Source organism: Centruroides vittatus, unplaced genomic scaffold (genome assembly GCF_030686945.1).
Source record: "Centruroides vittatus isolate TY-2023 unplaced genomic scaffold, ASM3068694v2 contig_1215, whole genome shotgun sequence".
Classification (NCBI taxonomy): Eukaryota; Metazoa; Arthropoda; class Arachnida; order Scorpiones; family Buthidae; genus Centruroides; species Centruroides vittatus.
In genome coordinates, this window is record NW_027120777.1 from 1 (window position 1) to 63569 (window position 63569).

Below are 63569 nucleotides of genomic sequence, written 5' to 3' on the forward strand. Positions count from 1 at the left end.
ATAGGCCCGTGAATCGCGCTCCTACCTGGGAGAAAGCTGGGAAATACTTTAATTCCGGAAATCCTTTTTCGATGCTGAAGTAGCCACTCGGGCACCAGCCACCAGGAAGTAATCTCTGCCTGGGAATGAGCAAAAACCGAACAGTCGAAAAGCCACCAAAAAACTTTACACTCCCAAAAACCAAAATATGAGAGAAACCAAAAAGCACAAGTCTAGCACTCGAATCTTCTGACAATTCGAAAGACGCGCCAAAACCTGTACGCCATATTGGATCCAAATCAGATGATACCCTTATATGATCGCCTGGGCTCTCACAGAAGCCCTCTGGTGGGTTTTTGTCGCATTTATTCTTAAATTTTTCAAAAAATTTAAGTTCTCCAATCTTTTCGAACTGCGAAAAATGCAATAAATAGCGTTTTAATTGCCCGCCGAGTTTACTCGGAAGAAAATTCGAAAAAGTGCCGGCTTATAACAGGCTTCCACGCAACTATGGGGTAGAAAAAAATCGGGAAAAAAAAGAGTTCGCGATAATCGTTATCGTCGATCGCGAGCATCTTTTTCGCTATCAATTCTTTTCTCCCAACAATTTCATTTTTTTCAAGAAAAAGATCGATTCTAGCCTGATTTTGAAACGAGATATCGCAATTTATTATTAAACTCAGCGATGTCTCATTATACTCTGCGAGAAATAACAGCGACAAAAATTCTCAAAATTAATATCTTTAATACAAATTGCACTAATTGTACAATTTTTTTTTTCTTGCGTAAGCATTTCATTTAGGTATTGTTGCAAATGCATTTTTTTGATGAAATTTTGAGAATATTTTTAGTTATAAATAGATGAATTTACGCATTCGACATCATGTCGTAAATTGCCGAATTTTTGATGGTCCACGCATTATTTTTTTTATTGCTTCATTTCATGCACAGAAAACATATCTAAGCTATCAACAAAGAATTTTGATGGATTGAATAGTATTTTGAGCGATGTCAAGTTTTATATTAGGTGATCGAGTTAAGCCTAACACACGACTATATCACATTCAAAATTGAAAATAAAATTCATGTGTAAAGATATAAAGAAAATATCTGTTAAATCTTTAATACAACATTCATATGAGTAAAACAAAATAAAATCTTTGTCAATTAGTCGATTTACAACTCAGAAATAAGCATTTGAAAATAGGGTCATAAAACAGTGTTTATTGACTTTCGCAGTAGGGGTTTTTTTTTTAACTCTTTCCGCCCTGTGGGCACTAAGAGGGCCTCTTTTAGTAGGCCCATTATGGGTTCGGCCAGGCCCACAATGGGGCGACCGGGTGGTGAGGGACGGGGCCCGACATATCCGAACGGACCACCCCCCGAAAAATTCCTGGGGATTATTCGACTCGTTCGGATTCGATCCCGGGTCCCCCAGAGCGGTAGGCTGCCACCTTTACCGCTCGGCCATCCGGCCGTCCGCAGTAGGGGGTAAAGCGAATCTATTGAAAAATTTTCTCGCAGTAGCACGATATTTCGACTGATTTCACTTGAAAGAGTCATATTTTTTCGGTATTTTCAAACAAACCCGATGGCAATCAGTGGAACATGAGATAAATTACAGCGAGTTGAAATTTGTTATGTTTATTTTTTGCGTTTTACGTATCAAATTACATTAAATTCGACACAAATAAAGCATTTGTGTCAATATACAAATATTTTATACTGTTTAAAAGTAGAAAATATAAAGAAAAGATGTAATTATGTTAAATATAAAGATGTAATTAAAATTTTTGAAGCAAAGCCAAAAATTTTACAATTTGAAGATAAAAAATGCGTCTGCTGGAGCCCACGTGACTAAAATTGAATAGAAAAATCACGTGACCAATCACGTGAAGGGTTAAATTAACCCTTCTATGATCGCCCGGCTTCTGTGAGAAGCCCTCTGGTGGTTTTTGGTGGCATTTTTTCTGAAATTTTTCAAAAAATTTAAGTTTTCCAATTTTTTCGAACTGCGAAAAATGCAATAAATAACGTTTTTATTGCGCGCCGAGTTTACTCAGAAAAAAATTCCAAAAAGTGCCGGCTTCTAACAAGCTTCCACGCAACTATGCGCGGTAGCAAAATATCGGGAAAAAACGAAGGAAACTCGGGTACATTTATCGAGAGCCGCAAATAATCCTTCAAAGAGCCGCATGTGGCTCGCGAGCCACAGGTTGGCCCCCCGGTATAGACAAAACAAGAAAAATACGGAAAATGGAGAGAAGTGGACGCAAGAAAAAATTAACTGGCAGAGATAAACGAAAAGTTTTCTTTCTTACAAAATACCAATTAGTAGCTATCTACTAGACCGGGGGTCCCAACCTTTTTGTACCTAAGAGCACATTCTAGAATACCGGCTGGACGACGGGCACCATTTATTTTTTCAAGGTGAATTTATATTTGGACATACTTAACAGCGCCGGATGAAGCCTCTAGCAGGCCCTAGACAAAATTTAAATTGGGGCCCCATTTAAATAAGTTGCTTCTAAACAAATCTTATATAATGTGACATTAGCACGGGTGACACCCGGTGCGGATGTCGTAGTGTCACCCAGGAATATTTCTAGATGGTGCGAGAGATTTCGTGGCGGAGATTACTTCTGACACACGGATGGCTGTTGACCTTATTTTTTGTTTTTTTTTTTTTTTAGTTAACGACTGCTGAAATTTCTAGGTCACTCCAAGTTACGGGCCCTACACGTTTCCCTACTTTGATTTTATGCTATTCAGAACGGACCGATTTACTTCATTTCAGGTATGGGAAATTGAATTGGTGCAGATTTGGCGGAGGGGAAAAAGAGATCGGTCGCATTTCGCTTTGTGCTTTCATCTGTGTTGGACGCCATTTCTACTTTTGAATGGTTAATCATTCAAAGTGAAAAAACTTTTACATAGCATTTTATCGAAAACAGAAATATTTTTATTTTTATCGTGGTCGCACAGTGGCGGGCACACGTAAAACGATTGGCGGGCGCCATGGTGCCCGCGGGCATAGGGTTAGGGACCACTGTACTAGACTGTAACTGATAATTTTACCAAAATCTGTGTCCCGTCAGACAATGTGGTGATGTGTTCGTGATAATAACAACATAAATACTTCAATAGATTAAATCATTCACAAGCAACTAATACTTCAATAGATTAAATCATTCACAAGCAACTAATACTTCAATAGATTAAATCATTCACAAGCAACTAATACTTCAATAGATTAAATCTATCTCGAGTTGAACCAAGGAGCGAGAAAAAGTTGTGTTTTCTGATGTAAAAAGTAGAATTTAGACGAACCAGACAGTTATGGATATTATTGGCACGATGTGAAGAGAGATGCCAAATTAAAATGAGTGGTAGTTTGGGATGCTTTTGGTTTGAATGGGAAAACTGATATTAACATTAAATCATGCATTCCTAATTGAATTAATCAGTAGCCAACAAAGGTCCCTTTGTTCGCTACTGATATTATCATTGTTAATGAAAAAATGGATTCTTCAAAATATCAGAATGTGTTAAGAAATAATTCAAGTACATTTAGATCTTTAATTGGTGAAAGTAATTGGATATTTCAACGAGACAACTGCTTCACTCAATGCATGAATATCAGCTGGTAACACTGCATAAAATAAACAGAAAAAATACAAGATGGCGTCGTGCGTTTGTCGTAGACACAAAATTATGTGTTGACAACGAATTTAGATGCTCATTTTGAGAAAGCATGGTAGAAATTTATGGATAAGAACAAATATTTAAAAAGAGTAAGAAACTAACAATGCTATCGAGATTTTTTTTCGTTATTATAAGATGATTACATACCACTCAAAATATGAATGAATGAAAACAGAGTTGCTTATATTTATCATTATTGTTTTTTATTTGAGTTTTTAATAAAAATAAAGAAGTGCTCGTGATGCATTATTTTTAAAGAAACCTTAGTTATTATTATTATTTTATTATCATAAAACTTCAATAAGTATTTACATTACTAGTAGAAGTTACTTTTAGTTAATTTGTGTATATGCTTATACATGCATGAATTTACTAAAAGTAACTTCTACTGTAGTAGACCTTTTCCATTTCACTTTAAATTCTTATTTTAAAATAATGAATTATTCTGAATGAAATTTACCAAATTATTAACATTGCCTTTTTTTTTCTTCCAAAGTAATTTGATGTTATAGATACAGTAAATGTAATGTTTTGCAGTTATTGTATAAACATTTGCAGACATCTTCTGTACCAGTTCAAGCAGGTTCGTTTATTTGGAAAAAATGAATGTTTTTGATGGCTTTTGGAGATCTTTGTTAGGTTGTTTTACGTTTCCGTAAATCGAACGCTATTACTCGAACTTTTAAAAAAAAGGAATGCAAAATAACTTGACGAAGATCTGTGAAAGTTATTCGAAACATTTGTTTTTTTTCCAAATAAATACCTGCCAGAACTGGTACTGGAGGTTCTGTGAGTGTTTTATTTTCCAGCTTTTGCAGTATAATTACTATACCTTAAAACTTTATAATTATTCTGAGCCTTGTTTTTTAAAGGATTAAAATTTAGGAAAATATTAAAATAAATATTTATAAAAGTTTATTTCTGTACTTGCCTTGTAAATATATGACAAATTTATTTGTATAGTGCAGTCTGTGCAAGCACCCTAGGGATTGCTGCATCGTGCTCCTTTATTCAAAGTAACCAGGTTGCTTGGAATTGTTAATTGTATTTAATTCTTTTTGCTTTTTCATATCTTAGGAGCTCTATGTAACTTATAACACAGAAATGTTCATTATAACATAATTTTACTGTGCCTAGATAGTGGTTTTCATTTTTATATATTCAGTAGCTGATCCAGAAGAACCCAAAAAGGTGTTAATTTGGAATGTAAAAATAAATGAACAATTAAGCCAAACAATCTTGCCAAAATTATTGGGGTTGAGAACCTTTTGTGACCACATGCACTACAGATGGTCTGATAAACCATATTTGTTGTCATAAATATTTTTAAAAATAGCATTTTGAACTTCAGACAAATCCTTTTGTGTTCATGGATAGGGAGAGCTTAAACCCCTGTAGCCTGTTGAGTCTGCTATTGTATATCATCCATTTTATTTTTCTTTTGAATAATCAGTAAATTTACCAGTCACATACATTTACTATTCACATTAGTCTTACTTCTTTTCTGAAATCAGTAAGACACTTAACTGAAAATGTGCTAACATCTTTTCAGCTTCAAAATTTCTGAATGTTCTCTAATGGAATGTAATGTACAGTATAAAAACAAAAACAGTTCCACCTTAAAGAAAGATTGCATCTGGTCACTAATCACTTCTTTGTACCAAGATGTGATGCAGATGTACTCTTTTTTCATATCACATGCAATGTATATTAGTAACATAACTTTAAAGAAGGTGTTTTGAGATAATTGCTTACATAGTTTTTGTTAAAACTTCAATCTTTCATTCCTACTCAACTATTTGAATTATACAATTGATTTTTTGTTTGTAGTTAAAACACTTTCTACTTGAAAGTATTCAGCAGTTTTTATCATCTTTCAAGTTAGTATGGCATGTAATTTTTAAAATTTTAGTTAATCATTAAGCATAAAATTTCAAATAAGTTGTGAAGATTTTGTGATAGAATAATGACATTACATACACATTTTACTTTCTTATGACACACACAACTTGTAATCAACAATTTCAGAGTTATGTCAATAAGCTCTCAACAGGTATATATAAATATACATTTATTATAAAATTGACTATTTGAAGGTTTCACGAATCTCCACATAATATACCATAGTGTAGAGAACCCTGTTACTATATGTCTTGGCAGTGATATAAGAGTAAAGATAGACCTGTTATAAACCTTCCTTAGAATAGTGCTCCTTTATGTGGACTGCTACTTCAAAAATGCCACTGACATGAATTCATTTAAACAGACTACTATATATCTGGGGCTGTGTTAATTGGAGTTCCACTAATGTAAAATGGGAGATAATTGGTAACATTGGAGGTGCTCTCTTAAGTGATCTTAAGTACTTCCTTATCTTATTAAGTGAACTTTACTATAATTATATAGTTTATGAATGACAAGTTTAAAAGGAAAAAGAATAATTCAAATAACTTGTCTAAAATGTATGCTAGATTCCAAGACTGAAAATGCTCAATGAGTAGGAAAAAACAACTATATCACATCATGGCTTTACAGAAACAACCACAAGAAATTTTGCATCCTGGCTGCTTACAAAGAACCATAATGCAAAATTTGTATTGTAATGTTGAAATATATATCAAAATATGTTCTAGAATTATCAAAATACCATAATGCATTGTGATCATTACTTGTTTATTTTGTAGTAGCAAATAAGATACATAGTAAATATGTTTAATTATTAAGATGGTAGAACTAATTTATCTTTGCAGGAAATGTTAGAATGACACTTAGAATTATGGTTGATATCTTTCAAACAACAATTGCACTTTTTATTGATGCAGTTCCTCTTATAATTACGACTTCAAAATACTCCTTCCAGATTGTATATTTCAGACTGAGTGAAGAGACAGTGAAGTAGAAAACACGTCATGTACAGTACACTAATGAATTGGTTATTAGTAGATGTAAACTCATTGCAAGTGTAGAGCTGCTCAAGTAGGCTTGAATATAGGATTAGATGAAAATTTTTTCATGATTTTCATAACATCACAATACTTATATGCTTGTAAATATATATAAAATGTAATTGTTAAATTCATTAATTACGTACTTTTTGAATGTTTACAATTAAATGTGTAATTTTTTATATTTTTTTTTTTAAATCTGATTTTGATTATAGCATGTCTTATCTGAGATATAATTTTATCGATGCATATTGTTTGTTACTTAATTAGAATATAAATTCAAATGCTAATGCTAAAATATGGTTAGATTAGAGCATGCAAATTTTATATACAAAAATATTTAGCTTTTTAAACAATTTTATTAAAGCATTCATTGTTTAACCTTTCAACAGTGGGATAATCAGGTTGGTGCTATCCCAAAGTAGTCGAGAATAAACGTTGGAAATTTTTAATGTATTTTTTTGTGTGTTTTTTTTCATTACCGTTTCGGAAAAAGATTTTGTAAACAGTTATGTCTAGTAAAGAAAAGTCTTTTTTTATTGTTACATAATTCATTTTTTATGTGAATTTTTTTTCACGGTAGTTTTTGGCTAGTTTTTGGCAATACCCCCAAAAGAATTTAACAGATAAATCCGTCCCTCACCACTGCCACACAATCGCCCTTGACGGATATATCCGTTGGTCACTGCAGAGTGGTTAAATTAATAATAGGATTTTATACTGTATCTGATTATAAGATTAGAGCAGGGATGGGCAACCTTTTTATATATAAGGGCCACATTTAGAAATTTCAAACTGATGTGGGCTGCACATGAGAAAAAAGAAAAGGAAATGAGAGTAAATCACAATTATTTATTCATATATGATTATAAATTAACAGATATACAATACTTAATGAGATTTTTAGAACTAATGTGAACATAATATATCCAAAATATTTGGCTGAATATTAGTAACTTCTAGTTTTAAATTATTTTTGAGATGCAAATCTGTTTATGTTTAACTAAATTCATTGCCACAAAAAGCTCTTTACATACACAAATTGTTGAAAATAATAAATTAATTTTTGTTACACACATCCTTAAGTTGGGAAATTGATTTTCTTTGATCAAAGTTTTATAAAAATCTATGAAACTTTTTTCTTCAAAAGTATCAAATCAAAATTACTTTGCAAGTCTATCTCCAGTTGAAATTCATTTGGTGCATTTTCTATATTTATTAAAAAAGGGACTGTAAAAACCCAAATTTCATTAATAGTGAATAATTTGCAAAGAAACCAAAAAACTAAATGAAATGATAGAAAATGTGTTTAAAACTTTACAGCTCTACATGAAGTGTCAAGTGAAGTCAGGTTAAACTACCTAGGTATTTAGTACAACTACAGACTGCTCAATGTCAGTATTTAAAATTTTTGTTTTATTTTATATATTTTTTTGAAATGCTTTGTGAAATAAGGGTGTCACAAAATACTACTCTGGGCTGCAGGTTGCCCATCCCTGCATTAGAGAGTCTGAAATGGTAGTTTCTTAAAAACACACAACTATAATACCCATACGATAAAAGCAAGAAATCTTCTGTAGTATATAATATGCATCATAGTTGTTAATAGAACAATTATTAGATAAATGAATTTGATACAAACTAATCTTATAAAATCATAACAAGTAAACTGTAAATATAGTATATTTTCTTAAATTGTGTTACTGTTTATGATACTTTGGAAATAAAAAAACTCAAATAAAGCTATTGAATTTTTTCTAATATTAATTTACAAAATTTATTAAATAAAAATAGTAGGATATTTTAAAATGTATTAATTAATATTTCAAATTTTACTAAAAGAATAATTATTCAAGTGAATAATGAGCAATTATTTATTGTGATATCATCACAATGCTGGGCGGCAATTTTTAATCATAATTTAATAATTAAATCATGTTACTTCCAGTGTGGGCCAGAAGTCAGATATTGTTATTTGGAATCTCTGGTCTCTAAGATTTCCTTGTCTGGTCTTCATTTTATTATTTGTTGCTTTGTCCCAGTATATCTGAAGTATATACATTATCTTCCCCACTATGTACTCTTCATACTTCTGATAACAATAGAGTCATGCTTGTCATCTGTCTAATTCCATTCTCAAGAAAATTTTGAATTGAAATGAGCAATTATTTAGTGTGATATTGTCACAATGCCGGGCTGCAATTTTTAATCATATTTTTAATGTATTTAATTTAAAATTTATGCTCTCCATCTCAAATTCGTAGTGGCTTGCCTCTGTACATCATAGTTTTTCTTTAACAATAGAGTTGTGCTGGTCATCTATCTAACACCTTACAAGAGAAAATTTTTGAATTGAAATAACGACTTCCAGTTTGCATTGGAAGTTCTTATATAGTTAATTGGGGCTTCCTGCTCCTAAGATTTCCATATCTGGTCTCATCTTTCATCTATCTAACTCTGTTCTAGAGATTAAGGAAAGAGAGACGGATGACAGTGGGAATTTATAGGTCTACACTTTTTTCAAATTGCAGCATATGATTGATGGTTTAGCAGAAGTTTGTGAATAGTTAATTGGAGACTTTGGCTCCTAAGCTCTCCATATCTGACCTTAATTTTCATCTATTTGACTCCATTCTGAAGATGAACAAAGGATAGATAGACAAATGCACAACAGTGGAAATGTATAGGTCTGCAATTTGAAAATTGAAGCCAAAAAATAGTAAATTTGTTCATAATTCAGTAATTTAAATTTGTGGCATTTCTTCAGTTATATTCTAGCTATTATTAAAGTGGCAGGCAAAGAAAGTGTTACATATTAATGATAATAACTAACAAATCTTCATGTTGATTATTTTAAAATTGTTTTAACATCCTTTTTTATGCCAAAGTCAATAAAACCAGACTTTTAATTAATAGAAGTCTTACTTACCCTATTTAATATTATCAATCAGTTATTGTCGCCAATATAGGTGAGTACCATAGATTACAATAGGTGGATTATATTGTATTTCATAATTGTTTTTAATGCTTATATGTATTTTTTCAAATACAGTAGACCCCCCTATAACACGAGTTCATATAAAACGGATTCGTATAACACGGGTTCATATAAAACGGATTTTTGTATAACATGGTGGAAAAATTGTGATCGTGGTCATATAACATGCTAAAAGAGGCTCGTATAACACGGTAAAAGAACGAGACAGATTGTCAAGGCCGACTCATGTCTCAACAAGATTGGTCGAATCTGGACCAATAGTGGACGAACAGCAGACCTACTTGAGAGCTACCAGCATAGCGAGGACGCTGATTGGATGACCACTGTCCAGCGGCACGCGTATATACGGACAGTTTAGGCAGGAAAGTTGTGTTTTCTTGTGAAAAAGAAAAAAACAATTATTATTCAACAATGATAAAAATTGTCATGTAGTGCCTTAAACCTGATTACTAAAGAAAGTTATTTTAAATATAACAAGTAAGTTAATCGCTTTGGGCTGTGAACGGCTCATGTGTTTTTAAATCTAAGTGACTCGTACAACTCAAATTCATATAACACGGAACGTATCTACTGTGTTATACGGGGCTCTACTGTAAATGTAATTAAATATTGTTTATAATAAAAAATATAATATTGTTATTGAATCTATTCATAACAGAAAAAAAAAATTATTATTTTTTCCTGTTATGAATAGATTCAATAGCAAACTGTTATAACTTATCCTATGATATATTTTACTCAGTGGAACAAATAGTTTTGGAAGTCATTTGCAGTTTTGTAGTGGAATATAAGAAAATAATTGACTAATTAAAATTACATATTCAATTAAATAAACATTAGGATAAAAGTCAAATTTTGTTATTGATGTATTAGAATTTTTAAAATTAAGTTTTTTGTTTCTATATCAGATAATGTGTATTTTCAAGTAATTGGATAAATATTTATATTTCATAGGAGAGAAAATACTTCATCTCTTAATAGTAATCTACAATTTTGCAAAATTTAATTCAGGAAATTAGACAAATATGACAGTTAATTACAAACAGTATAACATAATTATCTATTTACATTGGTTAAAATAAGAAAGCCAAGTAGATTAAAATGCTGAAATAATTTTTGAAAAAACAAAATAGAAAAGAAAATTTAACTTCTGGAATGGAAGACAACAATGGCAATGAAATAAATAATGAAAATCCAGATAAAGAAGATGAAAATTTGGTTACTTTAAACAATGAAACAGCTGTAGAATGCAGTAATAATATAATTTCTGAACAAGATAATCGTAAAGAAACACATGATGAAATTATTGAAACAGAACAAATTATCACTATGTATAAATGTTGTGGAAAAGAATTCACAAAATTCACTGGATATAAGATTCACCAGAGAAAAATGCACATTAAACAAAATACATTTCCATGCAACTTATGTAATAAGATATTTATGAATAGAAGACAATTAAAATTGCATGAAAAGAATCATACAGAAAAGGAATCTGACACATGCAATATATTTAATACAGAGTATGAAACAAAAAATAATTTAAAAACTAATACAGATCTAAATGCTGTTGAAATATCTTATGTTTGTGATTATTGTTGTAAAGAATTTAGAAGGAAATGTGATTTACAAACACACACACTTGTACATACAGGTGAAAGACCATATTTTTGCAATATTTGCAAGAAAGGATTCATAACTAGTAGCAAGTTAAAATCACATATAAGAATTCATACAGGTATTAGTCCGTATGTTTGTGACTTTTGTGGTAAAATGTGTATTGCAAATAGTGATTTGAAAGCCCATGTTAGAATTCATACTGGAGAGAAACCATATTTGTGTAAAACATGTGGCAAAGGATTTAGGAGGAGCTGTGATTTGCAAACACATGACAGGGTTCATACAGGAGAAAAACCTTATATTTGTGAATTATGTCATAAATCATTTATAAATAGCAGTAAATTGAAAGCACATGCAAGACTACACACTGGTGAAACACCATATATATGTGATGTTTGTGGAAAGGTGTGTACTACAGGGAGTGATCTTAAAATACATCATAGGATACATACTGGTGAGAAACCATTTATATGTGATTCTTGTGGGAAAGCATTTAGAAGAAGCTGTGATCTATATACTCATCAAAGAATTCATACTGGAAATAGACCTCATATTTGCACATCTTGTGGAAAAGGATTTATAAATAATAGTAAATTGTTGATACATCAGAGAACACACACTGGAGAAACTCCTTTTGTTTGTGATTTATGTGGTAAAAAGTGCACATCAAATCATGATTTGAAAACCCATCAGAAAATGCATACAGGAGAAAAACCATTTGTATGTGATATATGTCATAAAGGATTTATTAATAGTAGTAAACTACAGTCTCATCAAAGAACTCATACTGGAGAAAGACCTTATATCTGTGATTCATGTGGAAAAAGCTTTATTCATATCAGTAATTTGAAGATACATAAAAGGATTCACACTGGAGAAAGACCATACATATGCAACACTTGTGGTAAAGGTTTTATTGATAGTGGAAAATTACAGATACATTTAAGAATTCACACAGGTGAACGACCATTTATATGTGATTTTTGTGGGAAAAGTTGTATATCACAAAATGATTTAAAGAATCATCAAAAAATTCACAGCAGTATTAGACCATTTACTTGTGATTTATGCAATAAAGGATTTATAAGTAATGTTAAATTGCAAATTCATAAAAGAGTACACACTGGAGAGAAGCCATATATCTGTAATTATTGTAAGAAAGGATTTGTAAGCAGCAGTAGTTTAAAAACACATCAGAAAATTCACACTGGTGAAAAACCATTTCTTTGTGACTTATGTGAAAAAGCATTTACACAGCATGTTCATCTTCAAAATCATGTTAAAAAACATCATAAAGAAACTATTATGACTGAACGTGATAATGAAGGTAAGAGACTACACAAAGATGAATTTTATAAGGAAATTAATTGTAATATATGAACTAAAATAATAATCTTTACATATCAAGATTTATGTAAATTATTTTATGATGATTTAAAAAGTATAACTGAAAACTTAAGAATTGTTTCAAAATGGACTCAAAAAAATATTTTAAAAAATTGATATTTAAATATTAAATTAAATTTAATATATTGCAGCAGATAGATTATATTTCTGTTTTGAATTAATTTTTATTTTATGTATTTATATTAAATTTTATTTATATATATCATATAATTGTATAATGATCTGTGAAGATTTTGTTGTTTCATGTTATAATTTATATTTTTACAGAATTAATTTAGGTATATTATCAGTTTAATTAGCAAATTTGTTGTTTATTTTGATTATAATTTGTTTACAAGAATAAAACTATTCTTAATATATTGTATTTTCATAAATAATTTTTAATCATTGAAGAAGGTTGACAATTTAAAATGAAAAAGAAAATAAAAAAAGACTTTAAATTAGTTTTGAAGTTTCATAAAATTACTATTAATACAAACATGTTTCAAATTATAGCAAAAATTTTGCCTCAAATATTTAGTTCTATGCAAGAAAATGAAAGTTTTGTGGTGTGAAAAAATGTGATTACAAAAAATCTACCAACAATCAGTTCAACTGATAATTAGCAGCAAGATTGAATATCTTGTTGAAAATTAGCAGTTGAGATACCAAGTAATTGTGTGACTTAAATCTGATTTGGCAGCTAGATGGCCAAAACCTTAAAGGTACCCTCTTGCTGCTCTATAGTATACAGATTTGACTCTAGTTTAGCTTGGAAATTTTTTTGGACAGATTAATTAATATGGATATGCTGGGTCCCATCTTTCACATTCAGATGCTCCCATTGTAGACTTAGTTGAGTCAATGAGAGGGATGGAAAAAAAGCGTTCTTTGTTCATGTAGTTTGAAAGAGTTAAATAGATTTTAAAAAAGGAAATCTTGCCATTCAATTTCTTAAATAAATAATAATAATAATAAGATTATTGTAGTAGTAATGAACTATAAACAATGATTTCTAAGATTTTTAGACATTAGCAAATAAGCCCCCAAAAAACAACAATAATAGAAAAGGGGGAAAAACAAATAAAAATGCCAAATAAAAAGCTCTTGGAAGCAAAATAGCCAAATCCTGGCAAATATTAAAAGGGCCAAAAAGGATAAAACATATTTCAACTCAAAACTAACAGCCTTAAAACTGTTAAAATTTTAAATTTTTATATTTGTCAAATAGATCAAATTATCCAAAATTGGTTTACAATTACAAATGTCTACTGGTGGCCAAGTGGGTAACACCGCTAAACTATGGTATTTGCTTGTGGGTTTGTCTTGCCAGTGGGCTGGCCAGGTGGAATTTTCTTGATTTTCTTCACATTTGTAACACCTAAATACGGGTCAGTTTCCCATAAAAGTCCTCTTGGGAGGAATACCCCCTTGACAGATTGCCCATGTGTTGCATTGCCATAAACAAATAAACCTAAATCAAAGTACAATAACAAATCCAATGAATACCATTTCTGGCTGAGATACCGTTAGATGCACTAAATTTTAGATGATGAAAAGATTTGAGTATTGTTTTATTCTTTTATAGCTACTTTTTTGCTATTTGGGCAGACTTATCCTACCACAATTTTTTGAAAAATTTTTACTTTGTTTATTCTTTTCTATCTTTTTATTAGACTTTTGATCTCCAAGATGTACATTTCAGGTTTTTTACCCTTCTTCAAATAGCACATCTTTTCATTGTAAAATTTAATGCATTTCGATACATAATTATACCATTTTCAAAAAATGTACTAAAAAAATGTTTAATTATTTTTTGTTAATAGAATAATTATGTGAGTATATTACTAAACCTTTTTCAATATTTTACAGTTTTTATTATTGCCTTATTTGCTTCAAACAATTACTTTTAGGGAAGGATAAAATGCATGCATTTTTAAATAATGAAGACTTTAAACAATAGATAAATAATTTTAATGCTTTTAAGTAATTTTTTATTTAAAAAATAAAAATTAATCGTGCAAATTTAGGTTGTATTAAACATAACCTTTTGTCATTTTTTTTTATTAGCTCTTTCCGCCCTGTGGGCACTAAGAGGGCCTCTTTTAGTAGGCCCATTATGGGTTCGGCCAGGCCCACAATGGGGCGACCGGGTGGTGAGGGACGGGGCCCGACATATCCGAACGGACCAACCCCCGAAAAATTCCCGGGGATTATTCGACCCGTTCGGATTCGATCCCGGGTCCCCCAGAGCGGTAGGCTGCCACCTTTACCGCTCGGCCAATTGGCCGTCAACCTTTTGTCATTATGGAGAGTGGCCTTGCAATCAAGGTTGGCATGATTTAAAACATGATTTTAAAAAAAATGGCTATGTTTTAAAACATAGGCATTGGATTTAAAACATGGTGTAATCTACTAAAATAGAAAAAAAAAATCAGAAAAACTTCAGTGTAAGACTCAAGAATGTATAGAATGTTTTATTTAATATAAAATACAGCATTTTAAAATGTTTCTTTATGAAATGGCATTTTTAAGATTTGCATGTACAAAAAAAAAAAACAGGATTGACAGCAGTGGCTTCTTCAGCTTGAAGAATTTCTAATTTTCAAAAATGTACAATGCTCAGTAGCGTTTGTTTAGGTGCTTGAAAACTTTAACAAGCTTTGCTGACTTTTCCTGTCCAAGTTGATTTCTAAGTTTTGAATGAACAAGTCTATAGGTAGAGAAAATTCTCTCAATTCCTGCTTAAGAAGCCACTGCTGTGTGCAGCTGTGTAACTAATTTTAAAAGAGGTTTGTCGATTCTGTCATGTAGTGACTGCCACCATGTAAGAGGAGTGATATTGGTTAGCACAGACTATGCAAACGTGTTATAGAAAGTTTTCATTAGTTTAGGTTTTGCAAATAAGTCTAATAACTCGGGTTTTCTCTCAGAATCATTTTCTGTGAAATGATCAGGGCGAACACGACAAGAATCGGGATTGAATTTGTCTTTTCTTTCAATTCTTTACAATTATGAATCCATTTTCTTCTTATTATTGGATCTTTGGAAATCTAAAATAACCAACTTTCTTGTTTAGTAACTTTGTGTTATGATAGCTGTTATTACAAGTTGCAAGAACACACGATACTAAAAGTAAAAATAACGATGATAATAAAATTTAGCTATTTTTTAAATTTTCCCAAATAAATCTAATCAAGATATAATATTCTGAAGTGGAAAAAAGTAGTATTAACATTTCTTACATAAAAATTATTACACAATTAAATAACACTACAATAAATTTATACTATATGTAAACATTTTTATATTTTGCATTTTTATGCATTTTACGCAAATATGCATATTTTAAGAAAGTTATATTAATTAATAATAAACAATATTTCTTTTTTACACCTTAAGTTATTTTAAAAGTGTTATTGGCCAGCTTATTATTTGTAGTCGTCATTTCATCGTGCAGATACTATTTTTATACACGTAGAAAACTGTTCTTAGTATTTTAAAGTATTTTAGTAATCAATCAGTGGCGTGCCGTCATTGGAAGCGATGGAAGCGCCGATTCCACCTTCCAATGACCTTCCCTTGTATTTTATAAAATATAAATTTTCATATTTTAACGTACTTTGAATTAATTAAAATTAATATTTTATTATAACTGCATTATGTATCTTTTACAAATTTCTATACTACATGTGAAAAAAACGATAAGATTGCTATTGTATATTCGAATGATTCGGTGACGGAAGAGTGTCGAAACCGGGTCAGTTTCCAATCAGCCAGATTATATAGGCATTGGCACATGCGGTTTACAGAGCACCAACCTCACCCGGTTTAGCTGGTAGAAGCGACACACGCATAAAGAGTCCGACTTTATATCCCGGAGCGGTTGTGGGCTGTTAGCCGCCTGCTAGATATTCGGCCACCCTCGCCCGATTATGTGAATCATGAGCAGACTAGATCGACGGCAGACAACCCCCGGCCCGCGGGCCGGCTACGGCTCGCGAAAAGTTTCTATCCGGACCCGCGAGATCTTTAATAGATTATTAAATTAGGAAAATAACTAATTAATAGTTATTTTTCCAATTCTGTAATTTTCGAAAAGGATAAGAGAAATAAATGTAGTTGTGACCGGAGGGTCGGGATCTCTTTGACCCCTCGTCAGGATGTGACACCACCGAGTCGGTCAAGACTCGGAAATCGCGACGCAAAGTTTTTCGCCGCGCGAGCGGTTCGTTCGCGGTAGAGGTGGAGGTAGGAGAACCGAGGAAGTGAGTCACTCAAGACACCGGCTAAGTAACAAGGCTAATTTTAATAAGGGAGTATAACAAAAGTACAATAATGCATCGCTAATACGGATGTATTTCTAGATACGCGGAGAGGGAGAGTTTACAAACGATTCGCGAGTTGATAAATACCTTAGAGAGTCTTGGAGCCGGCGTCGGGTATCCTTGCGATGATACGATCCACGGAGAATCACGATTTGAAGGAACAGTCACCAGATAATCCGCACTATGGTCTTTGTATAAATCCACAAGGGTCTTGGTTCGGAAGATGGCGGGAAGAGTCCGGATTATTGTCCCGATAACTAAACGACGACTGCCGGATTCGTCATCGTTCGTTCGTTTTATTTTTTCACTCGGGTTTTTTCCATGAGGGTCGGGTGTCCAATACGTAAATTTCTTCTAAAAGTTCCTGGTGGCATACGTCCCGAGGATGGGTCATCCTCAACGAGGAAGCAAGTTCGTGGGAAATAAGTTTTTATGGGTTTCCAACTGATCTTGTGATAAAAATGGTGGAGAAAAAAAAATTCGAAGTTTTGATTGAACACCTTCGTCTTTTCGTCCATCACATAGTAATTAACTTTTTATTCATTTATTTCATATTTGCAGACTAAAAAAATTACGAGTCACAAGAAAGCGTCAATTAACTACTACGGCCCGCGGAAAAAAACGTAAAATTTATTCTGGCCCACGTTATAAAAAGGGTTGCCCACCGTAGACTAGATTTATAACTTAACCCAACCGATAGGAGGTTACTGGCACGTTTTTATGATAGTTCTGTATAGTTGACAGGAGTTTTAAAAAAATCCATTAAAATATTTGATACATTTATTCCGCGTTTATTCCGCTCTCCCATCTTATATTACTTACGGATTTCGATGTTAAGCCGGTCATATTACGATTTAGTATGTCCCATCTGTAAGGGGATGCAGAAAAAAACGTGTACAATTCTAGTACAGTGTTAAAAAATTAACTGTTACTTTGGCTTCATCATTTACAACCAAATTTAATGAATGAGACGTACAATGGTACAAAAAAAGCTCTAGAATTTATTTTCTTTAAATTTACGATTTATGTATCGGTTGTCGTAAAAATTCCTTTCCCCTTCTTTCCCGAGACTACAGATATTCGAGTACAAAGTAACCGGTTTCGACTTATTTCTATTTAAGAAGTAGTTAAATAATTAAGCGATTAGGGAATTAGAAACATAAATAAAACCCCGATGAAAGAGCCGAAATTTTACTTAAACAGAAGCTTAACCGATCCAATCTCTTGCCGAGTACAGTGGGGTCTGATCTCTTCGTAATATTAGATTTAAAAAAGACAGAAATTTCTCCAATTCAACGAGAGTGACCGAAAAGTTGTAAATTTTGGAAATTTCCGTGAACCCTCGATCCTAAAACGAATTAGTTAGAAAACGAACGACGGACAATCTGTTAAGTTTAACATATTTAGATTTTTACAGCTACGGTGAGAAACGTTTAAAATCTACACAACTTCGTCGTGTCCTTTGAGATATACTAGTGACGCGACAAAAGAGGCATTTGACATCGACCGGTATCGGCACCCTCGGGATTTGGCACGGACACACCTACCTGGACCGTCTTTGATTCCATTCATTAGCCACTCGTAGGGAGCTATTTCACTAAGTGGATTGTTTTAAGATTTAAAAAGTAAAGAATATTTTGTTATTTTTATGTACGTTTCTTCACAAAGTTATATTTAATTATAAGTTTCGTTAAAAGTATATTCGTACAATTGAAGAATTTTTTGTACTAGGCATGTATATTCGTCACACATTTTGTTTTACCGAGTAAGTTTTTTTTTTATAATTTTAATTTTAGCCCTTATATCGTGGCTAGTAATTCAAAAATTTATTTTAAAAAAGTTTTGGCTCGAGACCGTATAATGAAAAAGAAAACATTATTAAAAGAGAAAGACCGATGCCTAAATTAAATATAAATACGTCGACAAAAAATTTCGACATTTTGACGATAAAATTTATGACGAATGACGATTCTTTCGTAAAATTGAAGCAATTTGGAAATCAAAGAGGAATAGAATTTAACATTGGTAGACAATATAAAATAAATATTGAAAATTATAACAAGATAATTACGATTAATAGATATATCTAAATTAATAGACGTTATATGTTTTTTTTCGAAGCGAGAATTGGCATTTAGAGGGCGTAGGGAATATATTGAATCTAATAACGGAGGTAATTATATTGAACTTTTTTATTTATTAAGTACGTCAGATAATCTATTAAAAATACATTTAAAGAAGTATACGGTTTTTACTGGCTTATCGAACAAACGAATACGAACGGGCCCTGACGCGCGATTAATTGATTGCCCCTGAAAGTCGGCTTCTTACAGAAACACGGCTTCCCTATCGTCAAATGTCACGGCACGCCACTGGTAATAACATTTATTTTTGAAATGTACAATAAATCTTAACAAATAGTAGTAATGAATTGTGATGAATATAATCGTTATATAACAGTTTATATATTATATATAATCTTATAAATAGTATCTTATATCAAAATAATGCTCTTTGAATTGAAAAGCGAGTGCTAAGGCTGTACAATTTTTTTCTTGTAGTGAAATTTACCCCTTTTTTGGCACAGATTTGGTTATAATCGTTGTCATTGGCATCAAATCTACAAAAAATAATTCCATTAGTCTATTAACGCATTTGAAACCGTGTCGGTAATTATTGATGTCTCCTAAACATTATAAAGTGCAGACACTCGGACATTTGGCAATCTTCAGTTGATACATGCACCTGTGTTTTGTGCAAGTTTCGAGCTTGTTAAGGCCTCTCCCCAACCAACTAAAATACATAATACATACAAATTAAATATACAATATATAAAACATAAAAACCTTTCTGTACATATATAAAACCTTGTTTACAATTGTACCTTGAAATCACAAATTTAAGAGGTTTTCTTTAAAAATCTTTAGGTAGTTTTACATTTTCACACAACAAGTAGTCTGTTTCAGAGTCTGACTAGTTATGTGATAAAAAGACTGGTTAATTTTCGTTCGTCAACGAATTGTATGGATATACAAGGCATACCATCACGCATTCTATAATTTCGAATTACAGTAGAGCGTCGAAAATTGGCGTCAATTGGGGACTGGGGTTGTTCCAATTTCCGACTTTGTACGAAAAAATATATTAACCTGTCCGATGTTCAAATTTTTCTCCATTGCGTATCGCTTCGTGTTGAATTTTCGTCGATTTTAAGCCTAACGAAAATTTTTATAATAATAATCGAGGCTATCGTATCGTTAAAAATTATTTCTTTATTTTGTACAAACAAAATAAATATATTGAAGAATATAAAAAACATGAAAATTATACTTTAGAAGTAATCTAGTATCAAAAACGTTCGATTCAGCACGACACAGTCCGACTGAAAATCGTTCCAATTTCCGGCCATTTCAATTACCGACGTTCCAATTAACGACGCTCTACTGTACATCTATTTCCCGCGAGGCTGTATGTGTAGGTTTTTCGACGCTTTTCACAACATGACCGATAAAACTAAAATTACAGGTACAATTCAATAATAGCTGGTTAGTTTCCGCGTTAGTCAACGAAATTCTTACAGATATTGGAGACATACCTTCATGTGTTTTATGGTTTACATGTTGTACACCTGAAGGAAACATTTCCAATGACATCTGTCTCGCGTAAAGCAATGTGGTAGCATGAATTTTTCCCAGCACTCTTCACAGCAAAAACTGACAGGACCAAAACAGGTAATATTCGATAAGATTTACTGGATAAAGACATTGTTATATAAGACGTACCTTTACGTGTTTTAGTGTCTTACGCCGTCCATTATAAGGGAACATTCCGCATAACATCTAGTTGACAGAGACTCAGACTATAAAACAGAGACTCAACTGTTTCATACTGTTTCAACTGTCATGCTACCACATTGCTTTACGCGAGATAGATGTCATTGGAAAAGTTCCCTTCAGGTGTTTGGCATGTGGAACTGTGATGTCAGTGAAGGTATGTTTTGAATGTCTATAAGAATTTAGTTGATTAACACGTAATTTAATCAGCCCTTATTGAATTGTGTTAGTTTTAGTTTTGTCGGCTTCTGTTGTGAAAAGTGCCGAGAAACTCATACTATTATACTGCTCCACGACAGATAGATGTCGTGAAAATGTTTCCTTCAGGTATACAACATGTAAACCATAAAACACATGAAGGTATGTCTCCAATATCTGTAAGAATTTCGTTGACTAACGCGGAAACTAACCAGCTATTATTGAATTGTACCTGTAATTTTAGTTTTATCGGTCATGTTGTGAAAAGCGTCGAAAAATCTACACATACAGCCTCACGGGAAATAGATGTAATTCGAAATTATGGAATGCGTGATGGTATGCTTTGTATATCCATACAATTTGTTGACGAACGAAAATTAACCAGTCTTTTTATCATATAACTAGGCAGACTCTGAAACAGACTACTTGTTGTGTGAAAATGTAAAACTACCTAAAGATTTTTAAAGAAAACCTCTTAAATTTGTGATCTCAAGGTACAATTGTAAACAAAGTTTTATATATGTACAGAAAGGTTTTTATGTTTTATATATTGTATATTGAATTTGTATGTATTATGTATTTTAGTTGGTTGAGGAGGGGCCTTAAGAAGCCCGAAACTTGCACAAAACACAGGTGCATGTATCAACTGAAGATTGCCAAGTGTCCGAGTGTCTGCACTTTATAATGTTTAGGAGACATCCATTAGTCTATATTGAAAAATATTATTAAATAAAATACTTAGAAAATGAATATACCGAGCAGCCAAAATTTAGTTAACTACAGTCAAACCTGTTTTTATGCGCTCTTTTTATGTGCGATTTTTATTTGTGCATTTTTTTAATGCGAATTTTTAATTTGTGCGGTATAGTTGGCGACTAGTCTCGTGCGATTCGTCATGTCTCACGTTGACTTATTATAGCTAAATAAACTTATTATAGCATAAATGCACTTATTATAGTAATATTATTGCATGAATATGCGAAAAATGAAATAATTTACTTTTTAAGTCAACAAAACACCACCTGGACAAAAATATGTAAAACAGACGATTGTTCTTGTTCTTGTTCTTGTTCGTGGGTTTATGTTGGAAGGTATGGCCGTTGTCGGCTTTTCTTCCGATGCGCCGCCTGGTGGTTAGGCGAAGCGGCCGGTCTTATATATGTACCGCTCAAGGGCTGAGATGTAGTGGCTCGGGTCTAAACCCGCGTGTGGCCAGTAAAGTTGGCTGAGGTGGCGAGTCTGGTTCAGGTCCAAAGAAAGGGCTTGGCCCAACTCCCGACGGGCCTCGTTGTACGCCGGACACACCAGCCAAAAATGATCGGGGGATTCCTCCTGCCCGCAGTGCTGGCAGTCCGGTGAGCGGCTAAGGTGACGAGAAAAAAGGAAAGATTGAAGAGGCGCCGTATTAGTACGTAACCTCGCCAAAAGCGATTCCGCACGGCGCGAGGAGGCCAGATGGTAGGGCCAAGGAGAGAACGGCCGGAGGTGCTCCCTCCCCTTGTGCCGGAGAGCAGCCGACCAATTGTCGGTGAGGGCGAGCACGATCTTGTCCCTGTTGAACCGACGTAGGTCTCTCGGGGTAAGGGAATGGCGCCAGGAACCAGTAAGATCGGTGTGACTGGCTGCCCTATCGGCCGCTTCGTTAATCTGAATGCCCGAATGTCCTGGGATCCAAACGAGGTCCAGGGGGGCGGGGAACCTGCTGACAATAGATGCAATGTCTGAGATAATGGCCGTCGATGAGAAAGAGACGTTCGTAATTGCCTGCAGGACAGAGCGGCTGTCTGAAAAAATTACGGTCGGACGATTATATTGAGAGGCGATCATCAGTGCTCGCTGAATCCCAATAGCCTCTGCCGTGAAAACGCTGCAGGCGTCGTGGAGACGCCAAGTCTCCCGGATACCCTCGCTAGGAATGACGATGCCGATCTGCGTCCTGAGAGTAGTTTTCGATGCATCAGTACCGATGCAGAACCTGTCGTACCAAAGTTTAGCGTGGAGCTCAGAGTAAAGGCTTTTCAAGCCCTCGGCGTGATCCGCACCCGCTACGGACCACTCGTTGAGGTGGACCTTGGGCCGGATCTGATCTGCACACGGAGGGAGGAAATTCTGGCGGTAAAGGCTGGCGACCGGGAGACTCTCCTTAGCGAAATGGGTAAAGACCCGGGCGACGTAAGGAGACTGAAAGCGGCGCCAATGGTGAGAGGCCAGACTGGGAGCCGCCTGGAAAAGGTGGAACAGAGGGCTTGATGAACCCCGAGATAAGTGTGTTACCGCATGCATTATCGCTCTGTGGCGAAGACGAAGCTGAAGCGGGATATACCCGGATTCCGTATAGAGAGAGATCAGGGGAGTCGATTTGGGGACCCCCAGCGCGGTACGAAGGGCCTCGTGTAAAGGGCGCTCCATACGGCTAATGCTGGAGGGCGGAGCCCCCTCCAGGAGCGGGGCGCCAAATTCCGCCATTGGGCGAAGCACCGAGTAGACAAGGTGCAAGAGGTCGGCGGTCCGAGCCCCATTTCGGCGGGAGGCAAAGTATTTTAAGTAGGAGCAGGACCGCGTTAGTTTGGTCCGGAGAAATTGGGCATGGTTGTCCCAAGTGAAAGTATGTGAGAGTTGGAGGCCCAAGACTCGGACTACCCTTTGCTGGGGGATGGTCCCCGAACTGAGGGTGAAAGATAAAGGTGAGCGATTGGTTTTAGCCGAAAAATCGATGGATGCGCTCTTGGTTGCAGAAAAGGACATGCTCCACCCCGACGCCCAATGTTCCAAGTGGTCTAGAGCTTGTTGGGCGCGGGCGTGGGCCTTGGTAGGGCTCGAGCTAGCTGAGAGAAGAAAGATGTCATCGGCATATACTATCACCGAAACATCCGGTGGAATAGCCCTCCAGAGATCGGCCATATATAAGGTAAACAGGAGGGGGGCCAGTACACTCCCCTGAGGGATGCCTTGCCGGAACGGGTGGGGATGGGAGAGGATTCCACGCCAGCGAACCTGGAATTGGCGGTCTAGCAGAAACGATCTAAGCCAAGAAAGAAACCTGCCCCCAATGCCATAAGTCCGGATCTTGGCCAGGAGGCCCTGCTGGTTGACCGAGTCGTAGGCCCCCTCCAAGTCGAGAGCCAACAAAAAGACCCACTTCCGTTGGGCCCGAGCCACTGCGACCTGATGGTGAAGGAGGAGCAAAGCTTCCTCGGCGCCCCGATAGGGCAGGAACCCAAAGTGGTGTGGGTGGAAGAAGGTGGAATTAGCCGCAGAAATATGGAAACGGTGCAGAACCATTCGTTCGAATAGTTTGGCCATGTGGGAAGTGAGAGAAATTGGCCGGTAGGAGGCGCAATTAGTCGCCGGGCGACCCGGTTTACGAATAGGAATAATATGGGCTAACTTCCACTCCTGGGGGCATGTCCCCGCCAACCATGCTCTGTTCAAGGCGGCCAGGAGGGCTGCAAGGCCAGACGGAGGGAGTGCACGAATGGCCTGGGCCTGGATGCGGTCCGGGCCCGGAGTGGTTGGGCGAAGGCCCCGAAGGGCCCGAAGCAACTCCGCTGGACGGAACGGGCCGTCCTCTAGGGTTAGCTGATCGTTGTGGTTCGCTGTGATTGGGGCGAAAGCGCCCGAAGGGCGGTTCCGACCAAAATAGGCGGCCAGCGCCTCGGCTTGCTGGGCTGGCGAAGTGATATCTTCCGTCGTACGCAGAATGAGGTGAGACGTTGGCGCGTCCGCGGGCGTGCGGAGGCGGCGAAAAATCCTATAGATCGTGGACGGAGAAGGAGGGGAGGAGCAGAGACGGCCCCACCACTCCCGACGCGCTTGTCGGGATTGCCGGCGGAGAAGGGCGCTGAGTCGTTTGTAGCGAGTCCAAAGAGCCAAGGAGGCAGATTGGCGGGCTTTACGAAAGGCCCTTCGTTTCTTAGCCCGAAGGAGGCTACAAGCCGGAGTCCACCAAGGTGGGGACCCAGGGGGAGGAGGGGCGCGCCACACCGAACAGTCCTCTACCGACTGCCGAAGCAGGCCGGCGAACTGGGAGTACGAAGGGGGGCGGTGGGCCAGTGAAGAGATGGAGTTCTCGAACCGGGTGGGGAAGTCGGACCAGTCAGTACTACAGCGAAAGCGTACCCGAGGCCCCTGCCGGGGTGCTAGAGCAGTAATGGAAAGGGAGACTGGGGCATGATCGCTTGATAGAGTGTCTGAGAGGACGTTCCAAGTAGTCGAGCCGAGCAAGTCCGGAGAGCAAAATGATAAGTCGAGGGCTGAAGCGCTAGAGGCACTGAACCGGGTAGGAACCCCCGAGTTCAGGCAACAAAGGTCTGCTGTGGAAAACCAATCGAAGAGTGCGCGTCCCGCCGTGTCGGGGTGGGTGCAGCCATCATCCCAGTAAGGATGATGCGCGTTCCAATCGCCGCAGATGATCCGAGGGCGAAAACCGTCCCGAAGCAAAGCGTCAAGATCCATATCCGGCTGAACACCTTGAGGGGCGTAGACGTTCACGAGGGAAAAAGGGCCCCCCGGGAGAAAGATCCTGAGCTCCTGGGTCTCCAGGCCCGCGATTCCTGGGGCGGCCGGAAGGAGGCGCGCGGGAATGGCCGTAGCCACCGCCGCTAAAAGACCGCCGCCGCGGGAATTGGGACGGTCACACCGGAAAATGGTGAACCCAGGGAGGGAGAAGGAGGCTGACGGGACAAGCCAAGTCTCCTGGATTAAAAGGACGTCTACCCCGCGGAGCCATGGTTCCGCCAAAAGAAGGTCCTTTTTAGCGCGTAAGCCTTGGGCGTTCCAGTGAACGATGCGAAGGGCCGAGTTGAATTGGGCCGGACTAGGCATTATGTGCCGATTGCGCTGACTGACGGTGGCGAAGTTTTACCTTTTCCGCCGGGTTGGCAGAGCCAAAGTCTTCCAACGATACTGTCCGGGTTGGACCAGGCGGGAAGGAAAGGTCCATGTCCGATGCTGGACCGTCTGAGTCGGAAGTAGCCTTTGGGGCCGCCTTCCTCTGTTTATTTCCTTTTTTCTTTCTAGGCGGGCCAGAGAGCGTAGGGCGTTCCTCCCGCTGCGGCGGACGTTTTTGAGCCTGGGAGGTAGGTAATTGTTGGGGTTGCGACGAGATGTTTTCGGGGAGAAGGAGTTCCGATTCCCTGGTGGGAGGGGTAGACCGAAATTCAGATCTAATTTGTCGGAGTTCAGTCCGTAGCGAGTCAATAGCCGCTTCCAGCCGGGCGATTCGCCGGGTCAAGGATTGGTGGTCCGGGCCCCGTGCTGAGTCGGCCTGATGGGTAGACTCTACCCTACCGCTGGGACCACTCTTGGCCTCCGGAACCTGGAGAGGTTTAGGCTTTGCCGCCACCTGGGCATAGGATGATTGCTCCGACGGCCGGAGACGCTTAGCCTCCGCATGCGAACAGCGGTGGATAACACTCAATTTGAGTAGCCGCGCTTCCGAGAGGTATGCCGGGCAGTTGGGCGAGTCCGCTCGGTGAGGGCCCCCGCAGCGAACGCACTTCTCCGCCGGGCGCGAGCACCCCGTGGAGTCGTGGTCCTCCCCGCAGTTTAGGCAACGACGGCGCCCACGGCAAGAAGCCGGAGCGTGGCCGAAAGTAAGGCAGCGCCCACAGAATCTGGGCTTAGGATAGAAGCGCTCGCAGCGAAACCGTTGATAGTACAGTTTCACCGACTCGATCGGGTCCGCACTGGCAATGGAGAAGTAAACCGTCGTACTAGGGGTCACCTCTGCCCGGTCGTTGAGTTTCCGCGTGAAGCGGCGCACCTCGACGACAGGCAACATGGCCTCCGTGAGCATTTCGTAAATCTCGGACGCGGTTAGCGAGACATCCACTCCTCTCAAGAGATACGCCGTTTGGGAGCATTCCGGGGCCAACCTGCCCCACACCGACAAATCCCCAAGAGACGTCAGGGCGAGAGCCGTTTGGGCGGTGGAGAAGTCCCTTGTTTTCAACAGAAGAAGCCCACTTCTGGAATAACGAACGTCCTCGATGAGCTCCGGGCGTGGGAATCGCGTCCGGAGTGCGGCGTGTAGCTCGGCCGGACGTAAACGACGAAGGGGGCCCTGGCCCTCCAGGAAGATCGTGAACAAGAAGTCCGATGGGAGGGACGGCCGAATAGAGCGGAGTTTATCCGCCTCCGCGAAAGGAGCCAAAAACCGCAGTCCCGAGAGATCGGGGCCCCCCGGGCCCGACTCCGGGGACCGGGGGCGAATGCGCGGGGGCGAGGACGCCTCCGAAGCCATGGAGCAGTCCACACCGGATAGGCCCGTGAATCGCGCTCCTACCTGGGAGAAAGCTGGGAAATACTTTAATTCCGGAAATCCTTTTTCGATGCTGAAGTAGCCACTCGGGGCACCAGCCACCAGGAAGTAATCTCTGCCTGGGAATGAGCAAAAACCGAACAGTCGAAAAGCCACCAAAAAACTTTACACTCCCAAAAACCAAAATATGAGAGAAACCAAAAAGCACAAGTCTAGCACTCGAATCTTCTGACAATTCGAAAGTCGCGCCAAAACCTGTACGCCATATTGGATCCGACCACTTGACCAACAACGCAGTTTACAAACGTGTTTGAATATTTAAAAAAAACAGACGATAGACCAGACGATGCAGTCAAGTGCTGACATCTGTTGTCAATAAATTCTATTTCGTACGGTTTAGAGTTATTTTCTATGTGAGACTTTTTTTATGCGGTCCCTGTTGACCGCATAAAAAAATTATTTTTTTAATTGTGTTGCGAAAACTATTATTTACAGCCATTCGTGAAGTTTCGTGAGATTTTTTTTAATGCGTTTTTTTTAATGCGGTCCCTATCCCCCACATAAAAACAGGTTTGACTGTATTTTAAAATAAACGAGCTTCAACGTAGTTTTTACTAAATTTTTAATGATGGCCAAGTAGTTAAAGTGCCAGTCTCCCAGGCTGGAAGACTTGGGTGATTTCCTCATAGATTTGGCCACACCGCTATTGTGGGAATGGATAATGGGCATGATTAAAACTCTGGTTTAAGTCCCTCATAGATTTGGCCAAGCCTATATTGTGGTCCTGGCAAAATCCATGAATGGGCAAGATGAAAAAATTCTGTTACTATTCACAGAGCAGAAAAGGCTTAGAATACTTTTAGAATATTCTTTTTTAACTGAATTTTCGGCCACGCTACCTGTAAATTAACATAAAAATTCAAATTTTTCGTCATACTTGGTGACGATACCTTTCACTTTCAATATTACTTTCGTAGTATTTACTTGGGTTTCTCCGTTATCCAGTGACAAGACGTGGCATTCGAAAATGCCTTCATCATCTTTATTAACTTTCTCAAGGAAGCTTCAAGGAAGCTTCTCCGCTAAGCTCAAGGCTCAAGGAAGCTTCTCCGCTAAGCTCACATAAATTGGCGTGAAGTTCCCCTTTCTGTGCCACTGCACTAAGTAAATATCATCGTCGTGCGACTTCTTGCAAGGGAGGACCACGTCTTTACCCGACTTTGATATGATCTTTATTGGCTCGTTTAGAGCAAAACCTGTAATTTAAAATTGAAAATTAAATATAAATGATAAATAAATTTTAATAAATAAAAAAATTTTTTCGCTCGGCGTTCGGACATTCTGCTTTAATTCATTAATAAGGATATCAATATAAAAATTAATTGGAAAATATAAAATATCGTTTAATGAGGATGTTCGCATCCTCTTTTTCCAATAACGTATCATAAGAGAGCTACAGAATTAAATTAACCCCCATAAAATATATGGAATGTACGTCAGAAGATAAAATAAATAAATAATCTGAATATCTATTAAATATTTTTTTAATTAAGATGGTTTTATTAATTACGAAGTATAATTACAGTTAAGGGCCTATCAGTGGCAGTGGATAAAACCACCGGATCGTGGGTTCGAGCGTGAATGACGCTGGTTTTCCTCACGTTTTAACGTCTAAATTGGAGCCAGATTCTCGTAAAAGACACCCCTCTCGACACATGGACCATGTGTCACATTTCCCTATGCGAATGAACTAAACCATTAGAGTTAAGTAATTCTAATCACGAAATAAAATTTTAAATTTAAATAAATAAGTATATTGTAACTTTCAATTACTATTTTTTTTACCTGAATTTACTTGTAACAGCAAAACAGAGGATAACACAAAAAACGCGACCATTTTACAATCAATGGCGACAGCGAATGAATACGGCGCATGGGCAATTAAAATACATCAAATGTCACTTACGTTTAAAAATGAGAGCATGCGCAAGATGTTAGGAAAAAATGGTATAATATAATAATCGTTAATATGAAATAAATAATTACAATATTTAAAATAATGCTATTTTCCCTCTTATTGTGTCCTTTCTGAGGGTCATAAACCTGGCTCTTTTTCTCTATCTATCGTGGGATCGGCCAGGTTTGCATTGGGCTAATTGAACCTACGGCCCATAAATAATTCCTGAGAGTTGCTGGCCCGAATTCGATCCCGGATTCCCCACTGTGGTAGGTTGAGGCCTTTGATCATATTGTCCATCCGGAGTGGACTGATTGTATAAGGCAACACAGCACGTGGGCGATCGGCAAAAAAAGTGCCTCCTGGTAAGATTTATAGAAAGTTAGACCTGATCAGGTGTGACGCGTGAAGAAAATACGAAAAACTCCACGCGGTCAGCCCATTAACGAGGCGCGAACTCGCTACCAACTACCACTGTTGGGCAGTTTTATCCACTCTGCCACTCTTTCCCAGGCTATTCGGCCTACACCGAAATTCAATTGAGTTAATATAAAAGTACGGGCGACAATTACATAATAATTAAACAATTAATTGTGGAAACTGCGACTTAAAATGAAATGATTTATTTTTGAATATCAGTGACAGTTGATAAGGTGCGATATCCAAAATACTCGGTCGTTTATGGCCGAGTGGATAAAACTACAGAACACTAGTAGTTGGTCCTCGGTTGGTCCTCACTTCATCAATGGTCCAGCCGAGTCGCGTTTTCAGGGTTTTCTTTGCGTGTCTATAAATAGGTAGAAAGCTTTCCGCCAAGCATCCCTTGGCAGATAGCACGTGTTGGTTACTTTCTCTCATCAAATCAATACAAAATAATTAAGAAATATAACTAGTCTATTGTTAGATAAATGTAAATGTTTCACTCATTATCTATTGAAGTGCACAACAGGTGTTCAATTTCCACAATGTGTAGTCTAAAAAATATTAAAATAAAATAAGTTGTAGACAATTTCTTTTTAGTTCAATTGAATTCTGCTTTAGCAGTTGATTAAACATTGATTTGATGCGGGATGAAAACGAAATTAAATTCTGCATCGATTTCGTGACGTTAAACATAATAGACTTGCCCTCGTTTATATTTATCTACTACAGATTTTAGTCTAATGTTTTTTAGACTCTATAAGTTGGCTCTAACCGAGACAATGAAAATATATTTTACAACTATCTTGTCCTTGATAATTGTAATAATGTCTTTCTTGTGTGCTGAAGAACTTGGTGAGATACTGTATTTTTATATCTGTTACTTTAAACGTTTTAATTACTTTTAGATATTAGTGAACTTTAAGATTTATGTTGGGTAATGTAATAATCTTAACGTAAAGCATTCCTGCTCAATGCTGTTTTTAGAGATATTTACCAGTCTAAACGAATTTAAATTTGGCATGCTGATATTTCAGGACATGCGAAAGGTAACTCCCTGAATAAATTAGTTCAAAATCTCACTGTTATTTCAGTTTAGCGCTGCAATCAGTAAAAATATGCATTGGTTTCAGTGTTTGCAGCAAAATGAATTAATTCATTTAAAAGGGCATTTGTATATCGCAGAGTACTTTTGCAGAAATATGTAAATTTTTCACATTTCTGAGTGCAAAAATAACAAAGATTTTAAGATTTAGCATAAAGTACAAAGAATCTCTGACTGTAATGGATAAAACCAACAGAAATTACGAAAACAGTTTTATTGATTTATTGAGTTATTGAATACGTTCAAAAAGTCCTAGTCTTGCTTGGTACAGCCAGAAAACCTCTCGTGGGATCTATCTGCTGTTATTAATGCATTTCGTCTCTTTTTTCCATAAAATATAATCATTTCACACTAGTATTAGTGAGTTAAAGACATTATGACATTACCAATTAGCGGGGCGCATGATAACACATACAGATATGGGCAGCGGGTTGAAGATTCAAATTGAAATTGCCCTCTTCACAATTCTTGTTTCCACAAAAATTGTGAAGAGGGCAATTTCAATTTGAATCTTTTACTTATGTTTGAAATATGTACATATTTCCGCATAAATTTACACGTCCGATTTTGAATAAATTACTTACTTTACTGTAAATATCGCATTGCTACTTGCAACTAATTGATTGCGGCTGGCAACTAAATGTTACAGTGAAAACCTTGTGCAATAAAGAAATGGATTCTTCACACTAATGTATAGTTTATTTATGTTTGATGTATTCAATGTCGATATTCTTAGTATTATATTTTTGTCCGTAAGACACTCTCTATAAAAATTTTCAATTCTCATAAAATTCTTCATAGGAGCAAAGAATAATTCGTATGTATGGAGAATTGTTGGTGTTCAGGTAAGACGACTTTATTTTAATAATTGATTTTTCTGTTTTGACGACGTGATTTACACATTAAAGAATCCGATGTATATGAGATTGGACGAAACGGAAACAAAAATCACAGAAGGATTTTACTTTCACGTGTTTAAAGCTGTTCAACAGAAATTAAAATTTAGGTAAATAATATAACCACATTTACGAGATATTAATTAAATGAATAAACACAGAGTAAATTTAATTAATTTCATTTACGTAGTTATTCTGTTGTGAAACCAATACCTAAAGTATTTGGATATCTTACCGAAAACGGTTCGTGGACTGGATTAGTTGCAAAGATGGTAAATAAGGTAGGTAAATTGAAACTATAGACATTTATGTACATTTGTGAATGTACAGTACGTATATATGGATCAATGTACAAATATAACGATACAATATATATTGCAATTATGTATTACAGTAATCTATAATATATTAATACCACAAGAAAGGTTAATGATTACCGTATTTTCGTGGTAGTGACTCGTGGCACTGTAACAAAATAAATTACAAGAAAGAACATTTCTTAATCGTCATATCCAGTATATATACGCTGTGTACTCACCCCACGCATAATTTGTACCCCCTGTCGAATTATCTTTAATACAGATAACCAGGAGTTATACGCACGAAAATACGATATTATTCTCTAATGAAAAGTATTAAAGTGAAAGTTCGTAACAATAAAGCTTATAGTTTGTATAATATATAAATTCATACTGTAAGTAATATATCAGTCAAACCTGTTTTTATGCGGGGAATAGGACCGGCATTAAAAAAAACGCATTAAAAAAAAATCTCACGAAACTTCACGAATGGCTGTAAATAATAGTTTTCGCGACACAATTAAAAAATATTTTTTTATGCGGTTAACAGGGACCGCATAAAAAAAGTCTCACATCGAAAATAACTCGAAACCGTACGAAATAGAATTTATTGACAACAGATGTCAGCACTTGACTGCATCGTCTGGTCTATCGTCTGTTTTACATATTTTTGTCCAGGTGGTGTTTTGTTGACTTAAAAAGTAAATTATTTCATTTTTCGCATATTCATGCAATAATATTACTATAATAAGTGCATTTATGCTATAATAAGTTTATTTAGCTATAATAAGTCAACGTAAGACATGACGAATCGCACGAGACTAGTCGCCAACTATACCGCACAAATTAAAAATTCGCATTAAAAAAATCGCACAAATAAAAATCGCACATAAAAAGAGCGCATAAAAACAGGTTTGACTGTATAAGTTTGCTGAGAAATGTCACCAGACACATAACACGGTTCCTAGTGAAACCTCTCAGTAAGCTTATAAACACCGACCTATCTGTATTTGACAGAAATTTTAAGAGATCAGTGCACCATTATAGGAGTGAGATTTCGGCTTTTGCACTGCATATTCTATAGTTACTCACTGATTTTATCAAGCGTTGTTCGTTTGAATATTTTATAACAATATCGATTATTCGGCAAACAACACAGGAAGAGTGTTTGCATTGATCAGATAACACAATGCAACAGAAAGAACGATGCACCCTTTTGGGAAAACTTTATAATGAAAATTGGCCTCTATTAAAGTGTCAGAGCCAGTGGCATAGCGACTCAATAGCAAAGGTAGGCAATGCGGAGAAGCCCACGAGTGTGGGTGCGCTTGCTTTGGACAAGTAAACTGAGAAAAAGTGCATAATATCAACAAAGTAGTCTGGATAGATAACATTGCACAAAAATACTTGCAAAAATAAATTTGTAATTAACTCATGGAGTACCATATTATTTGACTGGACGCCGAGCAGAAGGCTAAATTCTGAATTCTGAATTCGGTTTTCAGTCTATTGCGTCAAAACTAAGTTCGGGAAATAAGCGTCAGCGGGGATGTTGCTGCTCCCGCGGAGGGAGAAAACTAATGGAAGGCCTTCTGGTGTTAGATTTTGAAGCCTATTTTGATCGGCCATAATTATAAAAAGTTATTTAAAAAATTAGCGCTGTTTCAAACGTAAACATGTCTTTTTACAATACATGAATTGAAGATGTACTCTTGAAAGTTCTTACGTATTTTTTGGAAATAGCGCGAAGAGGTGGGATATTCTATCAAACTTTGCCGGTGAGTCACAGATAACTCTAAAAAGATTAAATCCAACATGTTGGGTGGGTAGATTGCGATCAATTACTGTGGTGAAAACAAGATTTGTTGAAAGATTGAAAGCTTTGACTGAAATTATACTTAAATCTAACAAAATAGAAGAAAAAGAAAAAGCAATAAGAATTAAGAAGGGCATGAACAAATTTGAACTTGTGTTTTTATTGCATGAAGTGATGTGTGAAATTAAATACGCATCCAACGTGTTTCAAAATTCGCGCACTGATATAAATGTGGCTATAAGATATTTGCAACGAATTTTCGAACAATTAAAAAATTTTAAAAACTCTTACGATAAAATAAAATCGGAAGCTCACGAACGTGCTCAACAATAGGGAATAAATAACTCGTTTGAGTCAAAACGCATTCGAATCGTAAAAAGTCATTTTGATGAGTTGGAACATGATTACCGCTATCATTACAAAGAATATCAGTTTGAAATCAACGTGTTCTATTACACTCTAGACATAATTATAGCGCAAATTAGACAAAGATTTGTCAGAATGACGTCAGCGAGAAATTATTTTGATCTCTTAGAACCGAAAACAATTTTTGAATTGCCAGAAAAACAAATACTAAAGAAGTGCAATCACTTTTCAAAAAACAACGCTGCAATTATTTGAAATCAGTTGGCACTCAAATACACACAAGTAATTTTTTTACTTAGACAAGACACGGCACTTTCAACGTCTATGAAAGACTTTTCAAAATTACTCCTAGAAAAGTACGGGTGTTTCTGAAGTATACAGGCCCGTTGTAAGCGGGCGTGTAAAGCATGCATCGTACGCGGGCGGCACGTCCAGGGAAGCGGCAAATTAAGCGATCGATCACGTAATATTCAAAGTCACTGTCATAATACCCATCCCACCTATAGCATAAGAAATGTCTTCGCACAGAGAAAAAATCCGACCAGCGCCCAATTACTATTTTCTTATTTATATTATAGCGTGAAGAGCGCTATCTATTGGCATCTATCAGAACTAAGATGCAATGCGAAACGTCTGTTTGCAGGTTGAACCATCCGGCGGCACCCGAAAGACAAGTACCCATAGTCGTGCTCTATAACAGAAGTTGACAGGACTGGCGAAATTAGGGAATCCCACAGAGCTTCCTTCTGAATTTGTACTTGTTCGCATTCGAACAGTTTTATCGCGTATCAAATTGCAATTATTTTGTTAATAATTCTTCTGACATGGGCCTAGGTATAATTAATGATATTTTAACATGGTTAGTGTGATTATAATTCAATGTATCATCTGTCAGTGCTAAATAAAAGTGCAAAAAAATAATCGTAATTATGGTAAGTACCTACGTTTTTTTATCGGCTTATCACAATAAATTTGATTTTATAATCACGCTTTTAATGAGGTTTTTGCAGATACCGTCTAAAGCACGTCTATACCTAAAGCATCGGTCTGAATTTTCTAACTTTTTAAACCTTATAAATACATGTAACTATTCTGCGGTGCAAAAATGAATCAGTTTAATAACATCAAAAGTTACAGACAGAGCAAATATAACGTCCCACTATCAGTCTGACTACGCACATGGTAGTGTTCCGTAGTCAGTACAGGCTATACAAAATTTTTACAAGACATCTGAGCCAAAACTCGATGTATTTTAAAAATACAAAGTTAATTTTGCAGTTTATTTATACAGAATTTCTATGAACTTTTTACAGACTCAACTGCACGAGTAAGTTTGTCGTTTATTACTCGTAAACTAGATTATTTCCGATAGTTTTTCTTTTAAATTGGTTATGCTTGCATATAATTGTATTAAAAAGTTATAAAAATACTTACAGTTTACGAAAAATTTTAGGAACCGCAAAAAAGGAAAAAACTTTTAGGAGCGCAATTTCGACAGCAAAAACGAGAAAAGGAGGTACAGAAAGAAAAACTGGGGGACGGGTTTTTATAATGAGATTTCTAAGCAAGCCAGAAAATAAGGAAACGGAATGTCAAAAAAATATTTACGTAACTTTAACAAACACAGCGTTAAATCCAAAAGCTATGGAGGTATCCAAAGAAAAATTTGTATTGTGTGGAGTTCTGTTGGCGCGTTCTCGTCGTATAATCCTAATACAGGGTCAGAAGTAAGTACCTTTTTTAAGGTAGCAAAAGAATCGGCTTCGAGTTGACCCCAAGTGAACGTGGACTTCCTCTTTAGTAGTTGCTGTAATGGTTGACTTTACAGCAGAAATTTTTAATAAAGCGGCGTTAATAGGAACAGAGACCCAGGAAACTTCTTACGTCATGCGTATTTTCTGGAGTAGGGAAATCGGTGACTGCTCGTAATTTTTCAGGGTCAGGTCGTATCCCATCTCTTGATAATAGATGTCCAAGGATAGTTATCTGGTTAGCACCAAAGACACACTTTTTCGGATTTAGCTGAAAACCTGCATCCTGTATGCAGCTTAGAATGGCTTTTAACCGCAGCAGATGATCTTCAAATGTTTCGGAAAACACGACTATATCGTCGAGATAACATAGGCACATAGTCCACTTCAGATGGCGTAACAAGTTATCCATCATTCTTTCAAACGTAGCAGGCACATTGCATAAACCGAATGGCATAACTTTAAATTCATATAATCCCTCTGGTGTGACGAAGGCGGTTTTCTCTCGATCACGTTCGTCGACCTCAATTTGCCAATACCCTGAATAAAGGTCCATCGAGAAAAAGAAATTGGCTCCTCTTAAGCAATCTAGGGTATCGTCAATGCATGGCAAAGGGTAAACATCCTTTTTTGTGATCTTATTCTGTCGCCGGTAGTCGACACACAAACGCCAGCTTCCATCTTTCTTCCTCACAAGGACAACTGGCGATGACCATAGGCTCTCAGATGCATTATCCCTCAGCATCTTCTGAACTTCTTCCTGGATAATTCGGCGTTCAGTGGGGGACACTCTATAAGCCCTTTGACTAGTCGGTGGGTGATCTCCGGTGTTAATACGGTGTTTGACCTTGACCTTTACAGTACCTCTCTTGTTGCCAAACTTAAAGGTCGCTGAAAAGTGACGAAGAACGTCTTGGAGTTGCATTTGTTGGTCCGGGGACAAGGCGGTAGACACAATCCACTTATGCTGGACTTCTGCCTGCAGGTTTGTAGTGAAGGCCATCGTTATAGGCTCGGGCAGAGCACATTCGTCAATGGCGGTGAGGCTATTCTCCTGTAACCGCTCTGCTACACCGATACACATGCCCTTTGGAAGGGTTTTAGGCTTGCAAGTACTGTTGGCAACCCATAAAGATCCTTTGCCCTCTGTCAGTCGAATGATAGAAGAGGGGGTAGCCACTTCTTTCTCTAGAAGTAAGCATTTGTTGCCTTCCACTACTGCTTCCAAAGAACCGTGAGCTGCTGGGCATGAAACAGCTATTCTCAGTAAAGAGTGTGGAGGAATGAAACAATCCTCCAAAGCGCATAAGCGGTCAGGTTTGGCTAGCGTTTCTGCTTCTATCCCATTCGTTGGAGGGTTGTCCTCCAAGAGGAGGGCAGAACGCCTACAATCTATTACGGCTTGAGATGCTTCCAGGAAATCCCAACCGAAGATGACATTATGACTGCAATGCTGCAAAACTACAAACTCAAATGGTTGGTACAGTACCTCCCATTTATACTGATTCGCGCTACGCATTTTCTGGCTGGATGTACGAAATTACCATCCGCTACCTTCAGTATGACGTCCGTTGTGTCGGTGAACATGGTCTTCCGCAGTTGCCGATGATATGCTTTGGAGAGTACAGAAAAAAACGCTCCAGAATCGACGAGGGCACGCATGGGTTGGTTATCGATACTAATGTCCACGTAATTCCTGCTCATCCAGGCAACAGTCATCGAAGGAGGATTTTCTTCGCAAGCGGCCTCACCCCCAAGAAAGGTCGCATCGCTTAGTTTTCCTCTGCTCTGCGACGGGGAGATCGACTAAGACGGCGGTATGGTGATGGCGATCTAATGCGTCAGCGAGTTGGCGAATGTCCTCTTTCTTCCCCAGCATACGGCGAAAAACTTCGAGATCCTGAGGAGCGAGTGTAGTTTTCGGAGAAAGGTCGGCGGGACTGCTGCTCATCCTGTGTTTCCCTATTTGTGCGATAAGCGTCAAACATTTGCCTCCGCTCTCGGCAATAACGTACAACATGTCCTGGACGTCCGCAATGGAAACAAACTGAGCGATTATCTTCTGTTCGCCACAAGTCGGTTTTTCTTTTTGGTGGTTCGGCAGCCGGAAGCTGTCGCTGGGTAGCGGCAGCATAGATAGGGCGCCGTTTCGGCTGAGTTGCCGTCCAAGATGACACAGACTGCGCTATTGGGGCTAGGGTTCTCCTGACCTTCTCTCTAACAAACGAATCGAGTGGAAAGCCTTTCGGATCAGCATCTTCTAACTGGGAACCCGAGATATGTTGAACCTCCTCTCTTACAATCTGCCGGATGAAAGCGACCATATCGGGTTGTTCTTCCAAGAAAGCCACAGGTACGACATTTGGTAGACGGTCGAATTTCTGTTGTTCGACTCTTTTCTGTCGCATGTCCTCGATGTAGCGACACTAGTTCACGAACTCGGTTGTGGTGGTGAGTTCTTTTGTGAGCAAGGCCTGATACACGTCTTCAGCAACGCTTTTTATCAAATGAGACACCTTATCGGCTTCCTTCATATCCGGATTCACTTTGTTGCACAAACGTAATATATCCTGAATGTATGATTGAGTACTCTCCCCATGCTTTTGTGCCCTGTATTTTAAAAGTTCTTCTGCTCACCGGGATTGCTGCCTCTCATCTTCAAATACCTTCTGGATTTCGGTCTTGAATTTTTGCCATGAACCAAGACCTGCCTCATTATTTTCGTACCACTGTCGAGCTATACCAGTTAAGAAAAAGTAGACATTGGAGAGGCATGCCATGTCGTCCCAGCGGTTAAATATCGTTATTCGATCGTATTCCCTCAGCCATTCTGCTGGGTCATCAGTAGCATCACCAGCAAACGTAGAAGGATTCCGACAGTGCTGTATCACAGAAGGGACGGAGGTTACCACCGATGTCTTTTCGCGGTCTTCGGCCATTGGTTTTGGTCGTGTCCGTCCAGGAGGAGAATACAGCCCGTATTCTGGCGGCAACCCTTGGAGACGTAGACTTCGTCGAGGACTGGATGGTATCTCCACTATGATGATGGGAAGTGAAAGGCAATACTCGGCGCCTCCACCAAACTGTCGCGGAGACAAACGGCAACCAGTCGTTAGGAACACAAAGTGGTGTTTATTCACTCAGAGAATGTACGACTGCTGCAGCTTGCAGTGCTGGAACAATAATCCCCCTCAACCTGAGAGCTCGCGATTATATACTGTGAGGACATGGTTAGAATATGTAAACGATAACAAATTACCATGTGTTCTCAGATCGAGAGAACGTACATACAAAAAAAAAAAACATTATCAAAGGGGATCGAAACGGGAACCTCCTTCCGACAGGCAAAGACACTAACCCCTGCACCACGAATGACACGGTGGAAAAGGTGAGCCGCGGCAGTATGTTGTAGTCCTTCAGAAGGAGATTCCAGTAAAACTAAAACAAAAGAAGGTACTACTGAAGAACCTGTAAGCAATTTATCGTTGTCATTAATACACAGCAATTTAGATTGTAGTAATGATTTCAGTTTGTAGCCTGCCAATATGTCTAATGATCTTGTCAATATTTTGGTTAGTTATGGTCTCTTACAGGTGATTAACTACAATTTTCCCGCTAATGACGCTGGAAGAAAATTTGCAGACAATTATTATTCTAGAAATCTTCCCAATGGAAAAAAATTAACAGAGAATGGCTTGTTTACTCTATTTCAAAAGATTCAGTCTATTGTTTTTGTTGTAAAATATTTGGTAAAACTCTAAGTAGTTTGTCTGCTTTGAACGGTTTTTCTGATTGGAAGCATTTATCATTAACATTGAAAAGACACGAAACGAGCGTTTCCCACAATGAAAATGTGAAATCGTGGGTACAATTGAATAATATGTTAAAAAATACAACTACTGTAAATCAAATGCAGCTGAGACTATTAGAATTAGAAAAAACAACGGTGTGATGTATTAGAATGAATCATAGTCGTTATCAAGTTTTTATCTCATTAGCGTCTTGCTTTTCGGGGCTCGTCAAAAACATTATATGAGCGCGATAATGGTAATTTTCTAAAAGCAATCGAACTGATAGCATCCTTTAATTCAGTCATGCGGGAACATATTCACAGAATTCAATCCTCGAAATCTGATTCAAGTCGTATGACTCACTATTTAGGAGATCAAATTCAGAATAAAATCATTGATTTACTTGGCACAACCTTAAAAAATTATATACTGGACAAAGTCAGAGAATCAAAATATTTCTTCATCATATTAGATTGCACACCAGATGTAAGTCACACAGAACAAATTACAGTTGTACTCAGGCATGTTCTTTTAAATAATGAAACTAAAGGTGTTGCGATATGCGAAAATTTCGTTGGTTTCTGTTCGATCATCAGCTCCACAGGTAAGGTCTATTAAATTTTGTTTTGGATTTATCTTAACATTCAAAACTTACGCGGTCAATGTTACGATAATGGTTGGATATTGGCGTGGAAAACACAATGGATTGCAAAAAAAATTTTGAAAGTCAATAATCGCGCATTCTATGCTCTATTCTATGCTGGGCTCATAGTCTCAATTTTGTAGTCAATGATGCAGCAAATATTATGCACGAAACTGTGAATTTTTTAAATGTAATTCATTAAATTTACGTTTTCTTTTCATCGTTTACAAGAAGGTGGTCGGTAATTGGCAAACATTTACCAGATTTCGAATTAAAGCTTTAAGTGCCACGCGATGGTCTAGCAGAATCGATGCAGTCAAACTATTTACGGTATCACCTCGAAAAAATATTTGATGCTTTGCTGGAAATACCTGATAATTCGTCGGAATGGGATTGTACTACATCTCATTCGCTTGCTTTGAACATATCAAAATTATAGATTTATTTGCTCGGTTGTAATTTGCTTCGATATTTTAAACGAAATTAATGCTCTGGACAAAATGATGCATAGTCCCACAATAAATACTCAAATTTGCGTAAATTTGTTAAATAAGTTGATTGATAAGTTCGCAGAATATCGCAAGGATGAACACTTTTAACGGGTGTTAGAAGAATCTGCTAATGTGGTTCACGAACTCAACGTAGAAACAGACTTCCCACCAATAAACACAATTCGCCCAAGAAGAAAACCAACACAAATTCAATATGAACATAGTAAAGAGTTTTACCAGACCCCAAAATCAAATACAAAGTAGACTTTTTGAGAATCCTAGATCAGACATTAACTTCTTTAAAGGATGGATTCGAAGAGTTAAAAACATTTACCGACGTATTTGGCTTTTTCAGCAATAACTTATTTAATTACTCCAATGATAAATTAATGAAACATTGTAAAGATTTACATCTGAAGCTTAAAGACGATTCAAGTAGTGAAACAGATATTGACGGTATTGATTTGTTTAATGAAATCAATGCTTTAAAGTTGCATTTTCCAGAAAACCAGTCTAATGATCCACAAACCCTATTACAATATCTTTTTACTAATAACTTAATTTCAACATTTCCGAACACAGCGATAGCACTACGAATATTACTTACATTGCCGGTTTCAGGTGCATTTCGTGAATGGTCCTTTTCAAAGTTAAAAATTATAACAAACTATTTAAGATCAACAATGCACCAACAAATACTAAGTAATTTAGCTATAGTTTCAATTGAACATGAAATCTTAGACAGCTTGGATACAAGAAAATTGATAGCAGATTTCGCAAACATAAAGGCAAGAAGAGTTCAATTTCTGTAGATAAATTTTTATATGGTTTTACACTTAAGTAAACAAAAATAACTTGGTAATAAAAATAAATAGCTTTTCTTTGTAAAGTATTTCTTTTCTTTTTTCACACCCTTATGAGACAACACTAAAGAGCTTTCTGGCAAGCTCAGCGTAGGTAGTCGTAGGTAGTCGTAGAGGAGGCATAATCAATATTGCACACGGGCGTTCAAACAGCTACCGGCGCTTCTGGAAGTATATACTGCAATAATGTTGTTTCTAGTATTACCACTAACAACAGCTACTGTCAAAACGTCATATACTAAATTGAAAATAATTAAAGATTATAAAAGAAATACTACGAGTGAATATGAATTACACGAACTTGCTTTATTAGTCATTGATCGAAAAGAAGCTGCAAAAATGGATGTAAGAGATTTAATATGTCAATTTGCAAATATAAAAGCCAGGAAAGAAAATTTTCAGTTTTAATGCAGCTTAACCTGCATATAACGGCCGTCTATATATCGGTTTATGGATAAAACGTACAAAATTTTCGGAGCATGCCACACGTAACATTTAACACTGGTGATTTCCACGATGAAACTCACCTATATGCTTATACCGTAAATACGTGGATTGTATTTCTGTCCCTTTATTAAAATGTTCGTTTCTTTTAATCATTATTTCATATTATCACTTATTAAATGCATTTTGCAAAAATAAAAATTCATTAGTATTTTTATTATAATTAACAATAAGGGAGGGCCCTCCGACCAAGTTGCCAAAGGGCCCGATATTTCTAGCTACGCCACTGTGTCAGACACAAGTAAGACTCCCGAAAAACCTTTTGTGTCCATCCTGTTGATGAGGTAGGAACCCAAAATCAAGTATTCAGTGCACAATGATTATATCTACTTGCGTAGGCTTGCTGGTGGGCACATAGGCCTTAATTCTTGTAAATAATATTTTTAAATATCTATTGTTAAATTAATTTTGTTGGAGCACGTGTTTAATTTTGTGGTAAGTTATATTTTCATAACTTGTTCCTCATTAGCAAAATTTTACAATATTTTTCATAAAGCTTCATGTAGTGTCAGAATCGAGCGACCTTATTTTTCAAAATTCTTTATTTTTGAGGGAAAAAGCCTACCAGTGGAAAAAATCTCGTACAAGCTAGTAGTTAGTCGCGATTTCGCATCTGACATAAGAGCTGATCACATGGACGTTTTCGAGTTGTGTTTTTGACATGAGAAACCCCCGAAATAGTAGTTACTTTTTAATAAAAACTCTTCTTGTAACACATTCTCTTGGCATATTGTCCTTGTGTTTCGTGCCTTATTCCTTCAATACAACACAATAAATTGTTTTTGTTTTAAATTTAGGACGCCGATATGGCCTTCGTTGCTTTATTCCTCAACCGTAACCGTTTTGCAGCAGTGGAATTTACTTCTTCACTAACGTTCCAGTCCATAGTGTTTGCCATTAAGACTCCAGAAAAAATTCCAAATTGGATTTCCATAACAAAACCTTTCGGTTTGGATGTACGTATTTAACATTTACATGGGGTTGCCAACATGCACTTACGGTCGTCCGGAGTAATATTATTGTAACCTTACTGTTTAAGAGATAGAAATGCGGGCGGGTCGAAAACTTCCAGGAATTTTTTGGTAATTCTCCAAAACGATATTTCAGGCGTCGTCTTTGAAGATGGTGTCCTAGTTGTGGCCAGACCCACGATGACCCTGATAAAGTCATTCTTAGTGCACACAGACAGAAATTGTAAAATAAATTTGTTCGGAATTTGTAGCTGTAAAAGTTGGCAACCCTACTTTTAAAAATAAATATTTCTTTCGATCAATTTTGATTAAACTAACCTGTTTGTAGATGTGGATCGCGATTCTCTCCACGGTATTCATATTTGGATTAGTATTTCATAAAGTGGTCGAACGTGATTTCATGACTGACGAAGTGGGAATATTCTGGCCACGAAGCCGTGTGTTCTGGAATTTATTCTGCACGTTTGTTTACCAAGGTAAACCATTCTTTAGTACAATAACAGATAGAAATATTAATAATTAATATGTGTACTTAGGAATGAACCTGGATAACGTAAAAAGATTCAAATCCAGATTGCTCGTGTCAATATGGTGGCTATCAGTTGTAGTGTTGATAAGTAGTTATAGTGGAACTTTAATGTCTTTCATGTCGTATCCTATATCCGAGTCTGTTCCGAAAACTTTCGACGAACTAGCCATTGCTGTCAAAAATGGTGTATATTCCTGCGGTATTGTAGAAAAAAGCGCCACATGGAGTTATATTATGGTAAGTACAGACTGGCCATATTTGAAGTTTCTCTATTCAGAGCAATGTGAATTTGTAAATAATAAGCTATTTCCACCAAACATCGTATTTGGACTATGTAAAGAATAAAGAAGAAAATTTTACAACAAAAATTTAGTTCAAAAACTTCTACTAGGGGTGTGCTTTAAATGCTTTACAGGAAACCACAGGAAACAGAACAGGAATAACACAAGTAAAACGTATTTGTTCTTACTGCATAGTATGTTTACTGATGTAAGGAATGTTCTTCAATGTGTGCCCGATTATTCAGACATAAAATTTTGTTTGCTGTGCCATAAATGTCATTGTTTTCAGCGACTTCATTTGTAATATTTAAAATAACATTAAAATGTAAGTTAACATTGGTGTTTGTTGTTTACCGTGTCTCGAGCCGTATACTTTCTAGTAACCAAGTGCCCGCTAGTGGAAAATTTTGAACTTTGTGTTTTTTTTTTTTTTTTTAAACTCTTTCCACCCTGTGGGCACTAAGAGGGCCTCTTTTAGTAAGCCCATTATGGGTTCGGCCAGGCCCACAATGGGGCGACCGGGTGGTGAGGGACGGGGCCCGACATATCCGAACGGACCACCCCCCGAAAAATTCCTGGGGATTATTCGACCCGTTCGGATTCGATCCCGGGTCCCCCAGAGCGGTAGACTGCCACCTTGACCGCTCGGCCATCCGGCCGTCGAACTTTGTGTTTTGTTGCAAAACACTTTTTATCATTTGTTGCATAATCTGTATATCTATTTTGGGGGATTCGGTTATTGGTTACCGCTACAGATTGCACTGAATAGGGAAACTAATTATTGACACCTAGTATAACAAGTTTCGCATTTAATACTTGTAATACGTTTAATTATTTTGTTTCCTGCATATTATTTGAAGAATTCCAACAAGAGAAGAGATAAAATTCTAAAAGATCACATCTTACGTCACAATCATTTCTTCTCTTTCTGGACAGCGAGCGAAAAAGTTAAGAAAGAACGTTTTGCTATTATAACGAGTGAATATGGCACAAATAAACTGATGCAAAGAGAACCACAAACATATACAATTTCTTCAGATGTTCTCGTCACATTTGTTCTATCTTATGCTGTAAGAAAGGAATTTCCGTTTAAGAAGAAATTAAGTAAGACGTAAGATAACTTTTTGTTTACCTGTATGACGTTTTCTATTACAAAATAATTAAAATATATTTCTTTTATAGTGTAATACGTTTATTTGAAGCTGGAATTATCGAGAAGAAAAATTATGCAGAAACAACAAAGCTGCTGAAGTATTCAGAATTTCAAGCATTACAATTGGCCGATATAATTAGTCCGACGATGATGCTTTCGATTGGGTTTGTTCTAGCTTCAATGTGTTTATTTGTAGAATTCTTCTGTAAAAGAGTAATTGAACATTAACACGTGCAAGGAAAAAAATGAATATTTGTTTAATATTTCTTATTGAACAATTAATACTAATTATTCGTGAAAATCACCAATCTTATTCACACAGCTGTCATATACGCAATTCTGTTGTTCTCTCTTTTTTAACATTGCGGTATGTTATTACACGCACTTGGTGATCTGTGATTTAACAAAGAGATGACAAGTAATACAATAAAAACGTTCTTTATTTCACCCGTGGTCTTTACAATAAGCAGGATTCCTATGGATTCCGATACTCCTCGTGGTCCGTTCGTGTTCTTGTACGAACAATTAACTTCAGACCCAGGCAGAACGGTTTACGCGATTCCTGCGACAATAAAATATAAAAAAAGGTCAATATTAATCTACCGCGGTACAAAAAGGTCTTATATCTAAAGAACTAAAAACTACTTATGCTAACAAAAAAAGGGAAGAAGGAAAAGGATAGAGAATAGAACGAGTATATCGATAGCATAAGACAAGAAGGGTACCCAAAATCGGTGGACACTCTTGTGGTGGTGGTGGCCAAAATATTTCTTTCGTGATGGTTGAGGAAAAACGACGTAAATATACTCAATCAAAAACTTTTTTATAACTTTCCAGAAGTCCCGAGATCAAAATATTCAGTCTTAGCTTAACTAACGTCTTTCCAACTGAGGCTAAAACAGTCTGGAGAACACTACACTGCGTCTTCTTCCTTCGACGTCCCAGCTAAAAGTGGCTTATCCGTTCTTACTTTTGCCCTCAGGGTTACCTCCTTTCTTTTGTGTTCGAAGTAGGTGACTCACCACCCATACTAAGAAGTTTCTAGAAATTGAAAGACAAAAGAACCGAGAACAAAGAAGGAAGAAAGTATAGAAATGTATACATATATATGACATATATACAAATAAAAATATTGGTGTACTACCACAGCGGAAATAATTAGTATTTTAATTTACACTTTCTTTCTATTTAAACTTTCGTTACAAATGTTTTATATTGTAACTGCGAATAAACATTTTTGCAAATATATTGGTTATCAATACTTTTGTAACAGTAGTAGTGGTTTGGGCCGTACTGATAACAAATTTTAATTAAATTAATTTCTAATTACAATAAGGCAAAGTTTTTGTATTAATTATTAAATGTTTTTAAAAATTAGTTATTTTTTCTAATTCACTTTATAAACTAATTTTTGTTTCGATTATGAATTATTTTATAGAAGATATTTGATTGGTCGGTGTTTGATATAAATAAACTTTTAAGGAACGTTAGAATTTACTTTTAATATTAAGATTGAAAGTTGCAATCATGGAAACATATGGTTCTATTACTACTTACGACGTCGATAGAAATTATTGTTTCTCGTCGTTTGTACAAGTTTACAGATATCTGTATTGCTGCGCTAAATAATTATTCTTTCGATATTCCCGATAATTTCCCTATTGTTTTACATTATTTTAAAGTTAACGATGAAATATGAAAAGGAGATGAAAATTTGGTTTTATAATTGTTTACAAGGATGGAATAATTTATGAAGTTAGTAATAAATTATATTACTCGTTCGAGGAATGTTCAGAAGTTATAAAAGAAATTTATATAGAAAGAAACAAAAAGAATATATTAATATTTAGGAAGTTAATTTGCGGATTTTAAAAGCATTATAAATTTACTAAAGCTTGTAAGTTCGATTAATATGTATTTCAAACATCGTAGTAACTGTATAATCGTTAACTGTATAATCTGGACTCTTGCAATGCAGAAAGACAATAATAGTGAGAAAAATTATTTGTAACAAAATTTACGAAAAGACATTTAAAGATGTTCTATGAATAGTAGTCAAATGAGTAGCACGAATCACAAAATTGTCGAGTAAATAATTTTGTGAAGTAAATAAATTTATAAGTTGATTGATATAAATTAAGTTTTATTATCACGGAAGTAAAATAATTTAATACTGAAATTATTTTGAAAGATTTTTATTTTGCATTATGGATACATTTAATAATTGTATCTTTCTCTCAGTTTTTCTAAACTGAAACATATTTCTGACATTAGGTACAGGAATAAATTTTCGCGATTGCTAACAATGTATTCCCTGATTAAATTTTGATATTTTATAATGTGACACCAAGACAATTTAGTTTGAAATTTGTCGATAAGTCCTGGACAAGTTTTTGATAACGAGAAACAAAAATCCAGTTTAGGTGCCCTTCTATTTTATGTAAAGTTGATGTTTTTAATTGTTGGTGTTTTAATAGTTGTTTTTAATATCAAATTTATGTATGAAGAGGGTAATAAAATCAACCGAGAAAGTTTGAAATTCAGCGACTTTATTCCAATTAAGATGGTCTGAATAATTTGTTAGGAAAAGGTTGTTTAATTGTTGATATTGGCAAATTAAATCCCTTTTTGCGTAATCAAGATGGGACGTAATTAATGTGGGTGAAAATTTGTAATTTTTCCATATGTGCTCCCAGTTTAATTTATCCGCGTAATCCGAAATAAATCGGAGAGATAAATCGCCTCGTTGACTAATTGTGTCCCAGTGAACAAAGTCGTGAAATTGTCTTATTGTGTCTTCGTTTACAGACGAAGATAAGAAAATTTTCCAGTCAATTGGGGATGGTTCTTTGTCTACAAAGAAATAAATAAACATTTTAATATTATTTCCTGCTTTATTTGAGTATATACTTAATGAAATGGGTATTTATTCAGAATGAGTACAAAAATGTAATATTCAGGTACATTATAAAATGTGTATTCATTCAGAATATAATATTTTAATTTTGTACTCAATCACCTAAACCAATATATATTGAGTACAACATTGAGTACATTATTTGAGTACAAAAATAATTGAGTATATTACAATCACCTAAACCAATATATATTGAGTACAAAATTGGATACATTATTTGAGTACAAAAATAATCACCATTACAAAAGAATATTTTCCTTATAAACCTTCTTTCTCGAAATTATTTTTTGTGTCCAGAATCGGATAAGGTAGAGGTCCCCGAATCATCATCATCTTTTTCACACGAGTCTTCAGAAATGAGAATTTTGTCACAGTTGCCAAATCCCTCTTTCTGAGAATAGGTATAGTGACCAAAGCCCATTTTGCCCCTGTCGGTGCTACTTAACGACTCCTTTTCTAAAAAAGTAGGTTGCATTATTTTTTCGAATATTATTTGGGCTATTGGCGATCCAGGTGCAAAAATAACAGTCTCGGGTCCGAAGATATACATCATTACGCCGATGTTTCCACAATAATCGGAGTCGATAACTCCTGCATTTATTATTATATTATTTAACGACAATAAAGATTTTGGAGCAATTCTAGCATAGCAGTTACTATTTGGCATTTCGATGACAAGATCTACAAATATTACTTTAAATTCATTGGGTTTAAGTTCAAAGCAGTTAACGCAAAAAATATCATAACCAGCTGCCCCTGCGGAACCCTTTTTCGGATTTTCAGTTTTGGATAATTTTTTTTAAAATATACAATTTTTAAAAATAAAATATTTAATTATTATTATTACATTTCATACAATCACAATTTATAAAATATTTGTTGAATGTCGGTAATGTTATTTTATCATTAATTACAAAAAGTTTACATTTATATGTTTTATTATTTGGCAATTTTACCGATGCCGCTTTAATTCATGTTTGTTTTAAACAGGGGTAAGTTTTACTACATATACTGTGTATTACATAAGTATATTTTCTTTTGTATACTATTAAAAAGCCATATTGTGAAGATGATGATAAATCTGCAAATTAAAAGTAGAAACTGTGGTAAGCAAATGATAGCACACCTATTTCATTGACTAAAATGAATTTTTTATCGTAAAAGGGAGAAAGTGAAATTTTATTCTGTAGATATGTTGTTACTACACGGTTTTTGCTTTTAATTCCATATTGTTGGTGCCTTAATAATTCTGTATTAAACAAAACTTCTTTATATTTATCATGATTAAATGTTTTTATAACAGACTTTTTAATACCTTTAGCAGGTTTTTTGTTTCGTTTATCAAAAATATAAGAATACATTTTCGGTTTTAGGAAGCAAAATTCAATTATTGGTTTCGATTGATTTTTCGTCTTTAAAATAACCCAGTTTGTTTTTGTTCGTTTCGTTATATAATTTGTGAGTTTTGAGATAATTACTAAAGTCAAAAATATCAAGAAATGATTTAAAATCTTCGTATACGTCGTTTGTGTATATTTGAAGCGTTAGAGAGTCTGCGTCGGCATATAATAAATGTACGTTTTCACCATGTCTTTGTTGTGGACTTGGCCAAACCTGATGAGCCTGATAAAAGACTTCTTAGTGCACACAGACAGAAATTGTAAAATAAATTTGTTCGGAATTTGTAGCTGTAAACGTTGGCAACCCTACTTTTAAAAATAAATATTTCTTTCGATCAATTTTGATTAAACTAACCTGTTTGTAGATGTGGATCGCGATTCTCTCCACGGTATTCATATTTGGATTAGTATTTCATAAAGTGGTCGAACGTGATTTCATGACTGACGAAGTGGGAATATTCTGGCCACGAAGCCGTGTGTTCTGGAATTTATTCTGCACGTTTGTTTACCAAGGTAAACCATTCTTTAGTACAATAACAGATAGAAATATTAATAATTAATATGTGTACTTAGGAATGAACCTGGATAACGTAAAAAGATTCAAATCCAGATTGCTCGTGTCAATATGGTGGCTATCAGTTGTAGTGTTGATAAGTAGTTATAGTGGAACTTTAATGTCTTTCATGTCGTATCCTATATCCGAGTCTGTTCCGAAAACTTTCGACGAACTAGCCATTGCTGTCAAAAATGGTGTATATTCCTGCGGTATTGTAGAAAAAAACGCTGTATGGAGTTATATTAGGGTAAGTACAAACTGGCCATTTTGAAGTTTCTCTATTGAGAGCAATGTGAATTTGTAAATAATAAGCTATTTCCACCAAACATCGTATTTGGACTATGTAAAGAATAGAGAAGAAAATTTTACAACAAAAATTTAGTTCAAAAACTTCTACTAGGAATATGCTTTAAATGCTTTACAGGAAACCACAGGAAACAGAACAGGAATAACACAAGTAAAATGTATTTATTCTTTCTGCATAGTATGTTTACTGATGTAAAAAATGTTCTTCAATGTGTGCCCGATTATTCAGACATAAAATTTTGTTTGCTGTGCCGTAAATGTCATTGTTTTCAGCGACTTCATTTGTAATGTTTAAAATAACATTAAAATGTAAGTTAACATTAATGTTTGTTGTTTACCGTGTCCCGAGCCGTATACTTTCTGGTAAAGTGCCCGCTAGTGGAAAATTTTGAACTTCGTGTTTTGTTGCAAAACACTTTTTACATAATCTGTATATCTATTTGGGGTGATTCGGTTATTGGTTACCTCTACAGATTGCACAGAATAGGGAAACTAATTATTGACACCTAGTATAACAAGTTTTGCATTTAATACTTGTAATACGTTTAATTATTTTGTTTCCTGCATATTATTTGAAGAATTCCAACAAGAGAAGAAATAAAATTCTAAAAGATCACATCTTACGTCACAATCATTTCTTCTCTTTCTGGACAGAGAGCGAAAAAGTTAAGAAAGAACGTTTTGCTATGATAACGAATGAATATCGCACAAATAAACTGATGCAAAGAGAACCATAAACATATACAATTTCTTCAGATGTTCTCATCACATTTGTTCTATCTTATGCTGTAAGAAAAGGATTTCCGTTTAAGAAGAAATTAAGTAAGACGTAAGATAACTTTTTGTTTACCTGTATGACGTTTTTCTATTACAAAATAATCCATATATATAATCGAGACGAGTTAATAATAATAATAACAATAATAATAATAATAATAATAATAATAACTCTCCCGTGGTCACCACCTGGTCGTGGTGGGAGAGCCCAGTAATTTTACTGCTCCATAGGGCAATACAGGCTGGAGCATAAGCTCCTGGTAGGGACACCCATGCCAGTAAGGTCTATGGGGAGAAATGAAGCTAAGAGTGACCACACCCACATTCTGTGGAGATATTTATTATGGTGATAACTAGATCAAAGTATGATACCGGCTCGGACGTCGCCCGGGTTAACAAGGTCCGCGTTCGTGGGTTAGGCAGAGGCTCACGTTCGAAAAATAGGCCACAGTCTCCCCTGGTTACCGGTGGCGAAAGCAGCACCGGCCCAAGCATGGCTACTGCAATGCCCTCAACAGATGTGAGGAACCAACCCAGCCTTGGTGTTTCTGTGGCAATGCATCCACAGACCACAAAGGCTGGAAAACCACGCCAACGGATGAAATGGACAGTAGAAATGAACGAGTTTATCATCCGTACTTATTACACAGTCACAAAACTCGAAACAAACATGACAGCATACAGACAACAACTACACCATAGATTCACACAACAGTATCCTCATCTCACTGTCACCGAACAAAGGGTTGTTGATCAAAAAAGAACAATTATACACAACAACCTTATTCCACAAACAACACTTGAACTTATCAAACAACAGGTTGCTGATCAAATACATCAACAGACAGAAACATCTAACATTAATGAAGATCATGTAACCTGTCAGGATAATCCAGCAACAAGCATTGATAATAACACACATACAACAATTACCACCAATGATACTACAGACACTTCCTCATCCATCACTGATAACATAGACATGGATTTAGTTAATACGCTCTCACTTATATTTCAGGAAACACTCACTAAATATACAGGCACAGATCCCACACAACGACCACGAATACCAAAAATCAACACGTCAAAGAAGTAGGAAAAACACTAAATTATGTAAACACTCACTTAATACCACACTACATTCATTCAATTTCTACACTCGCAGACATTCATACATTAGTTTATGCTGGGGCAGTCACAGTAGTGACACACCATGGACTGAAAGTACAATCACAGACAAACACACAGAAAACAAAATTCTATCACAAGCCTGCCTGGCAGAGAAGAATAGAAATACAAATAAATGACATTAGACAGCAATTAGGCAGGCTGACACAATACACTAAAAGCAACATAACACCCAAATTAAGGAAACAGCTCAAAAACATTTTAAGAAAATAAAAACGCATACAAAACATGAACATCACAACACACACATTACAGAATACATTGATACACTAAAACAAAAACTTGCTGCCAAAGCACGTAGACTCAAACGATACAAAACATGTACACTACGAAAACAACAAAATAAATTATTTACAAACAATGAAAAACTCTTTTACAGACAAATTAATAACAAAGCAAACACTGATACACAGCACAGTGGCACACCAACAGAAGAAGAACTCACAACATATTGGTCTTCTCTTTGGTCCAGTGCTGTCACGCACAATGCTGATGCAGGCTGGATCGAGGAGGAGAACAAAAACTTCACAACATACCAACTATGCCCTGTGTTGAAATAAGCATACATGATTTCCAATACACTGTTAACAGAACACACAACTGGAAGACACCTGGTGTAGACAACATTCACAATTTCTGGTACAAAAAGTTTACATCACTGCACCAGGAACTAGCTAAACATCTAACACACATCATCATCAATCCACAAGACATGCCAAATTTTCTTACTCAGGGCATCACCTACATGAAACCTAAAAACAACAATACCACAGACCCCACACAATACAGACCAATTACATGTCTTCCAACACTCTACAAATTATTGACATCCTGTATTGCAAACAAAATATACAAACATGTTGAAGAACACGACATTCTAACGGAACAACAAAAAGGTTGTCGTAGAAACCACAGGGGATGCAAAGAACAGTTACTCATAGATTCAGTCATTCTACGGCAAGCACACAGACAACACAGAAACATACACATGGCATATATAGACTACAGAAAAGCATTCGACAGTGTTCCACACAGTTGGCTGCTACATATCCTACACATGTACAAAATACATCCATCACTCATTGCATTCTTTCAAAACACTATGCAGCACTGGAGAACAACACTACATCTCAGGGCCCATAACACTTCCATACAAACAAACCAAATTTTTATTAGGCGAGGAATTTTTCAAGGAGATTCCTTGAGTCCTCTCTGGTTCTGCTTAGCCCTGAACCCATTATCCAACATGTTAAACAACACGCAATATGGTTACAATATCAGACACAAAAAAACAACACAGTTTACACTGTCACATCTCATCTGTACATGGATGACATAAAACTTTATGCATCCACACAAAAACAACTTCATCAACTCCTACAAATCACACATTCATACACCAAGGACATACAAATGGAATTTGGCCTAGATAAATGCAAAACACTTCACATAGAAAAAGGAATCCTGAAGAAAGAAGATTTTGCACTTGGAAATGGAGACATTATTGAATCCATGGAAGAGGGCGAGTTCTACAAGTATTTAGGATTCCAACAGGCCAAACTAACAGAACATACACAAATAAAGCAAAGATTAATTAAAGAATACCAAAGTAGGTTAAATGCTATTCTCAGAACACAATTAAATGCAAAACACACAGTTAAAGCAATAAACACATATGTCATCCCAGTACTCACATATTCTTTTGGAGTTATACATTGGACTCACACTGATCTTGAGCAACTCCAAAGGAAAACAAGAACAACACTTACTAAGCATAAACAACATCATCCTAAATCCGCCACAGAAAGATTAACCCTTCCACGTAAAGATGGCGGACGTGGCCTGATTGACATAGTTAACCTTCACTACAAACAAATACAGTCACTGCGAGAGTTTTTCTACAAAAAACAAGAAACATCACAATTACATAAAAGCAGTAACTCTAGCAGACTCAAATAACACACCATTAAACTTACACCCACATCATATGGACACAACACAACATATAAAAAGCATAGACACCATTAAGCAATCGTGGGCTCGAAAGGCACTCCATGGCAAGCATCCTTACGATCTGGCCCAGGATTTTGTTGACAAAACTGCGTCAAACAGCTGGTTAGCTCGGGGATGCCTCTTTGGGGAGACGGAAGGATTCATGATTTGCCATACAGGATCAGGTCATAAATACTAAAAACTACAGAAAACACATACTCAAAGATACAACACTCACAAATGACACATGCAGAAAATGTCACATCATGCCAGAAACTATACAACACATCACCTCTGGTTGCAAGCTCTTGGCACAGACAGATTATTTACACAGACATAATCAAGTAGCAAATATAATACACCAAGAGCTTGCAAACAAACACAAATTAGTAGACATCCACGAACCATACTACAAATACATTCCACAGACAGTATTGGAAAACAACACGCACAAAATGTACTACGACAGAGCCATAATCACAGATAAAACAATTTACCACAACAGACCAGAATTCACACTCATTGACAAACACAATAAAATCACATACATTATAGACATATCCATTCCAAACACTCACAATATACAAAACACATGCACTGAAAAAATTAGCAAGTACACAGAACTCGCCCAGGAAATAAGGCATCTGTGGAGGATGGATAGGGTGCTTATTGTACCTGTTGTTCTCTCCTCTACAGGTGTCATACCACACACACTACACAAAAGCCTGGGCACATTAGAATTGAATAGAAACACATACATCACACTACAGAAGGCCACTATATTGAATACATGTCATATTGTGAGAAAATTCCTGAATACAGACGCACACACTGATACACTTCTTTAATTTCTGTTTTGGTTACTATGCCTTGACTTTGGTCCGGCATAGTACACAGCCACCGGTGTTAACCGAGTATATCTCACTTAACCCAACATAATAATAATAAATGAAAGAAAACATTAATCCAGCCACAAGTTAAAGAAAATTGTACGGCCAAGATCTTATGGGAAATGCCTGTACAAACTGATGTCACTGTATCTCACAATAGACCGGATTTAATTTATGTTGATAAAAATCGCAATAAAACATTTTTAATAGATATAACTGTACCATCAGATTACAACATTGGTGCTAAAGAAATTGAAAAATTAAGTAAATATCATCTTTTGAAATCTGAAGTTAGCCGTCTATGGAATACACAGACAACTGTCATCCCAACAAGAATAGTAGCAAAAACCATAAAGAAATACATAGATCAATTAGAATCCAACATTGACATCAGCATTCTTCAGAAATAGGCAGCCATACACACATCCCTCATACTCAGTAGAGTGCTTGATAATACTATCTTTGTGGTCAACACACCAGATCCAGTCAAGCATAATATGCAGCAATCTCAAGACATACAGCAATCTTCACACACGCAGCAATTATCAGATAGACATCATTCATCAGTTAATTTAGAGTTACCCAATACGACTGTTGAGACTAGTACACAATGCTCATCTGGAAACCTTTTAAGAAGAGGAAAAGGGAGGAGAAGAGGAACTACTTGCACTTAAAGTGCATCTAATACAACAAAAGGGTGGAAACAGATACCTTCTTTTCTGTGGGTTACGGGACGAGGTATTTTTTACTCCGATGTAAATCGTGCAGAAATAAAAATAATAATAATACCTCTCCCATGGTCACCACCTGGTCGTGGTGGGAGAGCCCAATAATTTTACTGAACCATAGAGCATTGCAGGCTGGAACACAAGCTTTTTGTAAGGACACCCATGCCATTAAAGTCTATGGGGAGAAATGAAGCTAAGAGTGACCACATCTACATTCTGTGAAGGTATTTATCATTGTAGTAACCAGATCTAAGTATGATACCGGCTCGGATGTCGCCCGAGTTAACAATGTTTGCGTTCATAGGTTAGGCAGAGGCACACGTTCGAAAAATAGGCCACAGTCTCCCTTGGTTACCGGTGGCAAAAGTAGCACCGGCCCAAGCATGGCTACTGCAATGCCCTCAACAGATATGAGGAACCAACCTAGCCTTGGTATTTCTGTGGTAATGCATCCACAGACCACAAAGGCTAGAAAACAATGCCAACGGATGAAATGGACGAGTTTATCATCCGTACTTACTATACCATCATAAAACTCAAAACAAACGACAGCATACAGACAACAACTACACCATAGATTTACACAACAGTATCCTCCTCTACTGTCAACGAAGAAAGGGTTGTTGACCAAAAAAGAACAATTATACACAACAACCTTATTCCACAAACAACACTTGAACTTATCAAACAACAGGTTGCTGATCAAATACATCAACAAAGAGAAACATTTAACATTAATGAAGATCACGTAACCTGTCAGCAACAAGCACTGATTACAGTACACACATAACAACTACCACTAATGATATTACAGACACTTTTTCATCCACCACTGATAACGTAGACATAGATTTAGTTAATACGCTCTCACTTATATTTTAGGAAACACTCACTAAATATACAGGTACAGATCCCACACAACGACCACGAATACCAAAAATCAACACGTCAAAGGAAGTAGGAAAACAAAACACTAAATTATGTAAACACTCACTTACTACCACACTACATTCATTCAATATCTACACTCTCAGACATTCATAAGTTAGTTTATGCTGGGGCAGTCACAGTAGTGACACACCATGGACTGAAAATACAATCACAGACAGATACACACAAAACACAGTTTTATCACAAGCCTGCCTGGCAGAGAAGAATAGAAACACAAATAAATGACATTTGATAGAAATTAAGCAGGCTGGCACAATACACTAAAAACAACATAACATAAAAATTAAAGAAATTAGAAAACTTTCAAGAAAATCAAAACACAGACAAAACATAAACATCAGAACACACACATTACAGAATACAGCGACACACTAAAGCGAAACTCGCAGCCACAGCACGTAGACTCAAACGATACAAAACATGTACCTTACGAAAACAACAAAATAAGTTATTTACAAACAATCAAAAACCTTTTTATAGACATATTAGTACCAAAACAAACACTGATACACAGCACAGTGGCAGACCAACAGCAGAAGAACTCCCAACATATTGGTCTTCTCTTTGGTCCATTGCTGTCACACACAATGCTGATGCAGACTGGATCGAGGAGAAGAACAGAAACTTGCACAACATACCAATTATGCTTTGTGCTGAAATAAGCATACGATATCCAATACACTGTTAACAGAACACACAACTGGAAGACACCTGGTGTAGACAACATTCACGATTTCTGGTACAAAAAGTTTACATCAATGCACCAGGAACTAGCTAAACACCTAACACATATCATCATCAATCGACAAGACATGCCAAAATTTCTTACTCAGGGCATCACCTACATGAAACCTAAAAACAACAATACCACAGACCCCAACAACACAGACCAATTACATGTCTTTCAACACTCTACAAATTATTGACATCTTGTATCGCAAACAAAATATACAAACATGTTGAAGAACACGACATTCTAACAGAACAACAAAAAGGTTGCCGTAGAAATCACAGGGGATGCAAAGAACAGTTACTCATAGACTCAGTCGTTCTACGGCAAGCACACAAACAACACAGAGACATGCACATGGGACATACAGAAAAGCATTTGACAGTATTCTACACAGTTGGCTGCTACATATTCCACACATGTACAAAATACATCCATCACTCATTGCATTCTTTCAAAACACTATGCAGCAGTAGAGAACAACACTACATTTCAGGATTCATAACACCTCCATACAAACAAACCAAATATTTATTAAGTAAGGAATTTTTCAAGAAGATTCCCTGAGTCCTCTCTTGTTCTGCCTAACCTTGAACCCATTATCCAACATGTTAAACAACACACAATGTGGCTACAATATCAGACATGAAAAACAACACAGTTAAAGCAATAAACACATATGTCATCCCAGTACTCACTTATTCTTTTGGAGTTATACATTGGACTCACACAGATCTTGAGCAACTCCAAAGGAAAACAAGAACTACACTTACTAAGCATAAACAACATCATTCTAAATCCGCCACAGAAAGATTAACCCTTCCACGTAAAGATGGCGGACGTGGCCTGATTGACATAGTTAACCTTCACTACAAACAAATACAGTCACTGCGAGAGTTTTTCTACAAAAAACAAGAAACATCACAATTACATAAAGAAGTAACTCTAGCAGACTCGAATAACACACCATTAAACTTACACTCACATCATATGGACACAACACAACATATAAAAAGCGTAGACACCATTAAGAAATCGTGGGCTCGAAAGGCACTTCATGGCAGGCATCCTTATGATCTGGCCCAGGATTTTGTTGACAAAACTGCGTCAAACAGCTGGTTAGCACGGGGATGCCTCTTTGGGGAGACGGAAGGATTCATGATCGCCATACAGGATCAGGTCATAAATACTAAAAACTACAGAAAACACATACTCAAAGATACAACACTCACAAATGACACATGCAGAAAATGTCACATCATGCCAGAAACTATACAACACATCACCTCTGGTTGCAAGCTCTTGGCACAGACAGATTATTTACACAGACATAATCAAGTAGCAAATATAATACACCAAGAGCTTGCAAACAAACACAAATTAGTAGACATCCACAAACCATACTACAAATACATTCCACAGACAGTATTGGAAAACAACACGCACAAAATGTACTACGACAGAACCATAATCACAGATTAAACAATTTACCACAACAGACCAGAATTCACACTCATTGACAAACACAATAAAATCACATACATTATAGACATATCCATTCCAAACACTCACAATATACAAAACGCATGCACTGAAAAAATTAGCAAGTACACAGAACTCGCCCAGGAAATAAGGCATCTGTGGAGGATGGATAGGGTGCTTATTGTACCTGTTGTTCTCTCCTCTACAGGTGTCATACCACACACACTACACAAAAGCCTGGGCACATTACAATTGAGTAGAAACACATACATCACACTACAGAAGGCCACTATATTGAATACATGTCATATTGTGAGAAAATTCCTGAATACAGACACACACACTGATACACTTCTTTAATTTCTGTTTTGGTTACCATGCCTTGACTTTGGTCCGGCATAGTACACAGCCACCGGTGTTAACCGAGTTTATCTCACTTAACCCAACGTATTAATAATAATAATAATAATAATCAGCGCTGAGCCCAAACGGTTAGGAGTTGAAAGTTGAAATTTGGTACACAGTTAGGGTACGTCACGAGGACACACGCTAAGAAGGGATTTTTCGAAATTTTTCCCCACGGGGGAGAGGGATAGGATTAAAACCTCTATATACATTATCGAGACGTGTCCAAACGGTTAGGAGTTGAAAGTTGAAATTTGGTACACAGTTAGGGTACGTTACGAGAACGCGCTAAGAGGGAATTTTTCGAAATTCTTCCCCACGGGAAGAGGGACAGGATTAAGGCTTAACACTTCTATCAACAATGGAAGTGTTAAGTAACAATGGAGAACAAGAGAAAGCGACGTGCAAGATTTACGGGCGCTGGAGGAAAAAAAAAAAAAGAGTAATATGTTAGAACATATTCGATTTTCAAATTTAAACAGATTAGTTCGGTTTTTTTCGACTTTTCTTCTTTAAAACATTCGATGAAAATCGAACGATATAATCAGAACACGTCGTGAAAATCGAACAATATTAGAATATTCGATTTTCAAATTCGACTTTTCTTTAGAAATATTTAGTTTGTTGATGAAATTACTCTTTTTCTTCTGTGACTATAACGTAATAATCTTAATCTTCGCTATCGTTACTTTTGCCCGAGCAACGCCGGGCCTATTTGCTAGTAACTTATAACTCTAATAAAAGTATTTTTAATGTATCTTTTTAAATTTAAAACACACAAAACTAATTTCATTACTACTTAAAAGTCGTGGAACATTGTTAATTAGTTTCATGTTCAGATCCAGACGAATAGTTCACTGTTTCGTTAAAAGCCGTATTCATAAAAGTTCAAAATGAAGAATGCGTTGGTGTTTCGGAACTGGAACCTTCGATGTGGAACTGTTTCTGGTAGTGTCGAGTCCGAAGCGGTTCTGACAGTAACTACCCACTTCTAAATTCAGAACATTCGAAATTAAAATTATTGGAAGTAAAGGTATTTGTATTTTTTGAATATATATTCGAATTTTCAAATTAGTTGATGAGTTTTAATATCATTATTACAGTTTTATTAAATTGCAAATTATTTATTCACTCAACTGTCTGTTAGTGACAAAACAACCGTTATTTGTAATGGAAAACTCGATTTTCGTCTGACATGTTTTGCCAACATTTTACAAAATCGTATTTGTTATTCGACGTTACCACGAAATTATACCGAAAATCCTACAATTTTTTCTCTGTCGGATCCGATATCGATCATATACAAATTCTGCGTAACAGTGATAATTAGACTTGCTGTTATTACGACACAAAACGTTTTCGTGTATACGATTCAATAAATTACGGTAATGTGAGATTTTCCGCTCTATTTACAGTTTTTTTTCACTAATATGTTAATTGATTTCTCGTTTCCCCGAATTCTGTCAGGAGAGGTCAAGAGAGTGAACCTTTGTTTTCCCTCTTTACTACGACGCAGTAAAGAGGTGACCTTCTCCTCTTACAAACGACGTTCCAAGCGTCATGGAAAATTTTCCCCCCTTGCATCTGAGTTTCAATTATACGTATCTACCTTCGTGGGACATCCTCATTACCCAATTAGCATAAGAGAAACCAATCTCTCGGTCGAGAGTAGAAAAAGGGTCACCTTGCTGAGAAGTCCGAATCAAACATTCCCACCTGCTCCCATATCGATGATTCACCAAGGGACAACAATTATTTCATAAGTTCCAACATAGATCTTAACTTTCTGACCCCACCATCCGGTGTTGGGAGTGCTAACACGTCTAAAAAGACAGAACGTTCAGTTTGGGACAGTTTATGTCAACAATCATTAGTCACGAATTGTACTTATCATTACCTGATGTGTGAGTCAGCTTCCGTTAAATCGGGTATAAAGAGCAGACTTCGCGGCGGACATCAAGGGCGGCATCCAACCCGGACATCAACAGAAGTCCACCCGCCATATTCCTCAACGATCACGTCCGGCCCAACTCCGCCGTAACCTCAGACAGTTCACCTCGGACTCAGCTCGACCAGCCGGTGTCTACATATCCACCGCATAACCTGGGAGCTATGCATTTCTAGAGATATTCAATTAGAATGAACCGATTATTGTAAACTCTCTCTCTCTGTCGAATAGTTTATAAGTAATACTTATAAGTACTAGTTTATTAGTAATATTCGTCCCAAGAACGCAACGAGTAGACAGATAGGTTGTCGCGCGGGTTGTATCTTTGTATAATTTTACCGTATATATTCATGTTTAGCCACTTGTAAGCTTAGTTAGAGGTAATAAATGTGCGTTGTTGTGGTTATGTTAAACTGGTCTTCTGTCATTCTGAATGCCTGTCAACTTACTCGCGACCTCCCCACTCACTTTTTGCCTTTCTAGCCATCCAACGACACAGAGATCGGGTTTTATCAACCCGTGCAGAGTAAGTGATCAGCAAGGTTTAATCCCCTGACCCCCTGCATATCTCACAGTTAAATATGTACGGATTTTAAAATATTTTAGGAAGATGTATCATCTTAGTAATGCTGACATCTGTCAACTTTACAAGAGTACAGCAACAGAGTCGCGTGTCGGTGTATATGTAATCGCTTTTGATATCTGGTAAAGATTTGGTATCAAACCCGAAACAATTCGATACGATCGTAAATAAATGCGTTCTCATTTGTAGAAAATATTTAATTCATCTACACTATAGCGATTTTCACGGATACCATCTGTAGGTGTTATTGGAACGACTAAACGTTGTTACTTCCTCCGAATAATAATTTGAAATATATTCAAACAATTATTTTTAAATTTATCTGTCCATTTATTTCTTCACTGTGGAAATCCACATGTGACGCTTTCAGTCTTACGGCTTTCCACGGATAGATAAATTGTAGATGACAAAACCAATTGTAACGGTTTACGTGTACACCAAATAAAAAAAAACGATTTTTTCAAAAACATACCTATAAACATTACAGGTACAGAAACAGCCGTCAATTTCGCGTAGGCCGATCGTTTTCAAATTATTACCGTTTTATTTGAAATGCACACGAAACACATTAAGTATGAAACCGTCATTCAAAGACTACGTTTTACATTCGTAATTATTTGTTACTATGAAAACAAATGATATCGGGTACGTCAAATAATCGTTCCGAAGTAAAATGCCATAATAATGTGTCGAGAATTTTCATAAGATACAGTTTCAGTATCGGTGTCAATGAGATTTTTAATAAAACAATGTTTCAGTTTTTAAACGCACAATTGGTGGTGCGTTAGAAATTTCTTTCATTAAACAAACGTCAACAGCCAACACGATATATTAAAGCAATAAACCAGCCCGAAAATTTGGCTTTGGTTGGTTTATTTCTTTCATTACTAATTATTCCAAAGTGTATTTCCTTATAGTTTGAATAATGATAATTATATTACATACACTTTATATCAGCAGTAAAAAAAAAAAAAAAATTGTGTGTGTAATTAAGACATTGCCAAGTGTTGCATTGTCTTCTCTCATCAAATCAACACTCGAAAAATGAAACACCGTGTCGTTAGATATAGAGAAGTACTGTACGTCTTACGTTCATGCTTTGTATATTAAAGTGCAGAACGGGTGTTAAATTTCTGCAATATAAAAATAATGAACTCTAAAATTCCAATGAAATGAGTTGTTTTAGTAAGGTTTGGTGTTTTTAAATTGATTTCTACTTTAGAAGTGAATTTTAAATTCCACATCGATTTTTGCGTAATTACTTATTTTCGTGACGTTACACATAATAGATTTGCCCTCGTTTATATTTATCTGCTGCAGATTCTAGTCTGACATTCTTTAGACTGTATAAGTTGGCTGTAACCGAGACAATGAAAATATATTTTACAGCGATCTTGCACTTGATAATTGTAAGAATGTCTTTGTTGTTTGCTGAAAAACATGGTGAGATATTTTTATATCTGTTATTTTAAATATTTAATTAATTTTAGATATTAGTGAAGTTCGATTTATTTTCTACTGCGTGATTGTAATTTCGCACCAACATGTAAAATGTTCACTTTTCGTACTACCAAGATTAATTAATGGAATCATTTTAAAATTTAGCATAAAGAACAAATAATCTGA

The 63569-nt window shown here is 36.4% G+C and overlaps 2 protein-coding genes across 2 annotated transcripts; both read left to right on the plus strand.

The window, feature by feature from the left end:
* The first annotated feature begins 10554 nt into the window (after nt 1-10554).
* LOC136986733 (zinc finger protein 271-like) lies at nt 10555-12782 on the plus strand. The gene has a single exon (XM_067284332.1). It carries the CDS (start codon nt 10783-10785, stop codon nt 12625-12627), a length of 1845 nt encoding a protein of 614 aa, XP_067140433.1. The 5' UTR covers nt 10555-10782; the 3' UTR covers nt 12628-12782.
* Nucleotides 12783-30458: 17676 nt separating this feature from the next.
* LOC136987093 (glutamate receptor ionotropic, delta-2-like) lies at nt 30459-45318 on the plus strand. The gene is made up of 9 exons (XM_067284761.1): nt 30459-30486; nt 31538-31581; nt 31645-31742; nt 31823-31913; nt 42954-43112; nt 43456-43603; nt 43664-43893; nt 44798-45048; nt 45120-45318. Exons 1-9 carry the CDS (start codon nt 30459-30461, stop codon nt 45316-45318), a joined length of 1248 nt encoding a protein of 415 aa, XP_067140862.1.
* The last annotated feature ends 18251 nt before the right edge of the window (nt 45319-63569 follow it).

Coding starts and splice junctions, on each gene's coding strand:
- LOC136986733 (XM_067284332.1), top strand. CDS start 10,783: ATGGAAGACAACAATGGCAATGAAATAAATAATGAAAATCCAGATAAA.
- LOC136987093 (XM_067284761.1), top strand. CDS start 30,459: ATGTCTTTCTTGTGTGCTGAAGAACTTG. Junction 31,743..31,822: donor CAACAGAAATTAAAATTTAG/GTAAATAATATA, acceptor TCATTTACGTAG/TTATTCTGTTGTGAAACCAA. Junction 45,049..45,119: donor AAGAAGAAATTAAGTAAGAC/GTAAGATAACTT, acceptor TTTCTTTTATAG/TGTAATACGTTTATTTGAAG.